The sequence below is a fragment of the Muscardinus avellanarius genome, assembly GCF_963383645.1.
Source record: "Muscardinus avellanarius genome assembly, chromosome: 11".
NCBI classification, from domain to species: Eukaryota; Metazoa; Chordata; class Mammalia; order Rodentia; family Gliridae; genus Muscardinus; species Muscardinus avellanarius.
This window is the reverse complement of record NC_137797.1, coordinates 66,704,677-66,776,169: the sequence shown is the minus strand read 5'-3', so window position 1 is coordinate 66,776,169 and position 71,493 is coordinate 66,704,677. Positions and strand designations below refer to the sequence as shown.

The 71,493-nt window shown below is 48.2% G+C and overlaps 1 protein-coding gene across 1 annotated transcript; it reads right to left on the bottom strand.

The window, feature by feature from the left end:
• Positions 1-41,399: 41,399 nt before the first annotated feature.
• Positions 41,400-64,173, bottom strand: CBX5 (chromobox 5; the record flags this gene model as incomplete). The annotated part of the gene is made up of 5 exons (XM_080705818.1): positions 64,113-64,173; positions 61,479-61,657; positions 52,237-52,423; positions 45,810-45,910; positions 41,400-41,550 (listed from the first exon to the last, which is right to left on the bottom strand). Exons 2-5 carry the CDS (start codon positions 61,613-61,615, stop codon positions 41,400-41,402), a joined length of 576 nt encoding a protein of 191 aa, XP_080561944.1. The 5' UTR covers positions 61,616-61,657; positions 64,113-64,173.
• Positions 64,174-71,493: the final 7,320 nt, after the last annotated feature.

Genomic DNA, 71,493 nt, shown 5'->3' with positions numbered 1-71,493 from the left:
ACGCTGCCCCTGTCCCCCCAGGTCTCTCGGGCCTCTGGGTGCCTTCTGCTTACTGGCTGGGCACCCATCGTTTTCCTGGGTCTGCTGTCCTCCGGTAGGCCGCTCTGCCCGCTGCCCCGTGCCCTCTGGCCCCCGTTTGTGGCTCTGTCTGTGGCACCTCTGTCTCAGGTGGTCTTTCTGAGCTGCCCCTCCTTCCTCTCAGGAAAATCCAGACACTTCTGTGAGCTCAGGGACTCCCACAAGAGCCGGCCTGCCCTCCACGTGGGACAGGAGCCCGGGGGGGGGGGCTGCCCAGGACCCCATGGGAGGAGCCCTGGTCCGGGGAGCACCAGGCCCTTCTCCACCATACACACTAGACCTCAGTGGGCGCAGGGCCGGGGCTGGTTTACATGTTGTGTGCACATGACTCTCATAGCCCTGCGTCCCAGCCTGCCCACAGACCCTGCCGCTGGTCCCCAGGTTCTAGCCAACTCAGTCTGGCTGCGAAGACCTGGGGAAGGGGGCACACTGCTGCCCTGGACTGTCCCTCAGGGACCTCCACACAGGAGCCACACCACCGCAAGAGCCGGCCTGCCCTGCCCCTCGTCCCCAGGGCTCCGGCCTCTTCACCCCCTGTGCTGCTCAGTCTTAGCCAACCTTGGGGCAAGGGCATCACCCCCACCCCCACCTGCCGGCCAGCGAGCCCACAGTGACCACACTCCACGCTGGGTGCTGGAGGTGCCTGGAGAGGCGGCCGGTCTGTCTGGCCTGTCTCAGGGATACAGCATCTCTGTCCCATTTCATGGATGGGTCAGCTGAGGCCCAGGACCGGCTTCACACACTTCGCAGGCGGGGGTCAGCAAGCCCTGTGCTGACCGTGCTCCTATCCCCAGAGCTAACCCTCGGGAATTGCTCAGCTTCCAGAAGTCCAGTGTCTCCATCACAGACAGCTGCTGGCTGTCCCCTGAGTCCTCCTTGGCCCTCTTAGCAAGGTACCTTTGCCCACGGTGGTCACTCTGCTCAGACCGCCCCCCTTGGGGACCTGGTAAACTCAGCTCATCCCTCAAAACCCATCTCAACCATCACCTCCTCCAGGAAGCTTTTCCTAATGTCCTTCCTTTGCTCTGCAGCACTGGGTTTACGCCTCTGGGCAGCACTAAGCACAGGGGGCAGTGGCTGCCCTCCAGAAGCACAGCTCTTTCAAGGCAGGGCCACCACAGCCTGCTCAGCTCACTCCCTAGAGCACACACTGCATGCAGACCCTGACACACCTTTAATTGAACCAGACATCTTGGGAGGGGGTAAAGGGAATTAACCCAGAGACATTCTACCTCTGAGCTATAGCCCCCTAGGCTTTTATTTTTCAGCCCTGGGGATTGAACCCAGGGGCATTCTACCTCTGAGCTATACCCTCAATCCTACTTCTCATTCTTTATTTTGAAACAGGGTCTCACACAGTTGCAGAGGCTGGTTGCAAACTTGCAATCCTCCTGTCTCAGCCTCCCAAGTACTGGGATTACAAGTGTGTACCACAACACCTGCTTTATTTCTTTATTTTTCAAACAGAGTCTCACTAGGTTGCTGAGAGTCTTGTTAAGCTGCTGAGGCTGTCCTTAAACCTGCAATACTACTGTCTCGGCCTCCCAAGTACTGGGATTACAGGTGCATACCACCATGCCCAGCTTGAGCTGACTCCTGGTTCTTACTACCTTCCTTCCCCAGGCCCACAGAACAGAAGCATCAACCCACAGGGATGGTCAGGAATAAAGACTAAGAAATATTCCTGGGACTATTCAAGAGAAGTCTCAGGAGGGGTACAGGATGGTGTGGGGGGGGGTGTGGTACTGGCGATTGAACCCAGGGGCATGCTACCTCCACACTACACCCCCAGCCCTATTTTTAAATTTTTATTTTGAAACAGGGTCTTGCTAAGTTGTGGAGGGCCTCACTAAGTTGCTGAGGCTGTCCTCCAAGCTGCATCTTCCTGTCTCAGCCTCCCAAGTACTGGAGCACGTGCCACCATGCTCAGTTTATATTCCCTCTCTCTCCCTCCCTCCCTCCCTCTTCTCTCTCTCCACCCCTCTCTTTCTTTCTGTAGTAGTGGAGATTGAACACATCCTGAGGTGTGTTCACACCTCCGAGCTAGGTCTGCAGCCCTTTTCATTTTTTGTTTAAACCAGGCGTGGTGGCACATGCCTGTAATCCCAGCATTCGAGAGTGGTTTGTGGACAGCCTCAACTACTTAGTAAAGCCCTCTGCAACATAGTGAGACCCTGTTTCAAAACAAAGAATAAAAAATAGGGCAGGGAGTGTAGCTCAGAGGTTGATTGCCCCTGGGTTCCATCCCCAGACTGCCCCCCCCACCAAAAAAAAGAAACAAGGTCTTGTTAGGTTAATGAGTCTCTGTGGGTTGCTGAGGCTGGTCCCAAACCTGTGATCCTCCTGTCTCAGCCTTCCAAGTACTGGGATTACCAGTGTGCACCACCACACCCAGCATCCAACTTCATTTTCTTTTTCTTTTCTTTTTCTTTCTTTCTTTTTCGTGTGTGTGTGTGTGTGTGTGTGTGTGTGTGTGTGTGTGTGTGTCACTGGGGATTTAACCCAGGGGAATTCTACCTCCCAGTCCTGTTTTATTTTTATTTGGAAACAGGATCTGGCTAGGTTGATGAGAGTCTCACTACTTGCTGAGGCTTTCCTTGAACCTGCGATCCTCCTTTCAGCCTAAATCCTGGGATTACACATCTCTTTTCTAAACACTCCCTTTCACCTAATTTAGAAGAAAGGGAAGGAGGAAGATGGAGGAACAGAGAAAATAGAAGACAGAGCTGAACAGGAAAAAAAAGAAACAAAAGGAGAATAAAAGAACCTGGTGTGGTGTCACACCCTGTAATCCCAGTTTGAGAGACTGCGCGAGGAGGATCCCAGGTTGCAATTTAGCAAGACACTATTTAAAAAAAAAAAAAAAAAGCCAGGCATGGTGACTCACGCGTGTAATCCCTGCGCTTGGGAGGCAGAGACAGGAGGATTGATCGCACAGGTTCAAAGCCAGCCACACTGGCTTAAGAGACCCTGTTTCCAAATTTAAAAAGTATAAAATAGGTGTCTGGGAGTGTAGCCTGGAGGTAAAAGGGCTTCCAGGAACCCAGTACCACAAAAAAAAAAAAAAAAAAAAGGGCAGAGGGTGTAGCTGGGAGGTAGAATGTCCCTAGGCCCAATCCAATCCCCAGAGCCAAGAATTTAACAAAGAAAAGAAACCCGGTAGGTGCAGGGTGTCCTGAGGGAGGCCAGGAGCCCAGGCCTCTGACCTGGCTGCCCACCCGGACCCGGGCCTGCCCCAGCTGGGACAAAGCCAGATGGCACCCTCACGTGTGCCAGCTCCTGCCACCTCCAGAGCTCAAGGCTCACACACCCAGGGCAGGGGAGCCTCCCGGCCAGGGGCTGGCCCACACAGGCTGGCACTTGCCTTTGCTCCCCCCAGGGAGCAGCTGACAGGGAGGAGGCAGGTGACCTTTGGTGTCCCCCTAGACGGGTCAGTGGGGGTGCCACAGAGGGGGGCAAAGTCGCCGGTACCTGCTCAGGAAGGGCCCTCCAGCTCAGGCTTTGCCGGGAGGCTGATGGCGCTCAAGCAAGTGGTCCGCAGACACACTTGAAGTGGTCACAGAAACCCCTCGCTCCTGCCATCCTCCACATTGTACCTTTGAAAGACCCCACAAGATCCCTTCTGAATCCCCGGGAGCCCCAGAAGCCCCAGGCTCCAGCAATGTCCAAGGTTCCCCGACTGTGCTCAGCACCCCCTTATGCCCCGGGGAAGGGGAGACCGGGCTGTGGGTCACAGAGGACTCCAGAGCCGCCTGCAGGGGAACGCGGTTTCCCGGGCTCAGCGTCCTCAGTTGCTCATGCCCTCTCGGGGAGGAAGTCCTTCCTGACATCTAGCTTACATGTTTCCTGCTGCTGTCTGTTCAGCATTCTGCAATGATAAAAGAGCAATCTGAGCTTTAATGGTCAGGGGTCAGAGAACAAGTGCTTCGCCTCAAGCCTTCAGTGCGAAGATGATAATGTAAAAAAGGGGGCTAAGTCATTCTGCCCTCTCTCTCCCCCCTGTAGCAGTAGAAACGGGGGGCAGACAACTGGGAGGACTTCCCGATGGAGAGGAGGGAGGACTTAGGAACAGAATTCTGAATCCAATGCCCGCGCCCTTCTTGCTGCCTCCGGCTGGCGGAGACCCCTCCGCGCTGGCAGGAAGGGAGGGGCAGCGCTTGCAGAAAAGCTCAGCGTCCTGGGGTCGCGGGGAATCCTTGTAGCTCCGGCCAAAAAGGAGAAAAGCCTGATCCCAGAGCCCCCTTGTGGCCGCGCAGGGGCAGCACAGGCAGCTCGGGCTCTAGGCGCCCAGACTGGCCCCAGGCTCCAGGGCTGAGGGCTGCAGGCCGGGTGGCGCCTGCGTCAGTCCCCAGCGGGGACCCCAGACCCACGCTTATTAGTTAGAAGGGATCCCGGAGTCACCGAGGCCTCTAGGAGGCTGAGGATAAGCCATGCGATGGGGTCCCGTGTGAAATGCCCCAATCCTGTTCATTTGTTGTAGTACTTGGGATTGAACACTGGGGCTTTACCCCTGAGCTACACCCCCAATCCCCAATTTTTTTTTTTTCGGGTCTGGGGATGGAACCCAGGGGCATTCGATTTCCAAGCTACAGCCTCTGCCCTATTTTTTATTCTCTTTTTTGAAACAGAGTCTCACTAACTTGAGGAGGGCCTAAGTAGCTGAGGCTGTCGGTGAACCTTGATCCCCCAGTCTCAGCCTACTGAACGCTGGGGTTACAAGGGTGTGCCACCATGCCCGATCCCCCAACCCTTTTATATTTTTATTTGAAATAGGGTCTCACTAAATTGCCCAGATTGGCCTCAAACTTGTGATCCTCCTGCCTCAGCCTCCTGAGCCACTGGGATTACAAGTGTGGGCCAAATGTTTGAATACTTTGAAAAACTCTTTAGATGTGCAGGGAGAGGGGTCAGGCCCGGCCTGTAGGGAGTGGTCCAGGCCTGTCATGCACCACAGACACCCCCACCAGTGCCTTCCTTCAGGAGGGGGATGGGTCCCAGTCAGTAAGGGACAGCCCAGGGCAGCGGTGGATGGCTGGATGGCGAGGCCTGCACTTCAGGGAGCCCAGCTTGAAGTCAGGGAGCCTGGTGTGAGTGTGTCAATGTCAGTGGCCTTCCTGGGCATGTGGGCACAAGCTCATCACCTGCAGCAGCTGGGTCCGGAGGCAGGGCGGGGACAGAGGCCATGGGAACTCCGGGGCCCTGGGGCCAGGACTGAGCCCCGTGGGTCACCAGGGCAGCACACGCCCTGCACTCCCCGCACCATCCTGAGGTGAAGCCTGCAGTGGATGGAGGCTGCAGCCCCAGAGCTGGACCAAGGGCAAGGGCCCAGCCCACCCCAGGAGCCAGGACCTCCGACCTCAGGTTCCTCTGCCTCCATTCGTAACAAGGTCATGGGGTGTGGAACAGCACCCATTAACTGGGGTTTGAGAGTGTGCAGAAAGGAGAAATTAGGGAGAACAAGGGTATGAACCCAGAGGGTTATGAACCCAGAGAGGAACCACCTTTCCCTCTGGACCCACTCTCTCCTCCCAGGACTGCTCCCTTTGGTTTTGTTCAGCATCTAACCTTAATTTTACTTTTTGTGCTACTGAGGGTGGAACCCAGGGGCTTTTCTACCTCAAGGTTATACTCCCAGACCTATTTTATACTTTATTTGGGTTTTTTTAAGTTTTGTTGTTGTTGTTGTTGTTATTGTTTTTGTGGTACTGGGGTTCTTGGAAACCCTTCTACCTCCGGGCTACACTCCCAGACACCTGTTTTATATATATATATATATATATATATTTTTTTTTTTTTAATTTGGAAACAGGGTTCTTAAGCCAGCGAGGCTGGCTTCAAACCTGCGCAATCCTCCTGTCTCCGCCTCCCTTCCAAGCGCAGAGATTATAAGCGTGCACCACCACGCCCGGTTTTATACTTTATTTGGAAACAAGGTCCCACTAAGTTGCTGAGAGCCTCACCAAGTAGATGAGGCTGGATTACAAGCGTGGTGCCAGGCTGTCTAACCTGAATTCTTCCTGCCGGATTGAACAGGATTTCCTTCTAGGGATTATTCTGGCTTTTTTTCCTCCCACGATACTGCGGGTTGAACCCAAGAGCATTCTCTCTCTAAACTATACATCCAGCTCTTCTTCTTCTTTTTTTTTTTTTTTTTTTTTTTTTTTGGTGGTACTGGGGTTCCTGGAAGCCCTACACTCCCAGACCTATTTTTACATTTTTATTTGGAAACAGGGTCTCCTAAGCCTGCGCACGTGGCTGGCTTTGAACCTGCGCGATCCTCCTGTCTCTGCCTCCCAAGCGCGGGGATTACAGGTGTGCGCCACCACGCCCGGCTCCAGCTCTTTTTTTTTTTTTTTTTTTTTTTTGAGGGAGTCTTATTAGGTTGCTGAGAGTCTTGCTACGTTGCTAAAGCTGGTCTTGAACCTGCAGTCCTCCTGTCTCAGCCTACAGTGCTGGGATTATAGGTGTGCACCACCAAGTCCGGTTTATTCTGACTTCTGAACCTCTATTGTAAACCACACTGACCTTCTGTGACCCTGAAAAGGAAGGAGGGCAGAACCTGGTGCTGGAGGAGGAGGCAGTCAGGTGACCCAGCTGCCTTGCTTGGCTTCTTCCTCCCATGGAGGGGGACTTAGGACAGATGACAGGGAGGACTTCCCAGAAAGGGGCCCAGGAGCACATTCTCTGAAAATACTTTAGATTATCAAAAGCTGAAGCCAGGCATACTGACACACACCTGTAATTCCAGTACTTGGGAGGCTGAGAGGAGGATTGCAGGTTTGAGGACAGCCTCAGCAATTTAACAAGGCCCTGTTTCCAAATAAAACGTAGAGCTCGGCGTGGAGGCACACGCCTGTAATCCCAGTGCTTGGGAGGCTGAGATTGGAAGATCACAGGTTCAAGGACAGCCTCAGCAAGTAGTGAGACTCTCATTAACCTAGCGAGACCCTGTTTCCAAATAAAAATAAAATAGGGCTGGGATGTGGCTCAGAGGTAGAATGCCCCTGGGTTCAATTCCCAGTTACAAAGAAAGGAAGGAAGGAAAGAAGGAAGGAAGGAGAAAAGGAAGGAGAAAAGGAAGGAAGGAAAGAAGGAAGCCGGGCATGGTGGCACACATCTGTAATCCCAGTACTTAGGAGTTTAGGAGGCTTTGCAGGTTCAAGGCCAGTCTCAGCAACTCAGCCAGACCCTGTTTCAAAATAAAAAGGACTATGGGGGTATAGCCTAGAGATATAATACCACTGGGCTCAATCCCTAGTAGAAGAAGAAGAAGAAGAAGAAGAAGAAGAAGAAGAAGAAGAAGAAGAAGGAGGAGGAGGAGGAGGAGGAGGAGGAGGAGGAGGAGGAGGAGGAGGAGGGGGAGGAGGAAGAGGAGGAAGAGGAGGAAGAGGAGGAGGAGGAGGAGGAGGAGGAGGAGGAGGAGGAGGAGGAGAAACCAGGCTGAAAGGGGTGTCTGGGAGTATGATGCTTGCCTAGAATACCAGGCCCTGCATCCAGTCCCCAGCTCTGCCACACACACACACACACACACACACACACACACACACACACGTGAGACCAGCGCGGAGTGCAGAGGAAATCCTCAGACCAGGCCCTGCATCCAGTCCCCAGCTCTGCCACACACACACACACACACACACACACACGTGAGACCAGCGCGGAGTGCAGAGGAAATCCTCAGCCCCCATGTGGTGGAGACCTCAGAAGAAAAAGGCCCTGGCCCCCCTACTGACTTCCTGGCCTTCAGTTTTCCTTCCCAAAATGGGGACAAGAGTGCCTCTCTGGTACACGCTTATAATTTTATAATCTCAGCATTTGGGAGGCTGAGACAGGAGCATCATAGTTCACGACAGCCCCAGCTACTTAGTGAGGCCCTCCACAACTCAGTGAGACCCTATTTCAAAGTAAAGAATAAAAAAATAGGGCTGAGGGCATAGCTCGGAGGTAGAATGCCCCTGGGTTCCGTCCCCAGTACTCAAAAAAACAAAACAAAAAAGAGTGCCTGTCTTGGGTCCCAGTGGCCCTTGCCCACACCCAGCCTTCCTCCAGACCACAGGTGGCAAGTGGCCCAGAGCAGGACAGGCCCCTGAGCCCTGGGATGCCCAGCCTTCAAGCTCACCGCCCATCGACTGGCATGTCAGAACAGGCAGGTTGCCCCAGGGTCCTGGGACGCCCCCAGGTGACTGTGTCACCTCACACTGTAACCTTTCAGGGGAAGAAACGTGGCTGGGAGAGGCAGAGCGCACACACAGTTGCCTTTACAGGCTGGATGGCCACTGGCCTCCGGTGCCCCGTGGCCTCGCCACTTGGTTCTGACCCAGCGGGGCCTCCCTCCCATGGCCACCCACGTCTACATCCTTCCTCCTTCAGTCGGCCCCTGGAGTGAAGCCCAGGTCTGATATCCACCCCGCACCTCACACATGGGAGGTGCCTGGTGGTCCCCAGGGAGCAGGGAGAGGCCTGGAGAGCGCCTGCTCCTGCCTTCTCCACTCTCAGTCCTACAGGGACCCGGATCCAGGAGACCCCGCTTCCCCCTTCCCCTGCCACCTGGGCCCCACCCAGGGCCGGGAGAGCCACAGACCCTGGCTGTGCAGCAGCTCTGCGGTGTGGCTGCCTTGAAGGGCAGCACCAGGTAAGTGCAGGTTATGTGGATGCACCGAAAGACCGAGGGTACCGGGCACTCTCCATGGCACCCAACACACGGACAGACCAGGAGAGAAACCCACAGGAGCAAGTGCCGCCACTGGGTGCAGAGGAGCTGCTCCACCGCCCTTCCCCTCAGGCTGGGGGCCCACCTGCCTGCGCTAGGCCCTGTCTGATAGGGAGGCCACCCTCTTCAGCCCCGGGGGCTGTCTACCCTTAAGGGCTCCTGCTGCAAAAAGCCAGGAAGGAGATTGCGGCAAGATCAGACTGCGCTGGAGAAAAGGTGCGCGCTCTGTCAATGACCGTTCAAAGTCACACCTGTGACTGTGAGTCCTGGCAGGCTGGGAACAAGTGGCCGAGGGCCAGCTGGAGAAGAACAGAGATGGGACAAGACGCCAGGGCTTAGAGGGCAAAGGCAGCAAGAAGCAGAGGACGGGGGAGGAGGGAGAAACCCAGACAGAAGGTGGGGTCAAGAAAAGGACTGCAGCCTGCTCCCAGGCACCTCGGTGACCCCTCGGAGGTGAGGGCCCACCGCGAGGACTTCTGACGCAGCCTCATGGGGAAGCTGCTCCCCCACTGGTGACCAGCAGCTGGGCCTCCGTGGATCCCTAGAGCACCCAAGGCCCTTCCAGGAGGAGCACAGGGCACCTCACCGGGCGCTTGTCCTGTGCTTTGTGACTTTGAAAAAGGACCCACCCTAAGCCGGGCGTGGTGGCGCGCTTGTAATCCCCGGGCTTGGGAGGCTGAGACAGGAGGATCGCACAGGTTCAAAGCCAGACTCAGCTACTTGGTGAGGCTTTCTGCAACTTAGTGAGACCCTGTTTCCAAATAAAATATAAAAAAGGTCTGGGAGTATAGCCTGGAGGTAGAAAGCCTCTGGGTTCCACCCCCAGTACCACAAAAAAAAAAAGAAAGAAAGAAAGAAAGAAAGAAAGAAAGAAAGAAAGAAAGAAAGAAAGAAAAAGGACCCACCCCAATGCGCCTTAGTTTTCCCTGCCATTAGAAATTAGGAGAATGATCTAGGCGTGGTGGCACACGCTTGTAATCCCAGCATTTGGGAGGCTAAGACAGGAGGGCTTGTAATCCCAGCATTTGGGAGGCTAAGACAGGAGGATCGTGGTTTGAGGACAGCCTCAGCTACTTAGTGAGGCCCTGTGCAACTTAGCAAGACCTTGTTTCCAAATAAAGAATAAAAAATCAGGCTGGGGGTGTAGCTCAAAGGTAGAATCCCCCCAGTATCATCAATGACAACAACAACTACAAAGAGAAATCAGGAGAATGAGCTGGGGCACTGTGGTGCACGGCTGCAATCCCAGCTACTCCGGAGGCTGAAACAGAAAGATCGCAGGTTTCAGGCCAACCTTAGCAAGACTGTTTCAAAAGTAAATAAATAGGGTTGGGAGTATAGCTCAGAGGTAGAATGCCCCTCGGTGTAATCCCTGCTACTATAAAAGGAAGGAAGGAAAGAAATTAAATAATGAGCCTGGCATGGTGACACACATAACCCCAGCTACTGATGAGGCCGTGGCAGGAGGATCACAAGCTTGAGCGATATAGAGAGACCATTTCAAAAAAGAAAAAAAGTCGGGCATAGTGGCGCATGCTTGTAATCCCAGCATTTGGGGGCCTGAGACAGGAGGATCGTGGCTGTCACCGCCTGGTTACCTGCTGGTTGTGCAATCCCAGGCGAGCCCTGCGACCTTTCCGGGCCTCCATTTCTCGTGTAGAATGCGAGTAGTCAGAATGCTTCTCTCGTAGAAGTTGAAGAATTAAGTCACTAAACGATCTGATGCCTGTGGCAACAGCACTGAGCACGTGTTGGCTGTAATTATAATAACAATAGTAGTGTTTCCTGTTGTTATTATTACAAGAGGCCTAATCCCCAGGCACTTAGATTCTAGGAAGGAAGGTATATGTCTTTCATCTAGCTTGTCCTTGGGGCAGGGCAGAGGCTGGTGAGCTGGGGGTGGGGGAGAGCAGGGACCCTTCTATGAGGCCGCTCCAGGGGTGAGGACCAAGCAGGCACTTGTCCTGAGGCCTGGGTCTGAGCGGACCAGCACACACACTTACTACACACTCACAGACACCAACCAGGAAAAGCGGAGGAATCAAAAGCTCTGCTGTAAACGTGCTGTGCAAGCCTGGATGGACACTGGCCCTCTCTGGGCCTCAGCCTCCTCTTCTGATGATAAGGGGATTGAGAGCATTAGATAAACTCTGAGTCACTTCAGATCATAAGATGCTGATATGGTGCCTTGGTACTTTTGTTGGGGGAGGGTACTGGGGAATGAACCCTGGGCACTCTACCTCCGAGCTACATCCCCTGGCCCTTTATTTTATTTATTTATTTATTTATTTATTTATTATTTTATTTTTATTTTGAAACAGGGTCTCGCTAAGTAGCTGAGGCTGGCCTCAAATCTGTGATTCTCCTGCCAGCCCTCCAAATACTGGGATTGCAGGCTTGTGCCACTGCACCTGGCTTTGTTTGGTACATTCTAAAACACACAACTACCCTTGTACATGTCACGACATGGATAATGACAGGACCCACCTCATCCTCACACGCACAGGAGCACCTGGGAATTGGCAGGCCTTGCCCTGCTCCTCTCGGCCCTCTGGGGCCCGCCCCTTGCCTTTGCAGCCCCAGGTGAGCCCAGCACACCCGCCTTTGCACCACAGTCCGGGCGTCTGCTGCCCCCTGCTGGCAGAAGGAGGGATGGCTGCCTGGCAGGCTGAGGCTGTCCAACACTCCTGCAGTTCTTAAAAGTCACCCCACCCAAGGCTTCCCTCCCCGGCTCCCGGTGAAGCTTGAGAAGGAATGAGTGGAGGAACGCCCACCGGCTGCCTAGATCCCTCTGCAGGGGAAGGATCGCACTGAGGTTATCAACGGATGAATAGACAGTACTTAGCGTGAAGCAGACACCTATTAGGTAACCGCCGTCATCTCTTCTGAGACAGGTGCTAGCACGTCCCATTTACAGACGGGGCGGGCACGCAGAGAGGTCCCAAAGCGAGCGCCTGAGGGAGGCCAGGCGGAGGCAGGGGCACGGACACGGACACAGACACAGAAACATGACGGAAGTCTCCAGAACAGAAGAGAGAGGTGGGGAGGAGAAGTGGGGGAGGAGGGGCAGGGAAGGTAACGGAGAGAGAGCCCAGCATGGCTGGGAGGAGGGAGGGCTGGGAGGCGGGCTCCCCTTTGACCCCTGGGCCCCAAAGATGCTATCAGGCCAGACCAGGCCGGAAAATCCTTCCTGGATCCCTCCACATTCCAGCCTCTGCCCGGCTGGTTTTACAGCCTCCGTGCAGCCGGGACACTGTTTATGGCAGCCCCATTCTCCAGCCCTGTGTCCAGGCCCCAAAGGCATCTGGCCAGGCTGAAGAAGGCTTGCTGGGGGAAGGGGTCCCCCCCAGCTCCCAGCCCCTCCTTTGAACCCTGCTGGGCGCCGGAAGGAGGGGGCTGGCTGCACTAGCAGGGCCCCTTCCAGGCTCCCGGCTGTGTCTGGGAGGGAGGAGGCCGACCCCCCAGGCAGCGGCCACCTCTGAGGCCTCTGAGCCCCACTTCTGCCAGTTCCTCTCTGTGACCTTGGGCACCTGGCTCGACGTGTTTAACCTTCCTCAGGTTCAGTTTGCCCTCCTGTAAAGTCAAAACAGTGGTTCCTCAAGGCTATCTTGAGAATTTGGCATTAAAGTAAGTGTCCTCCTCGAATGAAGCTAATGTGGTTAGCTATCATAGGGTTTGTAAAGAAAACTAAGATCCAGGTTCGCATCCCATTTGGAAAGTTTCACACCAGTTCTGCCCCCAGACAGTAGCTCGGCTTCTTTCCCACTTCTCAACCCCGAGCCCCCGGGCCGGCGCTGGCTCCTTTTTTCCAGGGCTGGTGCGTGTGGTGCCCTCTGCTGGCGACGGTGACAACTGCAAGCTCCTCTGCCCTCTGCAGCCTGGGGACCCCAGAAGAGGACAGATCCTCTCCTCTGTCCCTGTTCCCAGGAGGTGAAAATACCACTCTGGAACCTGATTCAAAAAATGGACGATAGGTCCCATAGAGGTTCAGAAGTAGGGTTCAGCGGCAAGAATGCCTGTTTTCTAAGAAAAAGGTCGGGCAGATAAAAATGAATGGGAAACCCGGCATGGTGGCGCATCCTTGTAATTCCAGCACTTGGGAGGCTGAGATGGGAAGATCCAGGTTCGTGGGCTACTTAATGAGGCCCTCTGCAACTTAGTGAGACCCTGTTTCAAAATAAAGAATAAAAATAGAGCTGGGGGTGTAGCTCAGAGGTAGAATGCCCCTGGTTTCCATCCCCAGTACCGCAAAAAAAAAAAAAAAAAAGTGAATGGAAGCAATGATGGGGCCTTGATGGGATGCAGGGTTAGCTCGGGGGAAAGAGTGAGAAAACCAGATCCACCTTTCCTGAGATGCCACGGCCTGAGAACACTGGGGGAGGGGTGGAAGTGGGGAAATGTCTGTGGCGTCCCCAGAGATGTGCATGAAGGGGGGCGCCCCCACGCGGAGGTGGGAGGAGGGCAGCTGAGTGTCTGCAGGCGAGGGCAGGCTCTGCAGAGCTGGAGCCAGTTCCCTGAGCATCCTCCAGATAAGACTGGGAGCCTGGCTGAAGATGGGCACACACACACACACACACACACACACACACACACACACACACACACACCCTGAGCTGCAAGAACAGAGGTTGGAAGCAGTGCGGGTCTGGGCATCCTCACACCTCCCCTTCCCTGGCAGAGAGAGGTGATCCCGAGGCACCGAGCGCCCACACCTTCCCCGCCCTCTGCGCTCCTCACCCAGGCCTGCCAGGTGCCCGCTCAGAAGGGGCATGGGGCCATTTCACAGAGGGCAAATGGCCTCTCGGGACTCCAGGAGCTAGGAGGGCCTTCTTCAATGCCGCCGGGAAGGAGCCCCTGAGCAATGCCAAAGGGCTCAGAGCTGTGGTCCTTTTCCTGCACCCCAGGCCCTCCATTGGGGCTCTCCCCCCTCCATCTCTCTCTCTCTCTCTCTCTCTCTAGAGCCCCCTCCCCACACACTGCCATCTCCAGCCGCCAAGAATTCCAAACAAGAGGCTGGGAGCCAGGGCCTGTGTTTATCTCCTGACAGGCCGTGTCATGTCCTGAGCTGCCTCTGTGTCTGACCCCCTGCCCTGGCCTGGAGCTCTGCTGCGAGGGTACACTGAACAGCGATGTGGTGGACAGGTCCTCTGAGGCCGGCAGCCGAGGGGTGCGGCGCGTCCTCCTCGCTGCAGCCTGCGCCCCGACAGCTGGGCCGGAAGGGCCTCTCCTCTGGCTGAGTGCTGGAGTCCTTCTCGGGGCCCAGGGGACACCTCCACTCGGTCCTCTCCTCGGGTGTCTCCCATCCAACCTTCCTGGGCTGTGAAGCGAGGCTGCCCCACTGCCCCTCGGCCCCCTCTTCAGCCAGCCCACCTCCCTGGGCTCCCCAGCACAACCTCTCAGAAACATGGCCTGGGGAAGGGCCGGCAGAGAGGGGCACAGCAGAAATAAACAGTGCCTGGGAGCGGAACTGGAAATCCCAAAATGAAACTGACCCTAAGCAGGTCGTAAACAAAGCGAGATGACTGTAAATAAAGAGTGAAATTTACTGTAAACAGAAAGCAGAATGGGCTCTGGGCAGAGGGACCTGGTGCTTAGAGGCATAGCCACTGGCCCCTCCCCACGTGAGCAGGGGTGGGAAGGGGCTGGGGAGCACCTGGCCCAGGCACCACAGGGAGCCATGGGGGGGCAAAGGCTTGCTGCTCTCAGGGCACCCAGGGTCTCAAAACAGCGGAAGAGACAGAAGAGATGGAGGTGAGGTTTGCAGAATGACTCCTGGGTCACAAGGGTACTTTTTAAAAATGCTCTCACTTCACCATCTCTTTTTTTAATTTGTTTTCAGTACTGAGAATTGAACCCTGGACATTCTACCTCCGAGCTATACTGCCAGCCCTATTTTTATTTTTATTTTTTTATTTTTAATATTTATTTATTTGCGGTACTGGGGATGGAACCCAGGGTCTCACTAAGTTGCGGACGGCCTCACTAAGTAGCTGAGGCTGGCCTTGAACCGGGATCCTCCTGTCTCAGCCTCCCAAATGCTGGGATTCCAAGCGTGTGGCACCACGCCAGGCTTCTCACCATCTTTTTATCCCCACATCTCCACACCAAGCCCCACAGGGCACCAGAAGAGTCCCAGGAAATAGCCCAAGGGGAAAGATTAGGAAGCTGGAGCCACACTGCCCATGGCAGGAGAGAGAGGTCCTTAGTGGGGTGGACGTGGCATAGAGGGCTGAGCTGGGACCGGGCTGGGCTGGCAGGCCCGTGCAGGCTCCCTCTCCCTCCCCGGCCTCACCTTGCTGCCCTTCCCTCTCGGCCAGCCCTTCTCCGCGCGGCATCTACATGGTCCCAGAGAAGCAGGTTCAAAGGCAGAATACTGGCTCAGCCCAGCACTGCTCCCCATGACTCTCAAACCGTGCTTGTGGGAGCACCTGGCGCCCAGGGGACTTGCCTCCACCTCTGAGGCTCCCCACCCCGGCCCACCCCGTTCCCATCCTGGTGTGCACAGGCCTGTGCGTGCAAGCGCACACCCGCGTGCCCGCTCCCGAGAGCAAGTTCTCTTCACTCTCACTTTTGCACATGTGTCCCTGTCTCCATGCCCTGCATCCTTCAGAACTCTGGCAGTCAGAGGTGAAGGGTGATACTGGTGCCTGCCCCCACCAGGGACCCAAGAAGACCCCATTCTGTTCCTAATCTCTAAGCACAGGTATGGGGCACGAGGAGAGAGAGGGAGCCCATAAATCTCCCCAAATCTCCCTAGGACCAGGAGAAGGTACAGAGACTGCCAGGCCTCAAAACCATGACCTGCTCTGCCACTCCCCCCCCCAACGTAATTACTATTCATAGTGCACAGCTGGGTGATTAATGACCTGATTAATAATTACTCAGGCTAATAAAATAATTAATTAATTTGGCAAGCCATTATTTATCTGTTCATCCTCAGCCTGAAACTCTGCAACTAGGAGTTTGGGAATCTCCCCTTAGGGCTCTTTCAGAAATGTGATCATTAAGGGGGAGCCAGGGGTGGCTTCTGAGTCCAGACCCTCCAGAGCTGGGAGGAACCGTGAGGGCGTTCTGAGAGTACTGGCCACGGGGGGGGGGGGGGGGGGGGGGGCTGAAGGGGCCACCTCCAGCCCAGGAAGGCCTGCCCACCAAGGTCATGCACATTTGGGGGGCACAGCAGGGTGTTCAGGCGGGCACATCTGAGCACCCAGGTTTGGGGAATTCTTGGATGTGTCCTCTCCAGCAAATGATTGATGAGACCATTTTCAACAAATGATCTTTATCTCGCCTCTGTCTCCCAAATTTATGATTTTGCCCGAAGCCCCAGGCTAAGCAAGTGAGGACTGGGTGAAAGATGGGGTGGGATGTGCTAACATGGGGTGGCGCTCAAGACTCGGGGTGCAGTGGGAGTCTTCAGGACTCTGTGGGGGGACAAGCCTCTCCCTCCCATCTCTTTCTCGATTTGCATCAGACTTTAATTGGGGTCCCCCAAACCCAGAGGGCCAGGAGCACCTCCCTCCCAGCAGGGAGGATGGCAAAGGGCCAGGAGAAAGAGGGGACATTGGTCTCTCTCAGGCAGTCTGGAGGGAGGCAGAGGCCCACCCCGGGAGTCAGGCAATGAGATGGCTGGCTTGTCCAGTCAGCTTTCAAACAGTCAGTGACATCTCTGTCTCCTTCTATGTCCAGGGACAGACATGACATGGCCTCTCCTTGTGTGGGGCTAAGGTCCCTGATGGTTTTACAGTAAGAGCACCTGTGTGGGGTTCCCAGGAGGGACCAGTACAGCTAACAACTTGATCTTGCCCTAGAGAAAATTGAGTTTTATTTATTTATTTATTTATTTATTTGTGCGGGTCTAGGGATGGAACCCAGGAGCATTCAACCTCCGAGCTACAACCCCTGCCCTATTTTTTTATTTTGAAACCGGGTCTCACTGAGTTGCAGAGGGCCTCACTAAGTAGCTGAGGCTGTCCTCGAACCGCGATCCTCCGGTCTCAGCCTCCCAAATGCTGGGGTTACAAGTGTGTGCCACCACGCCTGCGAGAAGTTTGAGTTTTAAGGGGCGGTGGGGGGGGGGATTGCAAATAGACGATGCCCAAGATAAATGCCAGTTAAGAAGAGGTGTGTAGGCCAGGCATGGTGGCGCACACTTGTAATTCTAGTACTTGGGAGGCTGAGACAGGATGATCACAGGTTTAAGGACAGGCCCAGCAATTCAGTGAGACTTTTTTTTTTTTTTTTTTTGCAGTACTGGGGATGGAACCCAGGGGCAGTCTGCCTCTGAGCTACACCCCCCAGCCCTATTTTTTAGCATTTCTTTTTTTTTATTTTTGAATCAGGGTCTCACTGAGTTGTGAAAGGTCTTGCTAAGTAGCTGAAGCTGTCCACCAAGGTCTCCACCTCCAGAATGCTGGGATTACAAGCTTGAGCCGCCATGCCCAGCCATCTTACAGAGAACAACCTAGCGAGACCCTGTTTCAAGATAAAAATTAAGAAGGGTGGGGTATACCTTGGAGGTAGAATGCTCCTGGGTTCAAACCAGAGGAGGAGGAGAATAAAAGAGGGGAAACAGCATGTAGGAAGTCCATAGGAACACAGAAAAAGCCCTTCTTTGGATGCCAGGGAAAGAAGCATGCCTTGAGGAATGAGAAGGAATCTGCCAAGTGAAGCCTAAAAACCTCGGTGCACACTTGTAATCCCAGCATTCGAGAGGCTGAGACAGGAAGATCGCGGTTCGAGGACAGCCTCAGCTACTTGTGAGGCCCTTTGCAGTTAACTCAGTGAGACCCTGTTTCAAAATAAAGAATAAAAAACAAGGCTGGAGTGTAGCTTGGAGGTAGAATGCCCCTGGGCTCCACCCCCAGTACCGAAAAAGCAAGCAAACAAACAAAACACCTCGTGCAAACATGCGGAGGAGCAGGCGTTTGGAGAGCTGAGTGGCCGAGCACGGAGGCCGGGGTTGAGCCCCCGACCATTAGGCTCCACAAACCACGAGGGAGACATGGCCTGGGCAAGGCTCCGCACGCAGCCAGCCTTTCTGCTAGGGAATGGAGAGCCCCTGGAGGTTAAGGTAGGAGAGTGACCTGGTTTGTGATTTAGAAAAGTCATTCTGGTAAGCGGAGAGCAGAGATGGGGGATGAGGAGAAGATCTATTAAAAGGCCGCAGGGGCCGGGCGTGGTGGCGCACGCTTGTAATCCCCGCGCTTGGGAGGCAGAGACAGGAGGATCGCGCAGGTTCGAAGCCAGCCGCGCGCACTGGCTTAGGAGACCCTGTTTCCAAATAAAAATGTAAAAATAGGTCTGGGAGTGTAGCCCGGAGGTAGAAAGGCTTCCAGGAACCCCAGTACCACCACCACCACAAAAAAAAAAAAAAAAAAAAAAAAAAAAAAAAAAAAGGCCGCAGGGTCCTGGGCTGAGAGTTCTGAATGGTTGCTGGGCAGGGAGCTGGAGCGGGCAGGCGGTGTTTCAAGGCTCCATGGTGCACGGGAGAGACCTTCACGAGGGGCTTCTGGGGCTTCCCTCACCACCGACCCGCTGCGCAGGGTGGCCGGGTCAGAGCCCGCCAGGCTCGGGTCGAGCCGCGGGGTAGGTGGAAGCCTGCGGGTTTGGAGCCCCCGCGGCCAGCAGAGGGCGCACGGGGACGGCCGCGGGGGCTCCGTGGGCGCGGCGGCCTCTGCCGGGCACCCCGCCTCCAGGCTCGCACAGGGGTGCAGGGGCCTCTGCGCCCCGACCCTGTGGGAGGCCCCACGGCATCTGGGGTCCCCCTGAAGAATCGGGCCGTGGGTCCGGGACAGCCAGTTCGGGACCGCGCGTCCCTTCCCGGGCCCCGCTGGCCCCGCACTTTAGCTCGACGTGCACGGGGCCGCGCCGCCCCGCTCCTGAGCTCATTTTGCACCCGCAGCGCGTCCCTCCACTGCCTCGGGGTCCATCCCGGAGACACCAGCGCTGGAGGTCGCGGCACCAGCCCGTCCCGGGCGGCGCGGACGTGGCAGGAGCCGCCGCGGGCGCTCGGCCTCACCCGGCGGGGCGGGACGGGGCGGGGCGCGGGGCCACCCGGTGTCTGGCCCGGTGGGTGGCCAGAGCCCACCTGGTCCCGCGCCCCTCCTCCCTCGGGCCCCCTGGCCGCTTCCGTGGGGAAGAGCCGCCGACCCCACCTGAGCTTTCTGCGGGTGTCTAACCCTTGACTCGATTCCCCGCCCCCGCCCCCCAGGACGGGATTCTAGTGTAAGGGGTTTCAGATGACTCGCCTGCGGCCTCCGGGAACGGAGTCTTCACCCCACCCCTAGCATCTAGGTCTGACTTCAGTCGGGAAGTTCTTCCTGGTGTCTGACCATATTTCCTCCTGCTGCAGCTTCAGTGGACCTTAGCTCTGTCCTTACAGGAGAAAATGGGTGCCCTAAGTTTGCACTTCTGAGCCAAACTCCCCCTCTCTGCACGCCTCCATTCCATTTCCCGCCCTGCCAAGCCTTCCCCACTGGGATTCCGATCTTTCCCTGTTCCACTTTTACTAACGGGGTAATCCCAGGCTGCTTTCTGATTGGCTGCACCTTCCTTTTAATTTCCTCGGTTACTTCACCACCTCCCCAATTGTTTCAGCACCCGAGTCCCACGGAGCTGGCCCCGTGTATGGCCTCAGTTTCCCTGGCAGGGAGCTGAACTGCCCGCGGGGCCCCGTCCGGCTCTCGGCGTCCCCGGCGCTCAGGTCGTCTCCCCGCTCGCCCCGCTTCTGGGCAGGACAGCCCAGAAACGCTGGAGCCGGGCGTGGTGGCGCACGCTTGTAATCCCAGAATTTGGGATGCTGAGACAGGAGGATCAAGGTTCGAGGACAGCCTCGACTACTGAGGCCCTCTGCACCTCAGTGGGACCCCGTTTCAAAATAAAGAATAAAAATTAGGGCCGGGGTGTAGCTAGGAGATAGACTGCCCCTGGGTTCCATCCCCAATACCGGGGTTTGGGGAGGTACTGGGTGCCCGGAGGTGCGGCCCCGGCTCTCGCCCGGCTCGCAGGCTCCGGCCGCCCTCTGGGCGAGCGAGCTGAGGGCCAGCGGGGCAGCAGGCCTGGGCCGCGGCTCTGCGGGAAGCTGACCCCGCCCGGCGCTCCGGCCTCTCGCCGCTTTCCCCATTCTTAGCGCAAGGCAGACCCCTTGTGGCCATTATGGGAAGCGCAGGCAAAGAAAAAAGCGCCCGAGCGGGCCGACGGTGCTCAGCCCAGACTCCTGGTTTTGTCTGGTTCTTGCCCAGGGTAGGGACTTATTCCCTGGGGGCCCCTGGTAATTAGCCGAGCCCCGGAGCCCTTCCCCCTCGCCCCACGCCCCCAAAACACAACAACCGGGACTAAGAGAATAGAGCCTTCTAGCCAAGCTACAAGGAAAAATAAAACAACAGCAAGGGTGACTGTGGTTAGACTTCTGAAAGGACTTAAGAGTCGGGTGAGAGGCAGCAGCAGGACGAATCGCAGTGACTGGTGAAAGGAGACGGGCCTTCACTCCCACTTCTTCCCTGGTAGGGGGCATTCTGTGAGATCGGGGCGAGTGTGGGGTGTCGTGCCCCACCCTGCAGCCCCCGCCTTCTCCTGGCTCAGGAGGCTTCACCAACAGAGAACTCAGGTATTGACCGCACCTCACGGCGTGGAAGCCCAGGTCACTGGGGATCAGGAGGGGGGCCCTATATTCTTCCCCAAAGACGGAGCCGAGGCGCCAGGACTGGGAAGGTGCATCCCCCGCCGGTCTGTGCTCCTTCAGGGAGCGGAAGCGCGGTGGCAACGCCGCGACCCTTCCCCCACCCTTTGACTCCGCTTGTGCCCAGACCCCGCACGGGCAGCCTAATTTGCATACATTTGCATGCCCAGCTGCGCACAGCTGCATTCGGCTTTGGGCCATAAATTCCTGGCGGGCGGCTCTGGGCGAGCGGGCCCCACGCGGGGCGGGCGCTCAGTCGGGCCCCCTTCGCTGCGGCTGTTTACGCCCCGGGTGCCAGAGGCTTCTCACGCCTCCCTGAGCAGCCGTCCGGCCCCTGCCCCTGCCCCCGCCCCCGCCCCCGCCCCTGCCCCTGCCCGCTGCCTCCCGCTCGCGCCACCTCCTGGGCATCTGTTTGCCTCGCACCACCCGCCCTGGGCCAAGCCAGAGACCCCAAGATCACTCCCTCCGTCTCTCCTGGACCTGGTCAGTGTCTCCGGAGTGTGCTCACCTTCCCCTGGCGTCTTGGGCCAGGGGCTTCCGACCCATGCCAACTCTCCTAGGTCACTGGGGGTAAGGAGAGGCAAAAAGGGGTCTGATCAAGACCAACAACCCAATACCCAGGACTTCCCAGCTTATACTGTTCACCCTTGCGGGGGTGAGGGGGCCCTCACATACTCCAGCACCGGCTCTCTTACCCTTATCTCCTGCATCCCAACCAGACCCAGGTACACCACAGCCTTGGGTTACACACACTGGCTTTGGATTCCCCCGATGCCTCAGGACTCTGCCCGGCCTTTAGCTGTACCTCGCTACCCACCGCACTGCCCTTCTGGCCTCTAGTCCGCTTGACAGGTATCTTTTGAAATTGACCACTCAGTTTGCAATCCCAGCTGCTTGGGAGACTGAGGCAGGACGACCTCAGGTTCGAGGCCAGCCAGGGCAATTTAGACCATGTCTCAAAAGGGGGTGTGGGGAGGTATTGCTCAGTGGTGTAAGGCTTGCCTAGCAGGTGCCAGGCCCTGGGTTTGATCCCCAGTACAATCAATCAATCAATCAAATCCCTCAGAATTCTTTCCTCAGAGCAAGACCTCCTGTTTCCTCTTGCCCTGGTCGCTGGTAACGACTCTCAGCAGGCACCGCATGTCTGGTCAGTTGCACTCCAGATTATGAGCTCTTTGGGTGGAGACAGAGACCGAGGCCCACTGTGGCCGGCGCTGGTGTCCAGGAGACAGTCCAAAGCCCTGGAGTGAAGTCGTGAGCAACGCGGGCACCCGGAGTGTGACACACGCAGACCCGGGCCTGGGGCCGCGCGCTGCCTTCCCATCACATCTGTGGGCCTCTCTCCCCAGTGCTTTCTGGGTTCTCCTTCCAAGCACCCGAGATAATGAGGGTTGAGAACTGGGGGATCCGGAGTAGAGGGCGGCTGATACTGTGAAAGAGCACTGGACTTGGAGTCAAGAGGCCTCGGTTCAAATTTGTACCACGCAACCTTGGAAAAAGGAACTTCCCCCTTCAAGGCGGTTCCTTCAACTGCAAAGTAGGACTAACACTGACTACCTCACGGGGACTTTGTAATGAACGAATGACATGGTATATGGAGCGCCTTCAACACGTCCCAAAGTGCCGCATTCCTCGAGATTCTCAGACGGAGGACGTGCGCTTCATCTTGCTCCTTGTAGTGGAGAGGAGAGAACTTCCACCACCATCCCAGGACAAGAGGTTCACCGTGTGCATTGATGCACCTAGCGAGAACCCGCGACAGCAAGATGTGGGTGGGTCAGCCGTGCCTGCCTGTCTGCTGTCTTGCTGCATGCTGTTTCCATATTAGCCACCAGGGGGCAGCATGAACCCCAGATCGCCTCAGGCTGCACATCTGGCTAGAGGCAAGGGCCCCTCTGGGCCTCCCTGTGGGCATGGCCGTCTCCTGTCCGGCCATCACCTCCCAGGCAGGTCTCCCCGTGCACCCCACCACTGTAGTTCTGTGGCTTTGGGCTGCTGGACCAGTTTTCAGCATCCAGGCCTCTGAACTGCCTAGCAGATCTCTCATCGTGACCACTAACGCCCAAGGGGGCATCTGAGGCCCAGGAGGGGCCATGCAGACGGAGTTCTGGAGGGGAAAAAAAAAAAAAAAACTTGGCTCCAGGCCCAGCTCTTCCACTAGTCAACGTGACACCTCCTCAGAGCTGGAAGGTGCAGGTGCTTTCCTTGCAGGAGGCTCTGCTTTGCTCTAAGCTTCTTGAACTAAATATCGTCTCCTCTGACTCCACTCAGGTTTAACCTTTCCCCTGCTGAGGCAGAACTTTTAGTGCCTGTGTCGGAGAAACAGATCCAGGGCTCCCGTTTGCACCTATAAAGCCCCACCAGGCGTCTTCTTGTGTGTCTATGTGGAGCTGGGGATTGAACCCAGGGGAATTCTACCTCCCAGTTATACCTCCAGCCCTTAGTTTTTATTTGAAACAGAGTCTCACTAAATTGGTGAAGCTGGCCTTGAACCTGCAATCCTGCTGTCTTGGCCTCCCAAGTATTGGGGTTATAGGTCCATGCCATCCTACCCAGCATGTGGTAGTTTGGGGAGATCCTGTTTCAAAAATTAAAAAGGCTGAAGGAGTAGCTTGGAGGTAGAATGCCTCTGGGTTCAATCTCCAGTATATATATGAAAAACTCAGTAGCATTCCTGCACACTAACAATGAACTATCCAAAAAAGAAATAAAATAATCCAGGCTAGGCATGGTGGCACACACCTGTAATCCAGTACTTGGGAGGCTGAGACAGGAGAATCACAGGTTCTCGGTCAGCCTCAGCTGCTTAGTGAAGCCCTCAGTAACTTAGTGAGCCCCTGTTTCAAAATGAAAAATAGCTGGGCGTGGTTGCACATGCTTGTAACCCTAGCATTTGGGAGGCTGAGACAGGAGGATGGCCGTTCACGGGCAGCCTCAGCTACTTAGTGAGGCTCTTTGCAACTCAGTGAGACCCTGTTTCAAAATAAAGAATAAAAAATAGGGCTGGGGGTGTAGCTCAGAGATAAAATGCCCCTGGGTTCCATCCCCAGTACCACAAGAAAATAAAAATAAATAAATAAATAAATAAATAAATAAATAAGGCTGGGGTATAGCTCAGAGGTAGAATGCCCCTGTGTTCAATCCTAAAATGCTGCACAAAAAATTAAAATAAAACAATCTCATTTACAACAGCTTCAAAAAATAACAAAATACTTAGGTATGAATTTAATCAAGGAGATTAGAGAACGGTAGACATCACTATAAAATACCAGTGAAAGAAAATAAAGAGGCCGGGCGTGGTGGCGCACGTTTGTAATCCCAGCATTCGGGAGGCTGAGACAGGAGGATCGCAAAAGTACATGAAAAGATATCCTGTGTCATAGAAGACATACGTCAGTACGTATCTGTCCTCAAATGTGCTTTGCAGCATTATTACAAAAGCCAAGATCTGGAGTCAATCTGAGCATCCATCAGTGAACGTATGGGCAGAAAAATATAGTGCCAGGCGTGGTGGCGCACGCTTGTAATCCCCGCGCTTGGGAGGCAGAGACAGGAGGATTGTGCAGGTTCAAAGCCAGCCGTGCTGGCTTAAGAGACCCTGTTTCCAAATAAAAATATGAAATAGGCCAGGCATGGTGGCGCACGCTTGTAATCCCAGCATTCAGGAGGCTGAGACCGGAGCGGAGGATCGCAGTTCACTTACAGCCTCAGCTACTTAGGGAGGCCCTCCACAACTTAGTAAGACCTTGTTTCAAAATGAAGAATAAAAAAATAGGGCTGGGGGTGTAGCTCAGAGGTAGAATGCCCCTAAGTTCAATCCTCAGTACCAAAAAAATTTTTTTTAAACAAGGACATATGGTGCTATAGCATAGAACTACTTTGAATGAAAACACAAAACAGTACACACACTATATAAAAATAGGGATTTGTCTTGTATGGCAAAATCGAGTCATGCACACAAATGTAAAAATATGCATTATATTAACATGATAGGATTATGGTTTTCCCAGTTTTTCCTTTTATTGATTTGTGTGTGTGTGTGTACGCGTGTGACTACAAAATAAAAGCACATGCAACATTTGGGCAGAGTGCCTTCAGGAAACTGAAGCCCAGACAAGAAGATGACTTCTTTTCCCCCCTGTGGTACTGGGGATTGAACTCAGGAGCACTCTACCTCCAAGCTATACCCCAGCCCTATTTTTTTATTATTATTATTATTATTATTATTAATTATTATTATTAATTTTTTGCAGTACTTGGGATGGAACCCAGGGGCATTCTATCTCCCAGCTACACCCCAGCCCTATTTTATTCTTTATTTTATTTTTTATTTTTTGGTGGTACTGGGAATGGAACCCAGGGGCCTTCTACCTCTGGGCTACACTCCCAGACCTATTTTATATTTTATTTGGAAACAGGATCTCTTAAACCAGCTGAAGCTAGCTTTGAACCTGCGTGATCCTCCTGTCTCAGCCTCCCAAGTGCTGGGATTACAAGCGTGCCCCACCACGCCCAGCTTTTATTCTTTATTTTAAAACAGGGTCACACAAGCCGGGCGTGGTGGCACACGCTTGTAATCCCAGCATTTGGGAGGCTGAGACTGGAGGATCACGGTTTAGGGACAGCTTCAGCTACTTAATGAGGCCCTTTGCAACTCAGTGAAACCCTGTTTCCAAATAAAAATTAAAAAATAGGGCAAGAGGTATAGCTTGGAGGTAGAATGCCCCTGGGTTCCATCCCTAGTACCGCAAATAAATAAATAAATAAATAAATAAATAAATAAATAAATAAATAAATAAAACAGGGTCTCACTATATTGCGGAGGGCTTCACTAAGTGCTGAGGCTGTCAGCAAATCGCGATCTTCTTGTCTCAGCCTCCCAAGTACTGGGATTAAAAGCATGTGCCACCATGCCCAGCTCTTATTTTATTTTTATTTTTTAAGCACAGTCTCACTAGGTTAATGAGAGTCTCAGCTAGAAAGATTGCTCAGCTAGAGAGATTAATTTATCCAATATTATACAGTGACATAGTAGGATTTATTTATTTAGTGGTATTAGAGGTTGAACCCAGGGATATTCTACCTCCAAGCTAAACTATACCCCAGCCCTATTTTATGTGTGGTGTGTGTGTGTGTGTGTGGTGTGTGTGGTGTGTGTGTGTGGTGTGTGTGTGTGGTATATGTGTGGTGTGTGTGGGGTGTGTGTGGGGTGTGTGTGGGGTGTGGTGTGTGTGGTGTGTGTGTGTGGTGTGTGTGGTGTGTGTGGTGTGTGTGTGGGGGGTGTGTGGGGGTGTGTGGTGTGGGGGTGTGTGGGGTGTGTGTGGTGTGTGTGGGGTGTGTGTGTATGTGTGGTGTGTGTGTGTATGGTGTGTTTTAATTGTGGAACTGGGGATTGACCCCAGGAACGCTGTACCTTTGGATTATATTCCCAACTCTTTTTCCTTTTTTCTTTTTGGCAACAGGGTCTCATTAAATTCCTGACGCTGGCTTTGTTTTTGTTTGTTTTTTGTTATTGTTGTTTTTGTTTTTTGTGGCACTGGGGGTGGAACCCAGAGGCTTTCTACCTCCGGGCTATACTCCCAGATCTTTTTTATTTTATTTGGAAACAGGGTCTCTGTAAGTTGCTGAGAGCCTCACTAAGTAGATGAGGCTGGCTTCGAACCTGTGTGATCCTCCTGTCTCAGCCTCCCAAACGCGGGGATTACAAGTGTGCGCCACCACGCCCGGCTCCTGACGCTGGCTTTGAACCAGTGATCCTCCTGAATCAGCCTTCCCAGCTCCTATTTTATGTTTTATTTGAAAGCAGAGTCTGACTGAATTGCTGAGAGAGCCTTGCTAAATTACTGAGGCTGGCTTCAAACCTGCAATCCTTCTGTCTCAGCCTCCCAAGTACTGTGTCCATAGTCAGGAGCCACCATGCCCAACCTGAGGATCGAACCCAGGAGTATTCTACCTCTGAGCTCCTCCCCCAGCCTATATAATTTTTTTTTTAACAGTCTCATTAAGTTGCTAAAGCTGGTCTCAAATCTGCAATCCTCCTGGTTCAGCTTCTCAAGTGCTGGGATTACTGGTGTACACCACTCTGCCAGGCAATTTTTTTTCTTTTTCTTTTTCCTTGTGGTGTGCCGGGGACCAAGCCCAGGGCTAGTGCATGCTCAGCAGTGCTCCACCACTGCGCTACACCCCGGCCCAGACTCGGATTCTTACCTAATGACTTTGCCCAGTGCCTGGTGTCCTGGCTCACTCTGGAGAGCCTTCAGGTGAGTTTGTATCACTTCTAGCCTCTCTCAGCCCCACGGTTTCTGTTATCCTTTGTGCCCTTGGCCTTCTAACCCTCTCGCTGTCCTCCGGTGGCAGCTGCCCCAGGCTCTCCTGCCTCCTGCCTTTCCACCTAAAGAGACACAGTTCATGCATCATCCATCCTGCTGCCGATCTAAGAGCAGCTTTTCCTTGGCCTCCATAAAGACTTCCTCTCAGCCTGCAGAAGCCCAGAAGCCCACAGGCACCGTCTGACCTTCCTCCCAAGCACCTTCCACTCATATTCATTAATGATTTGGGAGCTGGGCGTGGTGGCACATGCCTACAATACCAGTACTTGGGAGGCTGAGATTGGAGGATCACAGGGTTGAGGACAGCTTCCTCAACATAGGGAGACTCTCGGCAACCTAGGAAGACCCTGTCCTAAAACAAAAAATAAAAAGGGCTGGGGGTGTAGCTTAGAGGCAAAATGCCCCTGGGTTCGATCCCCAGTACCATGTGCGTGTGTGTGCGTGCACGTGCGCATGCGTGCACACACGCACAAACATGCAGAAAAACCGCATAAATGATTTGGGGATTATTTGCTGTCTTGATTACCTAGCAACTGCTTCACTTTCATTACAGTGGCTCAACTTGGACTCAATAGGATTTCATATATTCAAACAAGCACAGCATATATTTAAATTAACACATCCCTCTAACTCAGAGAGAGAGAGAGAGAGAGAGAGAGGGGGGGGGAGGGAGAGAGAGAGCTGCCATTTCCTTACAGGAGAAGGGAGCTGCTTGCCAGTCTCTTCTCTGGGGGCTGCAGCAGTTAGCTTAGGCTATCTACCGAGGACACGGCAGCTTTACCTGCAACCACCTGTAAGGCTGGCTGGCTCCCCACCCCCTCCCCGCACATACCCCCTTCACTCCTTGCTGGGACCATCTGAGACAGGACTGGAGCTTGAGGGAAGCATCTTCGGACCCCAGGCCCTCCAGCCTCCCACATTAAGATGGTAACTGAAGTCACTCAGGATGCAGAAGGGCCTCCTGACATAACCCACATATTTTTCAGATTTCCAGGGAGGGCATCCAGTCCAAAGCAAAGGCTATTCTAACTCAGAACACATGAGGATGGATGTGGAGTTGATTCATTGCCCAGAGCTCTTCAGAAGTGCAGTTCCAGCTGGCTGCGTTGCCTGTGCCTGTGCCTGGCGAGCGTGCCTGGAGGCGCAGGGTGCAGGCGGCGTGGAGCAGAGGGCCTAGCCTGCGCTTCCTGGTATCTGTTTCGGCACGCCTGTGTCCCCTGCACATCATCCGTCTTCCAGGCTTCTCTCTTCTCATCTTTCCTTATTTCATTCCAGTCTCCTAGTTTTTCACACACTGCCTGCAGTTCTCTGCTTCTCTTTCTCTTCTACCTCTTCTCTCCAAGCTTGCAACTCAGTCCCTAAACCACTACTGACCCAGCTCCTTAGTCCAAATCGAAAGGCCTCCTTTCTGCTTTGAGTGAAGGAAACATGAGGGGAAGCAAAGGGTGGGGGTAAGAGAACCAACCTCTGAGCCGGACGGACGGATGGACACTCTTCCATCACCGCCATCCACGGGCAGCCTGGGCCTGCTGTTAGGTGAGAAGGGAGGGCCAGGGAAATGGGTTCTGCCTGCCTCATGATCCCTAAGGCTTATCACCGGGGCAATGGGAGACCCCCAAAGAAGGAAGTTTCTATTCCTATGCTAAGAGGGAGCACAAATTTAAGGCCGGGCGTGGTGGTGCATGCTTGTAATCCCTGCGTTTGGGAGGTGGAGACAGGAGGATCGCACAGGTTTGAAGCCAGCCTCACTGGCTTAAGAGACCCAGTTTCCAAATAAAAATATAAAATAGGTTGCCAGGCGTGGTGGCACACGCTTGTAATCCCCACGCTTGGGAGGCGGAGCCAGGAGGATGGCGCAGGTTCGAAGCCAGCCTCACTGGCTTAAGAGACCCTGTTTCCAAATAAAAAAGTTTAAAAAATAGGTCTGGGAGTATAGCCCATGGGAGTGTAGCCCAGAGGTAGAAGGGCTTCCAGGAACCCCAGTACCACCAAAAAAAAAAAAAAAAATTATATATATATATACATATACACACATATATATATATATGTAATAGGTCTGGGAGTTTAACCCGGAGGTAGAAGGGTTCCATCCCCAGTACCACACACACAAAAAAAACTGTTTTAAACGGGCGTGGTAGTGCACTTGTGTAATCTCAGCACTTAGGAGGCTGAGACAGGAGGATCGTGGTTTATGGACAGCCTCAGCTACTTAATGAGGCTCTCCACAACTTAGTGAGACCTGTTTCAAAATGAAGAATAGGGCTGGGGGTGTAGCTTGGAGGTAGAATGTCTCTGTGTTCAATCCCCAGTTACACACACACACACACACACACACACACACACACACACAATCTGTTTACACATTCCTGAATCAGGAGGGCTGAAGATGGACAGATGCTCCAGTCCCCAGGAGGAGAAAGATGGCAATTTCACCTTTCCCCACAGTTCCAAAAGGAAGAGGAAGACAATTTATATATTTCCTTCCTTCTCAACCCCATCCTTCATTCCCCCTTATTTGCTAACATGAAAGAAAACAGGGAGATGAGAAAAAGAGAGGAAAAAAATACTGAGATAGGGCGATGAACAAGAGAGAAGGTGAGGGGAGAAGGAAGCACCAGGCAGCGGGAGCCGGCAGCACCCTGTATGCCGGGCGAGCAGCAGATGCGGCTGCCCCACCCTCCTCTGGGGATGGCTCCTTGGGACAGCTCTGCTCTCCCAGGCTCCCAGCACCCTGTGCAGACCCGACTTGGAGTCAGGTAAGTGGCAGAGAACCCAGGAGTGGGCAGGCCCAGGTGCCTAGGAGCTGGGCTCCCTGGCTCCTGCCAGGAATCATAAAACCTAAAGAAGCAGCAGATCACAGCACTGTGTGGGGAGGAGGAACAGGCGGCGGGGCGGGGCGGGGGGGGGCTGCGCAAAGAAAAGGCCATTTCGTTTCTACTCGGCAGAGGCAGGGGCTCCAGGCAGCTGCCCTCCCCCACCCGCCTCGCTGCAGATGTACAAGCAGAATTTCATAAGCTGCGGCAGCTGTGGCCAATACCTCAACTCCCCACCAGCTCCTTTCTCCAGAAGACAGCAGCAGCAACAGCAGGAAGGGGAAGAAAGGGAGAGGATGCGATAATAACCCCCAACCTTTCATCTCAGCAGCCCCCAAATTTAAATTTATCAGCAAGCTCAAGTCTCAGCATCCTGTCCTCCCTCCCTGGCTCGTGACCAAATGATGGAACAAGGCTGTGCAGAGAGGAGGCATGAGGCTATTGAGCCGGCATCTTCTCCCGTCTGGAAGGGGGATCACATTATACACAGAAAGAGATGCACCTGTTTCCGGAGGGGCATGGGATCCAGAGAGCTCGTAAAGAGTCCCAGATTGTTGCAAGAAAAATAATAATTTGATGGGGTTGGAATTAAGTGTCCAGATTGAGGTTGCTTGTGGAATTTAAGGAAATGAAGAGAACATGGGGTGGAGAGACTAGAAATGAGGAGAGAGAAAAAGACAAAGAAAAATGCACACAATATAGTAGACAAAGGGGAGAGACCATAAAAAAACACAGCAGCACAAATAAAGGCAGAAGCTGAGAGGGGAGGGAGCCAGCACCTGGAAAGCAAGGTGTTGCAGCTGCACAGGGTGGTAGGCAGAGCGGGAGAACAATGGGGAGGAGGGACAGGAGGCCAGCCCGAGCAGAGAAACCCAGGCCCTGGCCTTCATTTGTCCATGACTTTGAGCAGGTGAGTTCACAGGGTTTTCTCATTTGATGGCCCCTGCCCCCATCTCAGGCTGAGCAGAGCCCCAGTGTGGGAGGCTCACACATACCAGTTGGCCCCTCTCTAAAACACACAGGTCAACCTCAGGGTTTGGGCACACCAGGGCATGGCTGCGGACCGCAGTGGGCTCCCCTCTGGAGCAGCAGTCCACAGGAATGGCGCTGTGAGCCCCAGCTAGCTTCCTTCCAAAGGGTACGGCTGCTGGGGGGGCGGGGGGCTGCTGGCTCTAGCAGGACAGTTTATAGCCCTGTGCTCAGTGACCCAACAAAACACAGGCCACCGCGGTGAACCTCCCTCTACGGAGGGCTGCCAGTGCCCATAGATCTTACCAGCTCTGAACGCCTTTAGTAAAGACCAAAGGAAAGGCAAAACTGCCCAGTTCTGGTCTTTGCCATCAGACTGAGAGGCAAGATTCGTGGGGCGGGGGAAGAGTTATCAACGATGATGAGCTCATCTGAGTGAGCACCATGCAGACATGTTCCCTCACTGGAGGGAGACAAAAACCCAGACAGTTGTTCAGGGGAGGCGTGTGGGTGTCAAAACCCTGGAGTTGTGCTCCCGGATGGGCCCAAGGCAGAGACAAACTGGCTGAGTGGTGAGAGAACTAGAAAGAGATGGAAGGGGAAGGGGCAGGCAAGCAGTCCCAGGCTTCAGAGGTAGGAAATAAATAATGTCCAGAAGGGCCTGGCTCTGAAGTGGACCAAATGGCTCTCCTGTCCCATGTTTATGGGGTCATGGACCATTAAGCCAGCCAACCTACAGATGTCTTTATAAGACTTTACGAGATTAGGCTGGTGAGCCCCTATAACTCAGCAGCAAGGAAAACAAGAGGGAGAACTGCAGATAAGGGCTGGTAGAATAAGGACTCTGCTTTGGAAGAGTGGCATCTCTGCAGAAAGGAGGATGCCTGGACTCTCCCCCCACACACACTGGGGATGGAACCTAGAGGCATTCTACCTCCAAGCTGCACCCTAGCCCAATTTTATTTATTTGGAAACAGGGTCTCACTAGGTTTCGGAGAGCCTCACAAAGTTGACAAGGCTGGCTTTGAATCTGCAACCTTCCCTTCTCAGCCTCCCGAGCACTGGAATTACAAGCTTGTGCCCCTTGCTTGGCTAGGATGCTGGGGTCTGAGTCTTTCACCTTCTTTGCGTCTCACTGTTCTGGGGGGCGGGGGTTCTGCCCATCTCCGCTAGATTCAGGCTGCATCAGACTCATGTTACCCACTACCTTCTGAATAATCCAGTATGTCCTTCCCCTTCTAATCCAACTTCCATCACCCTCCAGGGCCCCTAAGCATTTTGTCCTCAGGGAAAACAGATTCCTTGGTATTTGTCAGGCAAATCAGAAAGATGAAATGTAAGTTTACATTTACAAATGGACATGTGTTGGGATTTTGAAACCTAATGTAGACTGTTTGCTTGATGTATTTCTTGAGTTCTGATGACCATGAGCTGACTTTTATATAGAGTGCCCTGGGTTCCTGAAGACTCACGGTTATTCCCAGGGGCAAGAGCAGGAAATCTAGGAAGGGAAACAAACTGAACCTCTTCTCTGACGCCCGTGGGCCTGCGCCACCCTGTGGCTACTTGTAGAAACACAGGAAACAGGGACACCAACAAACGTTAGGGGAAAAAAGCTCCCCTTTTCCAAGTCTTGCTGTAATTTCAGAAAAGATGAGCCAGAGCCCGGCATGGTGGGGAACGCTTGTCATCCCAGTACTTGGGAGGCTGAGACAGGAGGCTCTCAGGCTCTCAGGCAGCCTCAGCTACTTGGTGAGGCCCTCCACAACTTAGTGAGACCCTGTTTCAAAATAAAGAATAAAAATTAGGGGCTGGGAGTGTAGCTCAGAGGTAGAATGAGCCTAGGTTCAAACCCTAGCACCACAAAAAAAAAAAAAAAAAAAAAAAAAAAAGATGAGCCCGGTGTGTGGCCCACCCTTTAATCACAGTAGTTGGGAGGCTGAGATAGGAGGAGCACAGGTTTAATACCAGTCAGCAATTTAGCAAGGCCTTCAGCAACTTAGTGAGATGGCTTTATTTTGTTTTGTTTTTTTTGGTGGTACTGGAGGTGGAACCCAGAGGCTTTCTACCTCCGGGCTATACTCCCAAACCTATTTTATATTTTATTTGGAAACAGGGTCTCACTAAGTTGCTGAGATCCTCACTAAGTAGCTGAGGCTGGCTTCGAACCTGTGCAATCCTCCTGTCTCAGCCTCCCAAGCGCGGGGATTACAAGCGTGTGCCACCACGCCCGGCTGTGAGACACTGTTTTGTTTTGTTTTTTGTAGTGGTACTGGGGTTCCTGGAAGCCCTTCTACTTCCGGGCTACACTCCCAGACCTATTTTATATTTTTATTTAGAAACAGGGTCTCCTAAACCAGCACCGTGGCTGGCTTTGAACCTGCGAAATCTCCTGTCTCCGCTTCCCAAGTGCGGGGATTACAAGCATGTACCACCACGCCTGGCTGTGAGACACTGTTTTAAAATAAAAAATAAGAGCCGGGTGTGGTGGCGCACGCTTGTAATCCCAGCATTCGGGAGGCTGAGACCTGGAGGACTGTGGTTCGTGGACAGCCTCAGCTACTTAGTGAGGCCCTCTGCAACTCAGTGAGACCCAGTTTCAAAAAAATAAGAATAAAAATTAGCTTGGAGGTCAAATGCCCCTGGGTTCCATCCATAGACCCGCAAAAAAAATAAAATAAAAATAAAAAAATAAAAAATAAAACAGGGCTAGGGGTATAGTTCAGACGGAAAATGCTTCTGGGTTCAAACCCCAGTATTTAAAAAATAAAACCAAACCAGGAACATATGACTACTGGCTAACACTCTTTAGGACCCAAATTAAAAAGGGATAGAAGACCCAGATCTTCAAACCACCACTCAACATCCATATTTGAAAAGCAACCATTTATTAGAACCAATACAAGAATATGAAAAGAGGGAAAAGAGGAGGGTGGAAGAGGGGGAGAGAATGAGGTCTGAATCAGATGTCAGTTGTGGAAACACATAAATGCCTACTTTTAAACATTTACATTTAAAAGGTGAACATATATATAGATCACTATCCTTAAAAAAAAATCAAAAGCAGACATGTTTGGCTAAAATAAAACAAAGAAACACAACCAAAACTCCCCCACAAACCAAAAAGTCCAAGAGAATTCAATGTCTTATTTCCATTCAGAAATCTGGCTACACAGTGTGACTTGTTTTGCTTCGAGATGGCGCAGCGCTGGGAGGAACCCAGCCTCCTGCCTCTCCCAGAGCCATCCCGTGGGAGGTGGTGGGAGGCCAGCAGGTCACGCGCGAGTCAGCTCCTGGCTGCTTGGCAGGAGGTCAGACTGCCACTCTCCATCCTCCAGGACTCCACAGAAGCGTCCAGGACCGCCAGCGCTGGGCGAGCAGCGGGAGCAGAGTCCACAAGCACAGAGGACTGGAGCGGCTGTAGGGAGCCAGGGCCTTGTGCTTTTTCGTGGGTTACAAACTTAGGACCAACGAGGGGAAAGGAGAAAGAGCCCTACTGGGAAGAGGAGGCGGCTGAGGCCCTAAAGCAAGATGGAAAGAGCAAGGCCCTTGAGCCCACACTTGGGCGATAAAAATAGTGTCCAAGGTTTTCTCAGAAGGGAAAAAAGGTCAAGGTCAGGTTCAGAGAGGACACTGAGAGAGAGATTACAGATACTAAGTACAGTGAATTGGATGAAGCCTTAAAGATCAATGTCCAATTCTGGGTGTTACACATAGTTCTGGGGAAAAGCCCAATGTCGCTCTTGGTGAGGGATGAGGCGGCGGCTCAGGAGTATGAAGGGGTGCAGTGGCCTAGCAGTCCAGGGGTCATCTTAGGGGATGAAAAGCAACAGTAGAAATCAAAATCACTGAGGGCTGCTTTGCTCCTGAGACAGTCTGAGGTGGCTCCAAATCCTTGGGCGAAGGAACCTTAATTCCCACCTGCAGAGAAAGACAAGCAGTAGCACCCCTCCCTCATGATTCCCTAATCCAATGCTCTTGGGTTCAAAACAGCCTCTCTTTGTGAATGCGAGACAGAGAAAATGCTAGTGCCTTCCCCCATGACACCCTAAGTAAGTCTGGACTGTTAAGACTTCAACATTCATGAAAACACTGTCAACATCTGAACTAGCAGCTTTGATGAGGGGTGGGGGGCAGAGAAATTGCCGAGGCCACTAAGTAGTTCCAAACTTGGAGACACTCAGTGCGGTCTGAAGCCCGGCCAGGCTCAGCTTCGGCTTGAGGTGTCCTCTGCAGAGGACCCCGAAGTATTCTACCAACTCTGATTTACAATGCCTCACAACACCCCTGTGAGGTAGGTCAGTATTATCACCCCCATTTGACAGATGGGGAACTGAGGCGTTGAAAGGAAGGACTTGCCCAAGGTCAGCCATTACGAGTCAGTTGAGGAGGTTGGCACAGTCAGCATCCACTCAGCCCATCTTCCGGTCCTAGAGCCTGTCACTTCTCAGGGTACACTTGGGAGCAAAGGGGAGTTGGGAGGCGACTCACTCTGCAAACTAGACGAACATAATCAACCCTCAGGTATTCGCTGGGGGCCCGTTATTTATCTAGCATAACATGAGGAACCTTGGAGAAACCATCTGCTTCCGAAAATTATGTCAGTTGATGTTTTGAAAATAAGATTGCATCTCAAACACTCAAGACATGAATTCCTTTGGAAAAAAAATAAATCACTTAAAGAGGTCAGGGACTAAGTAACAAGGATTTCTCAGTTTTGTACTGAGTAACTCAGATTCTGAAACAAGAGCAGCGTCAGGCAGGAAGAAAGAGGACCTTGCCCCGGTGGGCTTGGCAGCGCTCTTGCAGGGCTGCAGGGTCCTGACACAGGGACCCGGCGCCCAAACACCCTCCCGCTGCTCCACGTCCTTCCCAACAGCATCTCTCCAACCGTCGGCCTCACCGCAACCCTGAGAGGTACAGCGTCTTCATAAACAGCTCAAGATGAAGAAAACAGGAACGGTGACCTCTGTAACTAGTCACAGAGACTCCTGATATTCTTTCCTCTCGCCAGAGGCGCGGCTCGTTAACACAGAAATTAAAGCAACGCTATCTTGTCAGGTGTTCTTAAGCAGTGTCTAGGCAGAACACCCCTCCTTCCTTCATGCCCCACACAGTACCCCTACAGCGGGACTCTTCATGTGACAGAAGCTCAAAGAATGACCGATCCACACAGTACAGTGCCCCGCCAGGAACACTCTAGTTCAGGGAACCATTCCAAGGCTTAAACATAACATAAACTGTTTTTTTCACGGACGGCTGATCACGATGGACAAATTCAGGTGATGAGAAAGTTCAAGGCAACTTTCAGCAATGACAGTTCAGATTTGGTCTGTTTTTAGGACCCTCTCCCAAAATAAAAGCTCCTTAAAAAGTGTGAACTGGCCACTTGGGCTTTGATCAATGGTTAGGGTCACACCTGTCAATGCCAGGGGACATCACCAAAAATAAAAAGATTAAAAAAAAAAAAAAGGAAAGAAAATGACAAGATAAAAAGTTCACTGCATTCAATTTGGCCTAATTTCTTGATAATAGTTTCCTATTAGATTTTCCGATTAATACTGATGGCTCTTACCTAGGCTGTGATAATTAGGTTTTGATCTATTATGACATTAACGATCACAATCAGTTGACTTTGAAATTGTCTTAATTAATGGCTCTTTCCCTGTTCGCTTTTGCCTCCAGAGAGGGATCCTCCCCTCCCCCAACTCCTTAACCCTTCTCCCACTTGACCTCAGAGGCAAACGCACTGGAGGAGCACTTCTTCCTACCAAGTAAGACTTAACCTATTTTAAAACATTTCTCTGACAGAGGAGCAACGTGAGATGATGTTAGATGAAATGAGGACCAAGAGAAAAGGCAACAGGAGAAACAACCAGTAAGAAAACTTCCATCTTAGAAAACAACCAATGTCAAGCATGATATTCAAGTGGCAGAAGGAACTAAAAAGACAAGATGAGGTAGATTAAAATTCAAGAAATTCAGCACAAAGCAAAAGTAGAACTGTTTTTGATGAAGTTACCCAAAGAACTCCACGCTGCAACTTTCCAGAAGAGTTAGTCTAATTTCTAGGAATTCTGACTTCCAAAGGTAGTCAACTCTCAATAATCCAGGCAGAGCTAAGAATCTTTTTCTTGTGATCACATGGGTCACAATGGACAACTTAGGATCAGACTGCTTCTTAACTAGGCGAGGCTTCGCCCCACACTAAATGAAGTCTGTGGCTGTAAGGTATACGAACTTCTGAGAAAGGGCTCCACATCCCTGACAGACCCTGCTGTGAAGCCCCCTCCTCAAGTGCTTGAACAAAACTATGCCACACATAAATAGACCTCAGGTGTGAAGACCAAGCCTTCTTAATAGATCTTGTCTATGTTGCAGACTTTTTTTTTTTTTAAAGCTGGCCTCATGTTCATTCCTCCACGAGGGATGAGAAACTAAAATAGGAGTTCTATTAGCAACTCTGGAAAAATGTCTGTAAGGAATAAATGTTATAAAACCCATAAATATGTTAACACACAACTGGATCTGCAACACAGCTAATGCTTCCCACAAGCAAAGATTAGGTATAGCCCCGAACACTTTGGCAAAGAGTCCAAACAAGGGACCCAAATCAGGGGTTCTTAACACCCACTCACCCGCTTTCTCAGGTGGGTGCTAGTTAGAAACGACAACATAGAATTGCTGTCATTTTTAATTTTCAGTTTTATTTTGTGGAATAAAACAAATCCTTGTTGTGTTCCATGGCCAGTGAGTTCAGTTCCTCCAAGGCCTTTCCACATATGAGCCAACTAATGCCATCCTCCTACTCTAGAGCCCAAACCTACAGCACCAGCCAAAACCAGAAATTTATACCCACTTGTAGCATTTATTACGCAAAATGATTAACAATCAGCTCATCTCATACCAATATAAAAATCCTGAGGGCAAGGAGAGCCTCCTTCTGAACTTTTGTGACTCCAGGCCAAAAAGTGTCTGTTGAATGAAACCCATGTTGATGTAATGTGGCTGGAATTTAGATAGCTCAATGCAAAACTGCCTGGAAGGGCCACCCAATTCAGAGCAGGTGCTTCTGTGTGTAAGGCCTGCAACACCTCTATCTTTGAAAACATGATTTATTAAGAGAGTGAAGCAGACATGAGATTGTAACACACAGGTTCCAGACCTTTCCCCTCTCTGCCTTGGCACAGGAATGCCTCATGTGTCTAAAACAAAGCATAGACCTCAAGACCTAGGTTTCCTCTGAAAACCTACACCAAAGAAATAGGGTCATGAACCCAAAAGGTAATTTCTCTTTAACCTGATTTTGTGAGATTCATTTCATTATCTAACAGGGAGGTCTCATGTCATCACAAAGTAGTGTTTTAGACCCTCAAATTTGAACCCTAATGCCAGAGGCAACCACTCTTCAGCCCAAACACAGATCCCTCTGTCTACCTTAGGTAAGCTGGGTTAACCCATATACCCAGCAAAATTTCAATATTTCAACTTTTCTCAGTGCCTTGTGATTTCCTTAGCCTGAACATAAGGAAAATAGACTGCAGGGTAGCTATAGGACAGCAATAAAAAGAATAAAGGATAGTAACTGCCTGAGGTATGGAACAGGACCAGCCTTTCATCAACCACAAAGAATAGTATGCAGATGTGGTTGGGACAGCCCAGGACCAGTGTCAGGAGCACTGTAGGTCCAAATGCTGTCCAGAGCTGTTTGAAGGAGGGGGTGGAAAAAAAGAAAAAAATACAAACACAACTCACTCCAGGTTTACAATGGGTGCTTCTGCCAGGCTGACCTTCCCCAATCAAGGATCAGGAGACCTGCTACACTGTCCTGGGTACCCTACTCTGATGAATGGAAGAAATTCGGCATTAAAAAGATATTTGAAAGTGAAGTAAACACAGAAAAAATATACTCTGGGCACCCGGGACCTAGGCATTTAAGTGCTTTGCAACTGAGTGCAGTGGCACACACCTGTAATCCCAGCTACTCAGGAGCCTGAGGCAGGAAGACTGCAAGTACAAGTTCCAGGCCAGCCTGGGCAACTTGGTGAGACCCTGTCTCAACATAAAAAATAAAAAGGACTAGGAACATAGTTCAGTGGTGGAGCTCTTACCTAGCATGTGCGAGGCCCTGGGTTTAATCCCCAGTACTGCAAGAAGCAAGAGGGCTTCGCCGATGGCTAACTCTTCAGAGGGGAGAAAGCTCCATGAAGCAGTTTTGTGTCAGAGGCTGCAATTCTCCAAGAGAGAGGACAGCTACTCGGCACTGACAGATGCTGGAGGCACAGGCAGGCATCTGCTTTCCTTTGTGCGAAGGGCTGAAATTAGTATTGGCGCCTCTGGTTCCCCATACTCCTATAGAACCAGCTGCGGGTAGCAAGGAGAGAAAAAAAGCTTTGTGGCAGTACTCAGAAGAAAACCATTCCATAAACTAAGGACAAAAAGAGAGTCAAGAGTATTAAAGGCGGGTGTGTGTGAGTATTTACTGACACTAAGATTATTTTGGTGAAAGAAAAAAACCCCAGATTTTGATGGATGCCTTAAACATTACCCATAACCTCAGCAAACAGTGTGCCCCAGGTTTCTCAGCACTAATCTTAGGGCAAATACCGTCATGCAGTTCACATGAAGCTCACGACCGAGAGGCATGCACGAGCTACCTGGATAATGTCGTTTGCTGCAACAGCAAATTGAGACCCTGATCGCTTCCTCAGGAACTCGGGCTACTTCTGTCCTATTCTTCTCTACCCTAATCGATATCCTAGGGTACTTGCATGACAAGTCTGATTTCTGACCATCCTTTCTTTCTTTTTCTTGCCCATTAGATTAAGTATAAACACCCTCAATTATTCAGCACTTGATTCAGCCTCTTAATTCCTTCAGAGAGCCAAGGAATATGAAGATAAAACTCTCCCCCACGTGAGGTATGGGTTATGAGCTCTCACCCAATTGCATTACCATTCAGAAAGATTTTCCTGGCTGACTTAAACCAAAAGCTCCATTGTTCCAGTCTGTCATGCAGCAACAGCTGTCTTCTCAACTGTGCAGTATAATTTCCGACATAATTTATACAAGCACACAGAATTCAATCAGCAGCTGAGCAGGGAAGCAATGTTAACAAATGCTATGAATGAGGAGATGATTTGCATATTACTTGGCTCATCTGTGGACTGGAGCAATCCATCCATTCCTCTCATTACTATGAATAATCTAGAAATGGTTGACTGCTCCTGGCCAGACAGCTATGTTTTAAAAATCAAAAGTAACAACAAAATGGCCGCGCTGGCTGGTGAACTCTAGAATTAAGGCTACTTCAAGCATTTATTCTTATTTCTTCAGCTTTGGGGCTGGGGCAAGGATGCTCAAAACCCTGCTATTTTCTTACTTTTAGTCCTGATTCTCTAGCCCTCTTCAACTACAAGATGAAAAGGATAGAGACGTAGGGCGTATCTTAGGAGACAAAAGCAGGACATGATTAGAGAAATCTCTCAGTACAACGGCAAAGCAAGAGAAAACCAAAAGGGAACCATTGTGCTGAACAGGAAGAGAAGTCTGTGTCGACATGCTAATGCCAGGGCCCGTCACTCTCTGAGGTGGTAAGCTTTCCACGGAAATGCATTCTAACAAATAAGACATAAGAAAGGAGTCTGAGGGTAAAAAGGGGAAGAGCATTAAAACTTTGGGGACCGATGGCAGATCCACAAGTCAAAAAGGCAGAAAAAAACTTACGACTATATCTGCTATGAATACTTAAAATTGATATTGTGGCCAATGGCTCCCCTCCAAGAATTCCCCACTGAAAATAATGTCATGGAAGGGAAACTTGGGTCCACTGAGGAGTGAGAGTCGGGTTTGAAGCCTCTTTGGTAAACAGAAATGCTTTGGGAGGCCACAAAAGTTGGCAGGGTTGGAGGGTGCCTAGCACCTTGGCACAAGCAAGCACCAGACAATCATACCCACATAAATAGTCTAAATATGAGGGATGGAAGGAAGAATACGTGCAGGCCATGTGATAAAGACAACTATATCCTGCCCCTACCCCATCACCCTCCTATTCTACAGCCTAGAATCTCCAAGTTATTTGCCATTTTATGACAAAGTGACACAACCTTAGAGACGCAGAGTCGGGGATTGCTAAGAACAAGGCCAAAAGTCCTGGGGCTAAAAGGAGGGCCTTGACAAATTTCAATGCAAGATTTTAAAGTCCTCAAAAGGACGGATTTATTCTGGGAGAATGGGCAAAGGTGAACAACAGAAGGTAGCCCAGAAGACCACACCAGGAACCCTGTATCCTCCTGGGTAGAGCTAACCACGGCTGGGAAAGCCCCAACAGGTGGGCAGTTGCTACTGGCTTTTTAAAAGATGGGCAACAGCCTTTCCATTCATCTCACCACGTCAAAACCAAGGCCAGCCGTCATCAACATGTTCTAAGAAACAAAGCAAGAAACCAAAAGTCATCATTGTAATAAAATCCCCCAATCTAAAAAGCGACCAACCCTGAAAAGATCAAGACTTTAAGATGATTAAAAAGTTAAAACTCATCTTGAGGTCATAGGGGAGCTGAAGGAAGAGATCAGGGCAAAGGAAAAACTCGTGGGAATGACACACAGTATGTGGATGGCTGGTCTTCACAGAGACACTTAGCATGAGTCAGACCATCAGTTATGTTACAAGAGAACCAATACCAACATTTCTCCCGCGGAGCACAGTGATAAGCACATTTTTTATGGATGTGTTCGGGATAGAAGAGGGTGGGCAGAAGGGAGAGGAGGCAGGGAAGTGAATGTATTATGTACAAAGAGAACCGATAGAGACCACCCCCTCCTTTAGCTCTTTGCGGTTTCTTTCTCTTTGTTTTCCGCATCCTCAGGATACGCATGCCACGTCAGTCTCTCTTCATAAAATGCTATCACAATTTGTGGACATTTCACATTAGCTTCTTTTGCAAGAACCAGGTCTGCTTCATCTGTGTCTTTCCTGGAGAGAAAAAAACATGACGCTTCAAAGGAGGAATGAGAATGAGAGACTCTGTCCAAATGTAGATTTTTGTCATTAGACAGATTTAGCTGACTTGATTTCATGGTGAAAAGAAGCCTGTGAGGGCTGAGGGTGTAGCTCAGTGGTAGAGCAAGTACTTAGGAGTAAAAGGCCCTGAATTTGATCCCCAGCACCAAAAGGAGCAAACAAACAACCCTAACAGTTGTTTGTTTGTTTATTTATTTTTGCAGCACTGGGGATTGGATTGAACCCAGGGGCATTCTAACTCCAAGACACACCCCAACTCTATTTTTTTTTCTTTTTTTGGCACTAGGGATTTAACACAGGTACATTCTATCTCGGGGCTACACTTCCAGGCCTATTTTATTTTTTATTTGGAAACAAGGTCTCGCTAAGTTGCTGAGGTGGAGGCTGGCTTCAAACCTGCGATCCTCCTGTCTCAGCCACCCAAGTACTGGGATTACAAGCACTGCCGCCAGGGCTGGTTTTCTTATTCTTTATTTTGAAACAGAGTCTCAACTAAGTTGTTGCCTCGCTAAGTAGCTGAGGCTGCCTGCAAACCTGCAATCCTCCTGTCTCAGCCTCCCAAATGCTAGGATTACAAGCCTGTACCATCACACCTGACTTGAATAAATATAATTTAACTACTATTATTAGAAAGATGAGAGCTGGGCGTGAAGGCGCATGCTTGTAATCCCAGCATTCGGGAGGCCGAGACAGGAGAATTATGGTTCAAGGACAGCCTCAGCTACTTAGTGAAGCCCTTTGCAACTTAGTGAGATTCTGTTTCAAATTAAAGAATATAAAATAGGGCAAGGGTAGCTCAGAGATTAAATGCCCCTGGGTTCCATCCTCAGACCTGCAAAAAAAAAAAAAAAAAAAAGAAAGAAAATTTAGCTGCAAATTTCAATTATGCAAGCCCTACTGCCAAATACTATCTATCTATATCTATCTATCTATCTATCTATCTATATATATATATATATATGGCAGAAGGAAAAAGAAAAAAAAAAGACAATGGGTGTGGCGGTACACACCTGTAATCCTAGTACTTGGGAGGCTGAGGCATGAGGATCTCAGGTTTGAGGACAGCCTCAGCAGCACAGTGAGACTCTCAGCAATCTAGCAAGACCCTGTTTCAAAACAAAAAATAAGCCGGGCATGGTGGTGCATGCTTATAATTCCAGCATTTGAGAGGCTGAGACAGGAGGATTGCAGGTTCGCAGCCAGCCTCAACTACCTAGTGAGGCCCTCTGCAATTTAGTGAGGCTCTGTTTAAAAAAAAAAAAAGGGGGGGGGCTAGGTGGGAGTGTATCTTGAAAGTAGATTGGCCCTGAGTTCAGTACCTAGTACCACAAAAAAATAAGAAAATGAAACAGCCATGGGTGTAACTCAGAAGAAGAATGTCCCTGGGTTTAATCCCCAGTACCACAAACAAAATAAAATACATTTCTTCTGAGATGTGAACAAAGAAAAACATACTTTCTTTTCTTTCTTTCTTTTTCTTTGCGGTACTGGGAATGGAACCCAAGGGCATTGTACCTCCAAGCTATATACCCAGCCCTATTTTTTAGTCTTTTTATTTTTTGAAACAGGGTCTAAGTTACAAAAGGCCTCGCTAAGTAACCGAGGCTGTCCACAAACTGCAATCCTCCTGTCTCAGCCTCCCAAGCGCGGGGATTACAAGCGTGCGCCACCAGCCCAGCTCATACTTTTTTAGAAAAGTATTTTAGCGTCGGGCGTGGTGGCGCACGCTTGTAATCCCCGCGCTTGGGAGGCGGAGACAGGAGGATCGCGCAGGTTCGAAGCCAGCCGCGCGCGCTGGCTTAGGAGACCCTGTTTCTAAATATATAAAATAGGTCTGGGAGTGTAGCCCGGAGGTAGAAGGGCTTCCAGGAACCCCAGTACCACACACACACACAAAAAAAAGTATTTTAATTCATAGAGTTAAATATTATGGAAGAAAGGGAATGGAAAACACAGAGCTCAGAGCAGGTACTTAAATTCTGGACCATTGTGGAAAAAGTTAGATAATACTTAAGTATAAAGCCGGGCGTGGTGGTGCACGCTTGTTAATCCCCACGCTTGGGAGGCTGAGACAGGAGGATCACACGGGTTCGAAGCCAGCCTCAGCTACTTAGTGAGGCTCTCAGCAACTTAGTGAGACCCTGTTTCCAAATAAAATATAAAAAAGGTCTGGGAGTATAGCCCGGAGGTAGAAAGACTCTGGGTTCCACCCCCAGTACCACAAAAAAAACAAAAAACAAAAAACAAAACAAAACAAAAAAAACCATAAGTATAAGTAATACAAGTAGCTGAGTAGGAAAACGAGGTCAATATAGCGCCTTAGTTTTTTTTTTTTTTTTAATGGAACTAGAGATTGAACCCAGGGGCATTCTACCTCCAAGCTATACCCACAGCCCTATCTTTTATTCTTTATTTTGAAACAGAGCCTCACTAAGTGGCAGTGGGCCTCACTAATAGCTGAGGCTGGCCATGTACCTGTGATCCTATTATCTCATCCTCCCAGGTCCTGGGATTACAATCATGAGCCTGCCCTACAGCCACCAAGCCCGGCCTATAGCTCCTTACTTCTAATACAGTATAATGATTCTTCAAATATAGGTTTCTAAGCCAGGTATGATGGCATATGCCTGTGATTCCAGTACTTGGGAGGCTGAGATAGGAGGATCACAGGTTCCAGGACTGCCTCAGCAGCAAGCAGTGAGACTCTCACCAAGCCCTGTTTCCAAATAAGAAATAAGCCGGGCGTGGTGGCGCACGCTTATAATCCCAGCATTCGGGAGGCTGAGACAGGAGGATCGCGGTTCGCGGACAGCCCTAGCTACTTAGTGAGGCCCTTTGCAACTCAGTGAGACCCTGTTTCAAAAAATAAAGCATAAAAAATGGGGCTGGGGGTGTAGTTTAAAGGTAGAATGCCCCTTGGGTTCCATCCCCAGTACTGAGAAGAAAAAAAAAAGAAAATAAAAGAAAGAAAGAAAGAAAGAAAGAAAGAAAGAAAGAAAGAAAGAAAGAAAGAAAGAAAGAAAGAAAGAAATTGGGCTGGGTGTACTCAAAGGTAGAATGCCTCTGAGTTTAATGCCTAGTACCAAAGGGGGGAAAAAAGGTTTCTGGATAATTTAGCAGCAGCATCTGATCAAATAAAGCCTTTGATTGTATAATTTTTAGGGTAATTAGCTTTCTCAGTGGCACTAGAGCACAAACCCTCTACATACCACACTTAGAAAAGACAGGTAATGAGGGCCACACCACAAATCACCTTGTCTTTTAAGAAACTAAACTGAGAGGAAGTATTCCACATTCTTCTCAGGGCCACTCTCTACGAGATGAAGCAACCTACACTCCAGCCAACATCAGTCTTCACGCTGTTTGTTAGGACTCTTCCTCTTTTCGCCGTCAGTCAATGGTCTTGGTCCTCCAGGATGGGAGAAAGCCTCATTCAACTCCTATCCCGACGCCACAGGCTCATGGTCTCACAGTAAATGATTCATTACTGTGTCAACACATGGTTAGGCCATGTTTTATGTTTCCATTTCAAATTTACCTTTTCCTGGGATGTGGGTTACTAGAATCTGGCTTAATACCAAAATTTAAGAATATCATAAAGCCGAGCATGGTGGCGCATGATTGTAATCCCAGTATCTGGGAGGTTGAGACAAGAGGATCGCAGTTCACAGACAGCCTCAGCTACTTAGTGAGGCCTTCTAAAACTCAGTGAGACCCTGTTTCAAAAATAAAAGAATAAAAAAGGGATGGGGGTATAGCCTGGAGGTACTAGGTTCCATCCCCAGTACTACAAGAAAAAAAAAAAAAAAAGAATACCATAAATCCATTCTGAAGTGTAATTCCCATTACATGCTAGACAGTTGGCATCAGTTAATGCTGACACTGAAAATTCTTGTTTGGGAATTCTCAGTCTTGACACCTGTCTTTTGCAGTACTGGGGATGGAACCCAGGGACAATCTACCTCCGAGCAATACTCCCAGCCCTATTTAATTTTTTTAATTTCTTTTGAAACAGGGTCTCACTGGGTTGCAAAGGGCCTCTAAAAGTATCTGAGGCTGGCTTTGAACCTGCATAACCCTCCTGCCTCAGCCTCCCAAATGCTGGGATTACAAGCGTGCACCACCACTCCCATCTCTGACACCTATCTTAAATACAAGTTCAAGTCATTGCAAAGAAATATAATAGTAAAGTGAGGCCCAACATCTCTCACCATTTCATCAGGAACATTAAATCGCCACAGGAATCCGTCGCCCCAATGATCTTCTCTGGCTCCAGTCCTCTCTCAAAGCCCCGAGCGATATCATTGCTCTGCTATAAGTGGAAGATGAAGAGAGGTTACAGCTTAAAAAAAAAAAAATCTGTTGCTCAGCTCAACAAAGCATAGCCTATGTTAGTATCACTTAATGCCATTTCTATACCCAATTCAGAAAAAAGATTGAGAACTTAAATATATTATCAGGTCAGCTAGTGACAATAACCATGCTAAAATGTGTGTGTGTGTGTGTGTGTGTGTGTGTGTGTATGTGTGTGTGTGTGTGTGTGTGTATGGATGCTGGGGATTGAATTCTATGTCTGATCTATACCTCCAGCCCTATTTTTTATTTTTATTTTGAAACAGGGTCTCACTATGTTGATGAGTCTCACTCCTTGCTGAGGCTCTCCTAGAACCTGTGATCCTCCTGCCTCAGCCTTCCAAGTACGGGGATTATAGGCTTATGCTATTACACCCGGCTCCAAGAGATATATATATATATCCAAATAATATATATATATAAAAATAAATATATCCAGCTCCAATATATATATATATATATATATATATATATATATTTTTTTTTTTTTTTTTGCAGTGGAACCCAGGGTAGAACCCAGTGGGGGGGGCATTCTACCTCTGAGCGATACCCCCCAGCCCTATTTTTTATTCTTTATTTTGAAACTGGGTCTCACTGAGTTGTAAAAGACCACAGTAAGTAGCTGAGGCCGTCCGCGAACCTGGATCCTTCAGTCTCAGCCTCTCGAATGCTGGGATGACAAACGTGCACCACCACACCTGGCTCCAAGAGATATTTTTAAAAGAAGATGCAGTTGTCCTTCCTGGTATTCCCTGTAAAATATTAGGTATGACCCCTAAAAGTCTTTAACAGACTATGAGATATCTGGAATCATCACTTAGGAATTCCTCTAATCCCACTCACTCCAAACCTCCTTAATATGGTAAACTGACAGCCCAGCATGGTGGCTTGGGAGCCGGAGACATGAGGATAGCACAGGTTCGAAGCCAGCCTCAGCTGGCTCAAGAGACCCTGTTTCCAAATAAAATATAAAATAGGTTTGGGAGTGTAACCCGGAGGTAGAAGGCCCCTGGGTTTCATCCCCAGTACCACACACACACAAAAAAAGGTAAACTGACTACCCCTATGCAGTGGCTTTTGTGTGTGTGTGTGGAGCTGGGGATGGAACCCAGGGGTATTTGACCTCCAAGCTACACCCCCTGCCCTTTTTTTTTTTTTTAATTCTTTATTTTGAAACAGGGTCTCACTAAGTTGCAGAGGGCCTCATTAAGTAGCTGAGGCTGTCCGCGAACCGCGATTTCCTCGATCCTCCGGTCTAGGCCTCCCAAAAGCTGGGATTACAAGCATGTGCCACCACGCCCGGCTTGCTGTGGCTTTTGAGATGATTCAAAAAAAAGTCCATGTTTACTATAACTAAACATTTTTGCACTTAAAAAACTTCAAATATAGCTGGGCGTGGTGGCGCACGCTTATAATTCCAACACTTGGAAGGCTGACACAAGGAGGATCGATCGCACAGGTTTGAAGCCAGCCTCAGCAACTTAGTGAGACGTTTCCAAATAAATATAAAATAGGTCCGGGACTATAGCCTGGAGGTAAAAAAAAAAGTCCCTGGGTTCTACCTCCAGTACCACCAAAAAAAAAAAAACCACACACACACTTCAAATATAGCCAGGCGTGGTGGCACATGCTTTTAACAAATCCCAGCATTTGGGAGGCTGAGACAGGAGGATCATGTAGGTTCGAAACCAGCCTCAGCTACATAGTGAGACCCTTTGCAACTCAGTGAGACCCTGTCTCAAAATAAAGAATAAAAAACAGGGCTGGGGGGGGGTGTGTCACTGCAAACAAACCAACCAACCCACAAGAACTTCAAATATACCACCTCTCTCTTTATCTTTAGTTTTTAGACTTTTAATTTGCTGTAACACTGACCAATGACTTCAATACGTCTTCTCACAGTCATCTAGATTATGAAAGCACAGATGTAAGAATTCTAGGAAGCCAGTACCATAAAGCAGCACATTTTGATAATCACAGACACCAGTGCCCTTGGTCCTGGGTTGGAAGAGACCCTGGTGTGCCTACCCTCCCTGCGTGGATGATCTGTCAGCATGACAAGGCAGAATGGACTGTGATTACAAAGCAATTAACCAATAATTCATGAGGAGAGCGTTGAAATTTGGTCTAAATGTAATCGTAAAAATCTGAACAAGATTTTACGATTTTAGGAACGGCTCTAGGTGTAGCAGCACTGGTGAAAGCAAAGAATTTTACATAAATCAGATAATCTTGTAAAACTTCTTTATGAAGATAACGCAGGTTTACTTAGTAGCTGCACACAAAAAATTTAGAAAGACTATCCAAATGAACAAAATCTCTGGTATCTAATTTCATAGTAAGCTCTCTTTGATCTGATATTCACTTTACATTCCTGAGAGATAAGAAAGCATGCAGATTCCAAGTGATCCCCAAAGATACCAGAGTCACAGTAAGAAGGAAATTCCATGCATGGAACAAGGGAAGATACTGACTTTTAAAAACATAGCCTCTTTTGGGGGCGCTTAAGGGGAAGAGGTTCCCAGATGTGCACACAGCTGCTCACAGCTGGAATGCTGGCGCATGGACCGAGCAGTAAATCATAGCTGGCGGCTGAAAACAGTTTGCCACATAGGGAGGGAAGAGAGGGGGATGGAAGAAAAATGTTCAAGCTGCTGAAAAGGAGCCGAGGCGAAGAAAATGCTAAAATCATCATGCAGGCAGTAATCTTAAATCAGGCATAATACCGACTAACAAATTTCTTCTGCAGTGGTCTAAAGAAAGAAACACAATCCCCCCTGTGCCTTTAAAACATACAATCACCCATCTTCCCAGCTGCCTACCTGACAGCCGCCTGTACTGCTGAGAATGCTATCAAGGGCCCCAGATGAGCATTTCAATGAAGGGCCGTGTGGGGGGTTGTTTTCAAGGTCAGAAGCTTCAGAACCTCGCCTAGGCACAAACTCTGCACTGGTTGGCCAGTGGCACTGCACCCAATTATTTAGACTGCTCCTTTTTATTTACTTTTATTTTTTATTTTATTTATGTGTGTGTGTGGTGCTAGGGATGGAGCCCAGAGGCATTTTACCTCTGAGCTATACCGCCAGTCCAATTTTTTTTTTTTATTCTTTATTTTGAAACAGGGTCCCACTGAGTTGCAGAGGGCCTAAATACCAGAGGCTGGCTGCAAACCTGCAATCCTCCTGTCTCAGCCTCCTGAATGCTGGGATTACAAGCGTTCACCACCACACCCAGCTAGGAGGCTCCTTTTTTTTTGGACTGGGGATGGAATGCAGGGGCATTCTATCTCCGAGTTACACCCCCAGCCCTATTTTTTCCTTTATTTGGAAACAGGGTCTTGCTAAGTTGCAGAGAGCCTCACTAAGTAGCTGAGGCTGGTCACGAACCTGCGATCCTCCTGTCTCAGCCTCCCAAGTACTGGGATTAGAGCATGTACCACCACATCCGGCAGGACTGCTCCTTTTTAAAAGGACAGGAACCCTAGGGCTGAAGACATGTACACTGACTGTCACAAATGCCTTGTTGGAAGCTTTATACCATATTGTTTTTGCTTTTAAAGTTAACTAGAAAATGAATCAAATAAAAGTAGAATACAAAAGACTTAAAAGAAAGTCCAAGCCGGGCGTGGTGGCACATGCTTGTATTCCCAGCACTTGGGAGGCTGAGACAGGAGGATTGCACAGGTTCAAAGCTGAGTGAGGCTCTCAGCAATTTAGTGAGACCCTGTTTCCAAATAACGTATAAAATAGATCTGGGAGTATAGCCCAGAAGTGGTAGCAAAGCTCCTAGGTTTCTGCCCCAGTACTACACACCAAAAAAAAAAAAAAAAAAAAAAAAGGAAAGGAAAGAAGAGAAGAGAAGAGAAAAAGAAAAGAAAGAAAGAAAATCCACAGTGGGCAAGGTGGTGCACACTTGTAATCCCAGTCCTTGGGAGACTAAGACAGGAGGATTGCAGGTTCAAGGACACCCTCAGCAATTTAGTGAGACTGTCAGCAACTTAGTGAGACCTTGAAAAATAATGAAATAAGAAATAAAGTTGAATAAGAAATAAAGAAGCCGGGCGTGGTGGCGCACGCTTGTAATCCCTGCGCTTGGGAGGCTGAGACAGGAGGATTGCAGCCAGCCTCAGCTACTTAGTGAGGCTCTCAGCAACTTAGTGAGACCCTGTTTCCAAAAAAAAAAAAAAAAAAAAAAAAAGATCTGGGAGTATAGCCCAGAGGTAGAAAGCCTCTGGGTTTCACCCCTAGTACCACCAAAAAAAAAAAAAAAAAAAAAAAAGAAAAAAAGAAAAAAAGAAAAAGAAAGAAAGAAGAAATAATATTGGGCTGAGGGGTGAGGGGTGTAGCTCGAAGGTAGAATGCCTCTGGGTTCAATCCCCAATATCACACACACAAAAATAAACAAACAGGTAAATAAAACCCAGTCTTAGCTCCTCTGAGAAGGAAAAGCATTCTCAAACCCTTATCAGTATAGTATATCATAATGATATACAGACCTCACCAGAATAGTGCAGTTTTTAAAATAAGGTTGTAAAAAAGAGAATCAGAGAAACAAATAAGGAAACAGACGGTAATTGAGGGTCCGCTCCCACTTGCAGCCCTCCGTCTTTCATGCTCATTTTAATTTAAGCTGATCTCCCATTTCTTCCTCTGGAGGAGCCTTTGTAAAAACCCTGATGTCTAGATCTACCCTATGCAAACTCCCATTTAGCTTGTCTCGGGTGCATCATGGGCGCTGGGAATTCTTTAAAGCACCCCCACCCCACCCCCCAGTGATTCTACCGCACAGCCAGGTTCAGAGCTAGTGCTCTAGAAGGACGGGTATTCCAGCAGAATGAAGACAAACAGGGATGCCTGTGGCAGTGATGCAGAAGATTCAGAACTAGACTTATGCTTTTATTTTATTAAACTCTAAGTGTATGATATATCCTTCACCACAGAGGCCTTCATCACCTTGAAAGAAATGAAAGGAGTAAAAGCTGGGGGTGGGGTGTGTGTGTGCGCAGGCGGACGAAGATGTAAAGGAAAGAAAGAGGCGATAATAGTGCTTGAGCTATTACTCCAGGGCTAAAGATCAGAAGGATTAAAGCAACCGAACCAAATCAAAATTTTATAAATACATATTCCAAATCAAATGATAAAGAGATTCAAAAGGAAGATGAAAACTAATTTGTTCTTTGGAGTATGTAAATATAATAAGGTCAAGAGACAATGTAAATAAATGCCAATGAATTGTATCCTTTAAAATGGTTAACTGTGCTGGGTGTGGTAGCCCACGCTTGTAATCTCAGCATTTGGAAGACTGACTAAGGAGGACTGTGGTTTGCGGACAGCCTCAGCTACTTAGTGAGGCCTTTTGCAACTTAGTGAGACCCTGTTTCAAAAATAAAGAATAAAAAAATAGGGCTGGGAGTAAAGCTCAGAGGTAGAATTCCTCTGGAACAGAGGTAGAATTCCTCTGGGTTCCATGCCCAGTAATGAAAAAAAAAAAAAAGTTTAATTGCATATTATGTGAATTTCACCTCAATTAAAGAATATAAAAGGGTTGAAAATAAATGCTAGCATTGGAACAAAAGAAAACAAGTGGTAAAAATTTCAAAGCTCGTTTCCATCCTCAAAAAATCATCAAAGATGTTCCTTCTCTAAAATAACTAAACCTTCTGTTTGTGGAGAAGGCAGAGTGGTTTAATGTTTTATAGACTTAATTTTGACCACAAATTACATTTCACACTGTGCCAGGAGGGGGCGCTGTAGTTAATCAACAAACTTCCCTGAAAGCTCTTTTGTTCAGCAATTTACCTTATAGGTAAGAAATATAGCTAAACAGAAATAGCTAAGATAAGGCCCCCAATTTGTTTGGGTGGGGTGGCAAAAGAATACTTCATGGATGTGATGGTTTAGATTCAAAGTGTTCCCCAAAGGCTCTTGTGTTGAAGGTTGGATCTCCAATGCAGCCAGCAGAGGTGGCTTGGGGAGCAGCAGAGGCTGGGGGGAGGTGGGTCAAGCCTGATGGAAGGAGGTGAGTGCGAGAGGGAGAGGCCAGCCACTGGGCCTCTCTGATCCCCTCCCTCCCTCCGCCCACCTGCTGGGAAGTGAACAGCTTCTCCCACCACTCCCTGGGGCCCGGCGCTGCTCTGCTCCTCCGCAGGCCCAAAGCAAGGGAGCTGACCAAGCATGGACTGCAACCTCTGTGAGTCAGAATCAACCCCCTCTTCTAAGCTGTTTTCCAGGTTATCTGTCCCAGTGAAGAAAAGCTACCTCACGGGGAAAGGAAAAGGAAACTTACCTCTCTCTTTTTTTTTGATTTGATATCATCAGCACTGTTTGAGAAATTGGATTTCCTCTTGTTGCTCTCTGACTTCTCCCTGGGCTTGTTATTTTCACCCTCCTTCATCTTCTTATACTTTTTCATAAACTCAGAAATTAGCTCAGGGCAATCCAAGTTCTTCTCTGGTTCCCAGGTATTGTGCTCCCTGGGAAAAAGAACGGAGAAAAAAGAAAAAGGGTAAGAGGAGAGGAAGGAAAACAAGGCCTTATTTTATTTACTTATTTTTATGTGTGTGGTACAAGGAACTGAACCCTGGGGCAGTCTACCTTTGAGCCATACCCCTAGTCCTTCTTATTTTTGTTATTACTGCTATTATTATTTTTGTTTTGAAAACGGACTTCGCTAAGTTGCTGAGGACCTCACTGTTACTGAGGCTGATCCTCTTGTCTCAGCCTCCCAAGTACTTGGATTACAGATGTGCATCTCCATGCCTGGCCCCAGTATCTTATTTTATTTATTTATTTTGTGGTACTGGGGGTGGAACCCAGGGGCTTTCTACCTCTGGGCTATACTCTCAGACCTATTTTATATTTTATTTGGAAACAGGGTCTCATTAAGTTGCTGAGAGCCTCACTAAGTAGCTGAGGCTGGCTTTGAACCTGTGCAATCCTCCTGTCTCAGCCTCCCAAGCACAGGGATTACAAACGTGCTTCACCATGCCTGGCATCAGTGCCCTATTTTAAAGAAGACATGATGGAGACTAGAGTCCCATCCTGACATGCGCTTGTCCTGATGCTAGAGTTCTCGGGAAGACTTTGCTGGTCTAGATTCACTAGTGCCTTGATGCTCAGATCAGAAACATGTCCTGGCCGGGTGTGGTGGCGCACACTTGTAATCCCAGCATTCGGGAGGCTGAGACCAGAGGATCGCAGTTCGCAGACAGCCTCAGCTACTTAGTGAGGCCCTCTGCAACTCAGTGAGATCTGGTTTCAAAAGAAAAAGAAAAAAATAGGGCAGGGGGTGTAGGTTGGAGGTCGATTGCCCCTGGGTTCCATCCCCAGACCCGCAAAAAAAGAAAAAGAAAAAGAAAAAGAAACATGCCCTGCCCTGGGCCCCTAAAATTTGGATGGGCCTGTCTCATTCCTTATGCCAATCAGGGAGTTGATATCTGCCATAGTATTTTTATTTTCTTCTGCAGTAATGGGGATTTGAACCCAGGGGCATTCTATCACTGAGCTACATCCCAGAGCTATTCTTCATTTTGAAACAGGGTCTCACTAAGTTGCTTGGAGGTAGAATGCCCCTGGGCTCAATCCCCAATACCACACAAAAGGGAAAAAAAAAAACCAAAACAAAACCAGATTTGACCAGGCATGGTCAAACTGGGATTGTAATCAATCCCAGTACTTGAGAGGCTGATACAGGAGGACTGCAGGTTTGATGCCAGCCTCAGCAACTTAGTGAGACCCTGTTTCCTCTTTTTCTTATAATGGAACCAGGGATTGAAAGCAAGTCCCCCTCTTTATTCTTTACTTTGAGTTACATCCCCAGTCCCCCTCTTTATTCTTTACTTTGAAACAGGGTCTCACTAAATTGCAGAGGGCCTCACTAAAGTAGATGAGGCTGGCCATAGCCACTTGGTAAAAAAATGCTAAGCACTGCCGGGTGTGGTGGCGCACGCTTGTAATGTAATCCCCGCACTTGAGAGGCTGAGACAGGAGGATCGCACAGGTTCGAAGCCAGCCTCAGCTACTGAGAGAGGCTCTCAGCAACTTAGTGAGACCCTGTTTCCAAATAAAATATAAAATAGGTCTGGGAGCATAGCCCGGAGGTAGAAAGCCTCTGGGTTCCACCCCCAGTACCACAAAAAAAAAAAAAAAAAAAAAAAAGCTAAGCACTTTAGGACTGTCTATGGTTATTTAGAATAAGATAATCTGAAGCAGGGCATGGTGGCGGACGCTTGTAGTCCAGTATTTGGGAGGCTGATATAGAATTGTGGCCAGCCTCAAATATTCAGTGGGGCCCTCCACAACTTAGGGAGACCTTGTTTCAAAATAAAGTATTAAAAATAGGGCTGGAGCCGAGCATGGTGGCACACACTTGAAATCCCAGCATTCTGGAGGTGGAGACCAAAGGATCGCGGTTCTCAGACAGCCTCAGCCGCTTAGTGAGGCCCTTCTCAACTCAGTGAGAGCCTGTTTTGAAAATAAATAGTATAAAAAAATAGGGCTAGTGGTGTTGTTCGGAGGTAGAATGCCCCTGGGTTCCATCCTCAGTACTGGGGGTGGGGGGAGGCAGGACTGAAGGTGTAGCTTAGAGGTAGAATACCCGTGGGTTCCACCCCCAAGACTACAAAAATAAACAAAAAAATAAAAAGATACACCTATAACCTGGAAATACATCATAAAAGCCGCTTCTAACTGGGTGTGGTGGTATATATATATGTTAATACTAGTACTTGGGAGGCTGAGACAGGAGGATCACAGGTTTGGGACCATTCTCAGTAACAGAGAAACTCTCGTCAACCTAGCAAGACTCCGTTTCAAAACAAAAACTAAAAAGGGTTTGGGGGGAATAGCTCAGAGGTAGAATGCCCTCCGAGGTTGACTCCTTAGATTCAATCCCTCATACCATTAAAAAACAAAACAAAACATAGCTTTAGGTTTAAATAGTTTCAATACATGCATATTAATCTAACTCAAATAGGAAGCAAAATAATGGGAAAACCACAATCTCTTCACTCTAGACCTAAATAGCTTTCTACAAAACAGCTTAAGGATTCAACAAAGTTCACTACTACTACTACTACTACTACTACTACTACTATTACTACTACTATTATATCCTCCTCCTCCTCCTCTTTCTTCTTTTTTGGGATGGAACCCAGGGGCATTCTACCTCTGAGCTATAACCCCAGCCCTATTTCTTATTCTTTATTTTGAAACAGGGTCTCACTGAGTTGCAAAGGGCCTCAGTAAGTAGCTGAGTCTGTCGGGGAACCTCAATCCTCCTGTCTCTGCCTCCAAAATGCTGGGATTACAAGTGTGTGCCACCAAGCCCGTCTCTGAAATTTACTTCTAAATTATTTCAGCTAATTTTGGAAAAGCCTTTTACATCTCTTCTCTCAACAGGAAAAAAAACACAAAACAAAAATACAGAAAACCACACAATAAGTGTCCCCCAAACCCACATACTATATACTTTACTACTGCAGAGAAAATCAAGACAACAAAATCAAGAGACATGCCTACACTAACATAAAAAGTAGTGGCTTGCCGGGCGTGGTGGCGCACGCTTGTAATCCCCGCGCTTGGGAGGCAGAGACAGAATGATCGCGCAGGTTCGAAGCCAGCCGCGCGCGCTGGCTTAGGAGACCCTGTTTCCAAATAAAAATATAAAAGTAGGTCTGGGAGTATAACCCGGAGATAGAAGGGCTTCCAGGAACCCCAGTACCACCAAAAAAAAAAAAAAAAAAAAAGTAGTGGCTTGGGGGTGAGAGAGTCTGGTGATAGCAAAAGCCAATCTTATCATGGGGTTATACATTTTCCTACCATTTTGGTATTACTTTTTCTACTTCAACCAATTTTCACCCAAAAGACAGCACAGAATTATTTATTTATTTAGGAACTGGGGATTGAACCCAAGGACATTTTGTCTCTGAGATATACCCCAGTCCATTTTATTTTTCATTTTTAATAGGGTCTTATTAGATTGCTGAGGCTAGCCTCGAATCTACAATTCTCTTGAGTACTGGGATTACAGATGTGTGCTATTCTGCCTATCTATTATGGTTTAGTTTAAAATGGGTCTGGATTTTAGAACCCAAGAAGTCAGGCGTGGTGGTGCACACCTGTAATCCCAGTATTTAGGAGCTGAGACAGGAAGATCACAAGCTTGAAGCCAATCTCAGCAACTTAGTGTGACCCTGTTTCAACATAAAAAAATAAGCCACATGTGGTGGTGCATGCATGTAACCCCAATACTTGGGAAACTAAGACAGGAAGAGTGCTTTTTTTTTTTTTTTTTGTGGTACTGGGGGTGGAAGCTTTCTACCTCTGGCTATACTCCCAGCCCTATTTTTATACTTTATTTGGAAACAGGGTCTCACTAAGTTGCTGAGAGCCTCACTAAGTAGCTGAGGCTGGCTTCGAACCTGCGCGATCTTCCTGTCTCAGCCTCCCAAGTGTGGGAATTACAAGTGTGCGCCACTGCGCCCGGCTAGAGGATTGCAGATTTGAGGACAGCCTTAACAGGCAATAAGACTCAACAACCTACTGAAACCATTTCAAAATAAAAATAAAAAATAGCTTGGAGGTAGAATGCCCCTGAATTCAATCCCCAGTATCACAAGAAAAGTAAATAAATAAAACTAAATTAAATTAAAAACAAGAAAGAAAAGAAACCGGGCTGGGTGTATAGCTCAGTTGAACATCCCTGGGCTCAATCCCCAGCAGCACCACCACCACTAAAAAACAAACAAACAAACAAAAACACCACAAAGTAGCAATCTGATACTGATCTTTGTTCCACAATCTACAAGTTACATTTACATGATCTCTGGGAAACAGCTTCACTAATTTCCTCATCTGGAAACTGAAAGCACTTTTAAAAGCTCTTATAGAATTAAAGAGAACACAAGAAATAGAATCTGACTACTGCCTAGCACAGAGTAGTCCCCCTTACCCATGGTTTCATTCTCTGTGACTTCAATCACCGGTGGTAGACTGCAACCCCAAAGTATTGCTGGGAAATCCCAGAAATAAACAATACATTTTAAGTTGCATGCTATTTTGAACAGTGTGATGAAACACTGCACCACCTCTCCCTGTTCTGTCTAGAGTGTGAATCACCCTGTCTGTAGTATCCACATACTATCTGCCCATTAGTCACTTGGTTGTTGTCTCCGTAACCAGACTGAGCTCCAGCACTGCAGTGTTTATGTTCAACAATCTCACAGTAGCCTAACACTTTGCCACCCACCTCGCTCACACAGGCACTCTATTAGCTCTGAGGGCTGAGCAGCATGTAATATCTTAAGAGAGACCACATTCATGTACCTCTTATTATAGTGTATTGCTATAACTGTCCTATTTTATCATTAAACTCTTCCATGCCTAATTTGTAAATTTTAAATTTTATCTTAGGTATACATACATGTATAGAAAAAACCAAGTTGGGCGTGGTGGCACACGCGTGTAATCCCCATGCTTGGGAGGCTGAGACAGGAGGATCGCACAGGTTCGAAGCCAGCCTCAACTACTGAGTGAGGCTCTCAGAAACTTAGTGAGGCCTGTTTCCAAATAAAATATAAAGTAGGTCTGGGAGTACAGGCTGAGGTAGAAAGCCTCTGGGTTCCACCCCCAGTACCACAAAAAAAAAAAAAAAAAAAAAAAAAAGCATATGATATATATACAAGGTTCAGTACTATCCATAATTTTAAGTATGTACTGAGGGTATTCACTGGTACTCAGGTAGGTAATTTGTTGTTAAAAAAAAAAAAAAGCTGGGTCCTGGGGGCAAAATTTATTCGTCTTTTATGAAATTACAGGAATTTATGACAAAGTAAGGACAAATGTATAACCTGTCTACCCCAAACTTTATTTTTTCTTTTTAAAATTTAAATATATTTATTTATTTTACTGGTGCATTGTAATCATACTTTTTTTTTGGGGGGAGGGGGTGGTAATCGGGGTGGAACTCAGAGGCTTTCTACCTCCGGGCTATACTCCCAGACCTATTTTTATATTTTATTTGGAAACAGGGTCTCACTAAGTTGTTGAGAGCCTCACTCAGTAGCTGAGGCTGGCTTTGAGCCTGTGTGATTCTCCTGTCTGAGCCTCATAAGAGTACCATGCCCCCTATTTTTCCTTTTTATCTGTGGTAAAGTACCGGTTGCTCAAAGACATCGTCTTTTAGCAACTTTCAAGTATTTCTAAGTGTTGATCTAATGGGCCTGAAGAATACCCTCAAAATCTTTAGGCATTTCCGGGTGTGGTGGTGCACGCTTGTAATCCCCGCACTTAGGAGGTGGAGACAGGAGGATTGCTCAGGTTCGAAGCCAGCCTCCCTAGCTTAAGAGACCCTGTTTCCAAATAAAATACAAAATAGGTCTGGGAGTGTAGCCCGGAGAAGGGTTTCATCCCCACTACCAGGTTAAAAAAAAAAAAAAAAAAAAAAAAACCAGGAGCATTCTACTTCCAGGTTACACCCCCAGCCCTATTTTATTTTTTATTTTAAAACAGGGTCTCACTAAGGTGCAGAGGGCCTTGCTAAATTGCTGGGGCTGGTCAAGAACCCGCAATCCTCTTCTCTAAGCCTCCCAAATCCTGGGATTACAGGCATGTGCTATCACACCCTACTTATTTATTTATTTGTTGATACAGGGTCATTCTACCTCTGAGCCACACCCCCAGTCTATGTTATTATTATTATTTTTTTTTTTTTGGTGTTACAAGGGATGAAACCCTTCTACCTCCGGGCTGCACTCCCAGACCTATTTTATATTTTATTTGGAAATGGGGTCTCTTAAGCCAGCAAGCGTGTGCCACCACACCTGGCTTATTTACTGTTTTTGAAACAGGATCTCGCTAAGTTGTCAAGACTGGCTTTGAACCGGCTATCCTCCTGTTTCAGCCTCCCAAGTACTGGGATCAAAGGCATGTGCCACCATGCCCAGCTTAGGTTTTATTTTAATTCCTATCTACTCCCCCCACCCATCTGAGGTACTAGGGATGGCATTCTACCTCCGAGCTACACCCCAGCCCAATTTTTTTTTTTTTTTTTTGGTGGGGTATAGGGAAGGAACCCAAGGGCATTTGACCTCTGAGCTAGAGCCCCCCACCTATTTTTGTTTGTTTGTTTTTTGGTGGTACTGGGGTTCCTGGAAGCCCTTCTACCTCCGGGCTACACTCCCAGAGCTATTTTTTTTTTTTTTTAATTTGGAAACAGGGTGTCTTAAGCCTGCAAGGGTGGCTCCAAACCAGGGCAATCCTCCTGTCTCTGCCTCCCAAGCACGGGGATTACAAGCGTGCGCCACCACGCACGGCTTCCCCCCCTCCCCATTTTTATTCTATACTTCGAAACAGGGTCTCACTAAGTTATAGAGGGCCTCACTAAGGAACTGAGGCTGTCTGTGAACCATGATCCTCTGGTCTCAGCCTCCTGAATGCTGGGATTACACACGTGTACCACCACGCCCGGCTTCAATTTTTGTTTTTTGTTTTTTTGCGGGTCTTGGGATGGAACCCAGGGGCATTTGACCTCCAAGCTACACCCCCTGCCCTATTTTTTATTCTTTATTTTGAAACAGAGTCTCACTGACTTCCAAAGGGCCTCACTAAGTAGCCAAGACTGTCCGTGAATCACGTTCTCTGGTTTCAGCCTCCCAAATGCTGGGATTACAAGCATACACCACCATGCTTGGCTCTTGGCTTCAATATTTATTCTTCATTTTGAAACAGTCTTGATAAGTTGCGGAGGGCCTAAGTAGCTGAGGCTGGCCACGAACCTGCGATACTCCTGTCTCAGCCTCCCATGTACAAGGATTACAAGGTTGCATCACCACACCCAGCAAAACATTGAATCTTTTAGTATATTTAGGTCCTACACTTTGTACTTTTGTTGTTGTTGTTGGTAGTGGTGGTGGTACTGGGGGGTTCCTGGAAACCCTTCTACCTCTGGGCTACCCTCCCAGACCTATTTTTTATACTTTTATTTGGAAACAGGGTCTCTTAAGCCAGCAAGGCTGGCTTGGATTGTGAGATCCTCTTGTCTCCGCCTCCCAAGCGCAGGGATTACAAGCGTGCGCCACCACGCCCGGTTTGTTGGGTTTATTTGCACAGCTAGGGAGTAAACCTAAGACCTACCTTATGCTAAGCAAGTACTCTCCCACAGAGCTCCAGTCCCACTTCAAGTCCAACATTTTAAAACTATGATATCCAGCACAGTAAACTACTAGCCTCATGTGGTTACTAAGCACTTGAAATATGGTTAACCTGAACTGAAATGTGCTATAAAATGCACAATAAACCCCAGATTTTGAAGACTTTCTACAAAAATAAAGTATGGCTATAATACATTTTATGCTGATCAATGGTGAAACAATATTTTTGGTATATTAGTGTAAATAAAACATAACTAGTTTTACTTTTCTTTAATGTTGCCACTAGAAAAATTTAAATTTAGCAGTGTGCTGTGGTGCATGTTTGTAATTCCAGAATTTGAGAAGCTGAGGCAGAAGGATTGCAGGTTCGAGGCCAGCCTCAGCAACTTACTGAGACTCTTCCAAACTTAGTGAAACCCTATTTCCAAATATAATATAAAATAGGGCTTACGGGTGTAGCTCAGAGTTAGAATGCCCCTGAGCTCAATCTCCAATACTGGGGGGGAAAAAAAGTTATCCGGGATCACCCAGCTTATATCCTAAGTGTGCAGCAAGAACCTGGGCCCAGACAACCTGTCTCCCAAGGCTGAGCTTCTAACCAATTCATTACATTACCATGTGCGTGCGTGTGTGTGTGTGCGCGTGTCTGTTTACTGGGAATAAAACCCTGGGGGTATTCTACCTCTAAGCTATACTTCTAGCCCTATTTTTTATAATTTTCTTTTTCCTTTTTTTTTTTGCAGTACTGGGGATGGAACCCAGGGGTGTTCTACCTCTGAGGTACACTCCTGGTCCTATTTTTTATCCTTTTATTTACATTTTTTTTATTTTTATTTTTGTGGTACTGGAAATGAAACCCAGGGGCATTCTACCTCCGAGTGATACTCCCAGCCCTATATTTTATTCCTCATTTTGAAACAGGGTCTCACTGAGTTGCAAGAACCTCACTAAGGAGCTCAGGCTGGCTGCAAACTGCGATCCTCCTATATCAGCCTCCCAAATGCTGGGATTACAAGTGTGCATCACCATGCCAGGCATCCTTTTTACTTTTTGAAACAGAGTCTTACTGAGTTGCAGAAGGCCTCACTAAGTAGCTGATGCTGGCTGAAAACCTATGATCCTCCTGTTTCTACCTCCCAAGTCCTGAGGTTACAAGCATGTGCCACCACGCGTGGCTCTATATTGCCTTTCAAAAGCAGTGTCATTAGAAAATCAGCTCCAAAAGAAGAAATATTTGTTTAGTTTGCTGCTGTGCTTTCTGATTCTCAGGAAAGGCTTGCAGGTGGGGGAGAAAAATAAAGATGGTGGTGGCTCATGGGCACATAAACCAAAGGTATCTACTTCTATAGAATTCTGAAGCTTAATAAAAAGCACTTACTCAGAAAACCCTTTCCACTTCAGTAGATACTCCACTTGCCCCTTAACCACGCGCCTGTCTAACACCTTCTCCACGACATATTCCTCCTCGTCCTCTGAAGAAGAACTGTCAGCTGTCCTCTTGGTTTTCTTTCCCATGTCTCACACGGCTCCACCTGAAGGACTAAGGCCAGCGGATTCCTGCAAAGGGGAAGGATGAAACAGTTACAACCCTTATAAGGATTAAAAGATTTCTCTCTTCTTCACTGGATGAGAGGGGCTATCACAAAGTTGTCAGAAACCTTTTCTCCTGAGTTTATAATCATTCTACAGTTTTAAGAATTTAATTTAAACTGGGCATGGTGGTCCACACTTGTAATCTAAGTACTTGGGAGGATCACAGGTTCACAGCCAGTCTCAGCTACTTAGTGAAGCCTTCTGCAACTTAGTGGAGACCCTGTTTCAAAATAAAGGATAAAAAATAGCAGCTGGGTACCCAGCATTTGAGAGGCTGAGACAAGAGGATGCAGTTCCGAACAGCCTCAGCTACTTAGTGAGGCCCTCTGCAACTCAGGGAGACCCTGTTTCAAAATAAAGAACAAAAATAAGGCAGGGAGAGCCGGGCGTGGTGGCACTCACTTGTAATCCCCACGCTTGGGAGAATCACACAGGTTCGAAGCCAGCCTCAGCTACTTAGTGAGGCTCTCAGCAACTTAGTGAGACCCTGTTTCCAAATAAAATATAAAATAGGTCTGGGAGTATAGCCTGGAGGTAGAAAGCCTCTGGGTTCCAGCCCCAGTACCACCAAAAAAAAAAAAAAAAAAAAAAAAAAGGATCAGCCCAGCATAGTGGTGCATGTCTATAATCCTAGTACTTCAGAGGCTGAGGCAGGAGAATCACACGTTTCAAGAACAGCCTCCGAAAGTAACAAGACCCTTAGCAACCTAGTGAGACCCTGTCTACACACTACACACACACACACACACACACACACACACACACACACACACACACACGAAGTGTGTGGGGGTGTCAATCCTCATTTACCCAATGACAACATTTTTTTTTGTGTGTGTGGCACTGGGGATGGAACCAGGGGCATTCTATCTTCAAGCTATACCCCCAGCCCTATTTTGTTTTTTGGGTTTTTTTTAAACAGGGTCTCACTGAGTTGCAAAGAGCCTCACTAAGTAGGTAGCTGAGGCTGTTTGTGAACTGTGATCCTCTTGTCTCAGCCTTCCAAATGCTGGGATTACAAGAGTACACCACCATGCCTGGCTATCCAACTAACAACTTTCTCTTTAACTAATAAGATCAAAATTAGTAGATGGCAAAATTTTCTAACTCCCCCAATTTCATAAAGCAGGTCGTGTGGTATGTTATTACCGGCTACTTCTGTAACGATTTACCAGCCAGGCACTTAAAGAGAAATGTGATCCAATGCCTTCAGTTAAATGAACCAAGACAGAAGAAAAACCTTTCCCTCCAAGGTGAATAAGGGTCTTTATTAAAACGAAAAAAAGCCACCACCAATATGTAACTTTTCTCTACTCTGAGCATCCTGAGCAGTCTCAGCACAAAGGAGGCCTGCTTAGGCATCTTTCACCACATTTTCAGTGGCTCGGTACATTTCCCTTAAACAAATTGCGCTTGTCCCTTCAGAGCATCCATCAGCTCTCGAGAGCAGGGCTGACATCTCAGACACACTGAGCCTCCTTTCAGCAAGCTCTTTTGGGGATGGGAGGGAAGCAAAGAGGAGAAAAAAAATTTTAGTCCTAAAATTCAAAATTAGTCACTGGATTGTTCCCTAATTCCCAGGGCTCAACTAACCCCAGTAGTTAAGGAGGCACCTCTCCCCTTAACTGGTTGACTCTGGGCCAAAGGAAGAGGAGGAGGAAAAAGAAGTCTGCCCCAGACTCAGCATCCATATGAAGCCTTCTCAAAACAGAGGGGCCATTCACAGGCCACGTCGAGCTGGAGCATGGCAGCACAAATGGAAACTGAGTTCAGCGCAGAAGTATGCATGTCAGGGGGTGCTCAACAGAGAGTCTAGTTTTTAAAATATCCTCACTGTTGTTACCATAATCATTTTTAAGAATTCTTCCCTAACCATGCTAAATGGTGCCTACAGTCTGGATTACAGAGTAGCAGGAATTGTTTTCTTAGCTGAACTCCATCTTTATATTGCTATAATCTGTAAAGATGTTTTTCAGCACTCTCTAAAATATTTCCATCTTGACCAGAAAACCATTCCTAGGAATAAAAAGGGCCACTAATCTTAGAATTATGTTCCAGTAATCATAAAAAGTTGCATTCATCAACTCACCTCAAATTAGTCAATTTTAAGAATATATTGTTGGGAACCATATCTTCAGAAATTACTAGTAAATAGGTATACCCACCTAATAAAATGCCTGTACCCATTAATGCCCTATAATAAAACTAAGTTTTTATTTAAATACTTTATTTGGACGAAGGGGTATGGGAGAATGTGGGGGGGGGTGTTAAAATAATCTTTCCATGAATTTAAGAGCCTCCCAAACTGCAAGAAAATATATCTGATTTGGTTTACTTGAAATAAAAACAGCCTCGGACCTCACCAGAGACAGGAAATGTCATATTCCATGGAGAGCTCCCCACCCCCACCCCCACTCACCTCGGAATTTCCGGGAGCTGAGCAGCTTAGGTCTGAGCGCTGGGGTTAAAGCCAGCCCCATGTTAGAAGCATGCAGTTAGCATTGTGGCCATGGCCTCCCTGCCTCAGCAGGGAAAACAAGGATTTACATATGTGTTCTTCAGTTTGAGGGAGGGAAGAGGAAATTTTCCCTTTATACCTTCATGCAGAAGAGAAGCCCCCAGAGTAGAAGATGAATGGGGGTTCCCTCCTTTACCTACCGGATCGCCCCAGTTCTTTCTTTCCCTCTGGGCTAACAGGAGGGGCCTCCCCTCCCAGGTCTGGGGCTTGGCGGGCTGGCAGCTCCCCCGCCCCCACCCAGCTGCCTGGGCGCCACTGCGCAGCTGTCCCAGCCCGTTGCCATGGCAACTGGCAGCCGTACTAGACTAAGGGGGAGAGGCAAATAGAAAAGTTAAAAGGCTTAACTTTCCTTTTCAGCGAAGACTGGGTGGAAAAGTTGGAAGGTATCTCGCTTGGCCTCAAGGCTAAGGCATTTCGAGACCAAGGGATTTTAAGTCCAAAACTTATGCTTATTATTCCTCTAAAGGCACTGTGAACCAATCAATAGCATTTTAAGATCATCTAACAAGATTATGGCTGCTGGGAGGGGGCGGGGGAAGCCAGGTCCTTCTATAGCCGATCAGTGCAAACCACCCCTAACCTAGCCCACCAGAAGCACTTGAGAAAGGCCTTCCCACCATCTGTCACACGGTTAATTAAAATCGCCTGGGGAAATAACAGGAAAGAAGGGGAGGGGAAGTAGTTTAAAGACACCTTATAACCTTCCTTCTTTGCGAAGATTACTAGACATAAGAACTAGAATCCAAAACCTTGAAACACTAACAATAACAACAAACATTTTTCAACTGAAAGTATAGATGGGGAAAATTACTCCTTAAGTATAGTAATTACCAAAAAGATGGCAGAGCAGATTGGCCACAACCATCACTGTTAAATCAAAACTATTTCTTCTCATTAATTCTTGTAATGATGTTGTGAAATTGACTTTTTTGTAATTATTACCCATCTGGTCAATTAGTAATATACAATTCCCAACATTAATAATCCCTTATACTTGAGGAAGAGTGGGATAAAGAAAAGAGGTGAGGTGGCCCAAGCCTATAATTCCAATGACTTCAGATGCTGAGGCCCAGCCCAAGCAACTCGAGAGACCCTGGCTCAAAATAAATAAATAAAATTGGACTCGGGAGTAGCTCAGTAATATAGTTCCCCTGGGTTTCATCCCCATAATGCAAAAAAAAAAAAAAAAAAAGAGAGAGAGAGATGGTTAGAGACTAAATTCCAAAAATTCCCCTTTTACCTAAATTTAACGAACATTTCTGAAAACTCTAAAACCCACTCTGCTTTATGTGCGGAAACTTTATTTTTTATGATGTGAGGGCCTAGTGCATACTAAAGCACTCTACCACTGAAGCTATACATCCAGCCCAATACAAAACATTAATATTTTTTTAACAATATTGATACTGAACGTAGAGGCTCTCTACTACTTTTATTTATTTATTTATTTATTTATTTATTTATTTATTTATTTTTTTGAGGTACTAGGGATCGAACCCAGGGACATTATATCTCCGAGCTATACTCCTAGCCCTATTTTTTATTTTGAAATAGGGTCTCACTGAGTTGCAAGGAGCCTCAGTAAGTAGCTGAGGCTGTCCACGAACCACGATCCTGTCTCAGACTCTCAAGTACTACGATTACAAGCGTGTGCCACCACGCCTGGCCTATTATTTTTTTTGAAGATTTAAAGAAGTTTATTAGAAAGATAGAAATACAGAAAATAGAAATACAGCCCCATGCCAAAATGGCATGGGGGGGGTGACTCGAAATGAATACACCCTATTATTTTTATTATTTTTTATCTTTTGGTCCTGGAGATTGAGCCAGGGGCATTCTACCTCTCAGCTATACCCCAGCCCTATTTTTTTTAATTTGGAAACAGGGTCTTACAAAATTGTAGAGGGCCTAACTAAGTACCTGAGGCTGGCTGTGAACCTGCTATCCTCCTACCTCAGCCTCCCAAGTACTAGGATTACAAGCACGGGCCACCACACCCTGCTAATTTTTTTTTTTCTTTTTCTTTCTTTTTTGAGGTACTAGGGATTGAACCCAGGGGCATTCTACCTCTGAGCCACACCCACGGCCCTATTTTAATTTTTATTTTGAGACAGGGTCTCACTATGTTGCAGATGGCCTCACTAAGTAGCTGAGGCTGGCCGTGAACAGTGATCCAACCTGTCTCAGCCTCCCAAGTACTGAGATTACAAGCACATGCCACCACACCCAGCTTTTTTTCTTTTTTAATTCTAGATAGGGTGTCTTTTTTTTTTCTTTTTTTCTTTTTTTTTTTGGTGTGGTACTGAGATTTGAACCCAGAGGCACTACCTTCAAGCTATATACCCAGACTGATTTCCTTCCTTCCTTTCTTTTCTTTCTTTCTTTTTTTTTTGGGGGGGGGGGTTACTAAGTATTAAACCCAGGGGCATTCTATCTCCGAACTATACCCCCAGCCCTATTTTATTCTTTATTTTGAAACAGGTATCTCACTAAATTGCAGCGGGCCTCACAAGTTGCTGAGGTTGGCTGAGAACCTGCTTTCCTCCTATCTCAGCCTCCCAAGTACTGGGATTACAAGTGTGCACCACCACTCCCAGCTTTATTTTATTTCTTATTTGCAAACAGGGTCTCACTAGGTTGATAAGAGTCTCACTACTTCCTGAGGCTATCCTCGAACCTGCAATCCTCCTATCTCAGCTGTGTGCCACTATGCCCAGCTTGAGATAGGGTCTTGATTACCAAGGATAGCTTCAAACTTGTGACCCTTCTGCCTCAGTCTCCCAAGTACCTTAGATTGCAGAAGAGACATTGTACCTGCCTCCAATATGGGTACTTTAGAGCCAGAGGTTCACATTGGATAATGAGAAAAAAGGGACACTAAAAAGCAAAGAGCTTGCCTGGGCATGGTGGCACAGGCCTGTAATCCTGGCAGCTTGAGAGACTGAGGCAGGAGGATGACAAACTTGAGGCCAGCCTAGGTACTTAGTTGAGAACAAGTCTCAAAATGTTAAAAAAGAGCCAGGCATGGTGGCACACGCTTGTAATCCCAGCATTCCAGAAGCTGAGACAGGAGGATCACAGTTCGCGAACATCCTCACCTACTTAGTGAGGTCCTCTTGCAACTCAGTGAGATTCTGTTTCAAAATAAGAATAAAAAATAGGGCTGGGGGTGCAGCTCAGAGGTAGAACACTCCTGGGTTCCATCCCCAGTTCTGCAAAAAAAGGAAGGGGGTGGAGAGGGGTAAAGATGTAGCTCAATGTTTGAGGCCCTGGGTTTGACCTCTAGCACTACACACTTAAAAAAAAGAAGAAAAAAAAAAGAAAGAAAATAACCAGATTTGAAGTAAAAGCAAAGAATAATGATTATTTTGGCTGTCAAACTAAAAAAAATAGATATAACCGCAAACCACAATTCTTAATTTCCAATTTGAAAGGACCCATCAGGAAACCTCTGAGTAAAAACTGCCTTTTTTTCCTTCTTTCCTTTTCTTTTCTTTTCTTTTTTTTCTTTTGAAGAACTAAGCTATACCACTAGCCCTATTTTATTCCTTATTTTGAAACATTCTCACTAAATTGCAGAGGGCCTCACCAAGTAGCTAAGACTGGCCACAAACCTGCGACCCCCCCTATTTTAGCCTCCCAAATACTGGAAGTACAAAGGTACACCATCCTGCCTGGCCAGAACTGCCTTTTCAATCCTTACCTTTTCTTAACCTTTCATAAGGAATATGAAAACAATGACAAAACAATTAAAACAGGGTCCTGATTCTTCAATTAATTTGCCATGTATGATCCTGAGTAAATAAATTTTAGATCTAACCACACCATCATTATTACAGGGGCCAAATAAGTTCCCTACCTCCTTGGGAAAGAATAAATTTATGTTGAAATTAAAGAGCTATTGTGTCCCCAAAGAGAACCTTTTTGTAAAAATAGAGTCCAATACAAAAACAAAAGGAAATACGTGACCTTCCAAATTCCCAAGCTGGTAAACATATCACATGCAGCAAGCAGTTTCTGTGGCTCAACATGGTAGTAGATAGCAAGAAAAGGAGGGACAGTATCCTTGTGAAGGCACCAGAAAACTAAAAGAACCTAAGAGGACAGAGTAGGTAAGTTCTTTCAAGGGTCACGTAGCCATTCCTATGCCCTAAAATTCAGATAAGCAGGGGAGTTGGAAGAATAAAAAGACTAATAGTAATTCTGAGAAGAGATAAAGGACAGGAAAAAAAAATGACAGTAATACTAATATTTTTGTGAAACCTTTCAGAAAAAATAAAGTGAATATGGGCTGGGATTTAGCTCAACTGTATAGCAAATACTCGGCATCATGAGATTCTGGAGTTGGTCACTGGCACACACAAATACACACAGAAAGAAAGAGAGAAAAAGAAAAAAAGAATGAAGGGAAGAAAGAGAAAATTCAACTAGGAAAGGGACAAAATATCCTGGTGTCTATCCTTCACCCTTAAACATCAAGAAATGAAGGTTCAGATCATCTTCCTTCTTATTCTTAAGAACTGGCTAAAGGGCACACAGGCTGAGGTCCCTTTCTCTTTGGAAAATGGGTTTTGTAACAGTTGACAAATTGAATTGGGCCTGAAGCCAGGAGTCAGGGTCCAACCATAATATTCTTTAAAGAATGGCATGCAATTGTCTTGTAAATCTCCTGGACAGTCACAGATCAGAAGCTGGCAAGGATGACGACATAGTTCTGATGGAATGTGTCTTATCTTAACCTTGAAGTTACAGATCTGCTCAGGAGCAGCAGTAAGAAATGAGAAATGCACTCAGACATCGGAGGGGACATGATTCTCTTTTAGACAGTGCGACCCAGTGTATTAGGGTCAAATGAAACACAAAGCCAGACAGACAATTTAGGGGCTAGAGCCTGGACCAGATAAAGCATAAAGACTGGTGGTTCGCGCTGAGCTGGGGAGGAGGGAGCACTGTGGTATGAGAAATGATACTTGCTGGCAGGATGATGGAGCGATTATGGTGGAATCCTGATAGCATGACGCTCCTCTGCAACCTTATCCTGGTGGAAATCTTCATGGCAAGGGGGAGCAGCTTCTCAAGTTTCTAGAGTCTTTCAGGGAAGACAGCACTCAGCCCTCTCTTGAATACAGATAAAACGCTAAAAAGGATTAACCACTATACATAGATTGTAGCAACTAGAAACCATAAAGATACAGAAAAGAGCAGCCCAACAACCCTTCTATCAACAATGCCAGGCAAATCCGCCCAGACCTCTGAGTGCTGGGGGAAACACCTAAACCAGGGATCTGGACAGAAGTAGGCCTTGGAGATTCATCAAAGAACTTTGTGTCAGGCAGTGAGACCCACATTCCAAGCCACTGACAGGGACTCTTAACAGATGGACCTTCCAAAAGGGGGAGGGGTAATGAGGTAAGGCAAAAAGAAGGAAGGGAAACGAATTCCATATATTATGAGAGTAAAAGAAAAACGCCTCAAAACTGTCAGTCCCCAGCAAATGCATAGAGGGCATTACAAGAAAGCTGAGGCGATTGGAACAATAGATGTAAAGGCTACTGGCCCTTGGCATTAACCAATCAAACCACAAAACTGCCCCACGAGGTCTCTGGCCCCCCTGCAACTACTTCTCAATGCCAGCTGTCCTCCTGGCTTTTCTTACATCTCAGTGTAGCACATTTTATTTTCATCACCACCATGAGCAAAAGTACAAATAACAGCATTCTAGAGCTTTCTCTACTCTCTTCTAATTATTTAGGAAAAATGAAAACCAATGGGTAAGCTGCTCCACTGAACTATTCACCAAATTATTTGGAGGTGGTATAATACCAAATGTCCAGACACAGAGTAAATGAGTTATCTCTTCGTTGCAGAGTTTCACCATCAATTCTATAAGCAAAGTGGGCAAAAATCCTCCATAAAGCTAGCCACAGCTAGACAGCAGGGAGGGAAGAGGGCATATGCAAAGTTCCCTATCACCTGGATTAATATACTACTGATGAGTGGCTTCATTTAGCTCAGACTTGAGAAATTCCCACTTCTCCCATAAGACCCTCGGGGAAAGATGGGAAGATTTAAAGTGTCAGCCACGGCATTGTCTTCTGGGTGTCCTCTTTATAGTCTTATTCGGCAAATAAAATAGATGAAAACAAACCAAATTTACAGAGCCACTTTAATCTGCTCTGTTCTTCGCTCTTTATGGATATTGAAGCACCAATGGTCTTAGGTATGTAACACATACAGCATAAAACTAAAATACCCTCTATAAAGATGTTTTCTTGCATTGGATTTATGATTTAGAAAGTATTAGCCATGTGGCAGTTCAACAAAAACAAGGCACAGAGATGCACATTACTGCTGTCCTGGCCATCTCAGATTTTGTTAAATGGGCTGATAACTATCACTCCACCTCCACCAAAAGCCCATGAGCACCCAATTCAAGAGGAGTTAAAAGCTTTTTAAATGTCTATTTAAGAGACTGGATTAGGAAAGAGTTGAGGAGGAAGATTAACTGTGGTCGTTAACACCCCTATCATTAACAAGCCACATATAGACAACACAAACTTTATTAATAGAGAGGAGTGTCTAGAAAGGAAATGCTCTCCCTCTGGCTAGCACAGCTCCAGCTCACGAGCCTTTAAAAATCAGGCTAAGTGGCTGGGGTTTATCTCAGCGGTAGACCACAGTTTTAGCATGTGTGAGGCCCTGGGTTCCATCACCAGCACCAAAAATAAATAATTAAAAAAAAATTAGGCTAAGGCACTCAACCAGTCACAAAACTACTGTGAGGCAAAAGAAATCTGTATGTTGATTACACAGGCCTCCTGCTACAGCGAGCAACGGTGTAAAGGGCTTTTGTGCTTTTAAAACACATCACGCTTGTGATGCCAGTACTTGGGAGGCTGAGAAAGGAGAATCACAGGTTAGCCACCAGCCTCAGCTTTTTTAGTGAGGCCCTCTGCAACTTAATGAGACCCTGTTTCAAAATAAAGGATTAAAAAAAAAAATAGGGTTTGGGGTGTAGCTCAGAGGTAGAATGCTCCAGGGTTTAATCCCCAGTACAATTTAGTGAGATCCTATTCAAAAATAAAGACTAAAAAATGGGGCTGGGAGTGCAGCTCAGAGGTAGAATGCCCCTGGGCTCAATCCCCAGTACTGCAATAAAAAAAAAAAATTTAAAAAGATACTGTAGCCAGGCGTAGTTGGGAGGCTGAGACAGGAGGATCACAAGTTCAAAGTCAGGCTCAGCAATTTAGTATGGCCCTCAGCAACCTGAGATGAGTTCAGA